The sequence below is a fragment of the Piliocolobus tephrosceles genome, chromosome 3, assembly GCF_002776525.5.
Source record: "Piliocolobus tephrosceles isolate RC106 chromosome 3, ASM277652v3, whole genome shotgun sequence".
Lineage (NCBI taxonomy): Eukaryota > Metazoa > Chordata > Mammalia > Primates > Cercopithecidae > Piliocolobus > Piliocolobus tephrosceles.
Window position 1 is genome coordinate 115,493,934 of NC_045436.1, and position 72,089 is coordinate 115,566,022.

General features: G+C 37.5%; 2 protein-coding genes and 1 pseudogene across 4 annotated transcripts; all 3 read left to right on the forward strand.

Annotated features, from left to right (window-relative positions):
• The first annotated feature begins 10,918 nt into the window (after positions 1 to 10,918).
• Positions 10,919 to 31,824, forward strand: LOC111528185 (C-X-C motif chemokine 3-like). Of its 3 annotated transcripts, none has more exons than XM_026446910.1 (4): positions 10,919 to 11,208; positions 11,307 to 11,430; positions 11,545 to 11,628; positions 31,687 to 31,824. In XM_026446910.1, the coding sequence occupies exons 1-4, from the start codon at positions 11,109 to 11,111 to the stop codon at positions 31,730 to 31,732; spliced, it is 354 nt and encodes a 117-aa protein (XP_026302695.1). In that variant the 5' UTR covers positions 10,919 to 11,108; the 3' UTR covers positions 31,733 to 31,824. The 3 variants fall into 3 exon arrangements, with proteins under 3 accessions (XP_026302695.1, XP_023050638.2, XP_023050639.2); XM_023194870.2 differs by having other exon boundaries at positions 31,690 to 31,824; XM_023194871.2 differs by lacking the exon at positions 31,687 to 31,824 and adding an exon at positions 12,478 to 13,159.
• An 11,427-nt stretch (positions 31,825 to 43,251) lies between these two features.
• On the forward strand, positions 43,252 to 44,828 carry LOC111532251 (C-X-C motif chemokine 5-like). Its single transcript, XM_026446900.1, has 4 exons — positions 43,252 to 43,496; positions 43,624 to 43,756; positions 43,866 to 43,949; positions 44,282 to 44,828. Exons 1-4 carry the CDS (start codon positions 43,385 to 43,387, stop codon positions 44,298 to 44,300), a joined length of 348 nt encoding a protein of 115 aa, XP_026302685.1. The 5' UTR covers positions 43,252 to 43,384; the 3' UTR covers positions 44,301 to 44,828.
• Positions 44,829 to 45,176: 348 nt separating this feature from the next.
• Positions 45,177 to 50,397, forward strand: LOC113219705 (annotated as a pseudogene).
• Positions 50,398 to 72,089: the final 21,692 nt, after the last annotated feature.

Sequence of the window (72,089 nt, forward strand, 5' to 3'; positions counted from 1 at the left end):
TGCAGTACTTAATAATAGGAGTACCTTCTGAGGAATGCCTCATTAGGTGATTTTGTCATTGTTTGAACATCATAGTATGTACTTACATAAACCTAGGTGATAAGCCTATTGTACACCTACTGTAGTGTAGGGGACATCCCAGATAGAAATAATGATGTTTACCGCCAAAGAAATCACACAGACTGTGGTACTCCATGCACCCAGAATCAAAGCCAAAGTACTTGACTCACCAAACACCATAAATACATCTTCAGAAAAAAGTTCTCCCCTACTAAAGAAAATTCCAAAATAGGAAAAAGTACCTTTTATACCACATACCTAGAAATCAATATAAGGATACAGGACACATGAAAAACAAGAAAAGGCCGGGCACGGTGGTTCACGCCTTTAATCCCAGCACTTTGGGAGGCCGAGGCGGGCGTTTCACGAGGTCAGGAGATCGAGACCTTCCTGGCTAACATGGTGAAACCCTGTCTCTACTAAAAACACAAAAAATTAGCTAGGCGTGGTGGCAGACACCTGTAGTCCCAGCTACTCAGGAGGCTGAGGCAGGAGAATGGCGTGAACCCAAGAGGCGGAGCTTGCAGTGAGCCAGATGGTGCCACTGCACTCCAGCCTGGGTGACAAAGCAAGACTCTGTCTCAAAATAAATAAATAAATAAAAATTTAAAAAACAAGAAAATATAACACCTCAAAAGGAAAACATTAATTCTCCAGCATGTATCTTAATCAAAAAGAAATTTTCAAAGTTCCAAATAAGAAATTCAAAATATTGATTTTTAAGGATATTTTAGAGAATTCTGAAAGACAATAGAAATAAGTTTTTAAAAATCACAAGAAGAGAAAACCAAACACCGCATGTTCTCACTCATAGGTGGGAACTGAACAATGAGATCACTTGGACTCGGGAAGGGGAACATCACACACTGGGGCCTATCATGGGGAGGAGGGAGGGGGGAGGGATTGCATTGGGGAGTTATACATGATATAAATGATGAATTGATGGGTGCTGACGAGTTGATGGGTGCAGCACACCAACGTGGCACAGATATACATATGTAACAGCCTGCATGTTATGCACATGTACCCTAGAACTTAAAGTATAATAAAAAAATAAAAAAAATCAGAATATAAACGATAAGTTTACCAAAAAGATAGATTTTTTAATGCTAACCAAATAAAAAGTTTAGAACTTAAGAATTCGTCAAAGGAAATGTATGATACATTTAAAACTGTCAATAATAGGCTAACTCAAGCAGAAGAAAATATCTTAAAATTTGAAGACAGGCATTTTGAAATAATTAGTTAGATAAAAATACAGAAAACATAATTAAAAAAGAAACAGCAAAGGCTTTGTGATATTTGAAACAACATAAAATGAACAAACATACAAATTATCAGTACCCCTGAGGGTGAAAAACATAGAAAAGATTAGAAAATCTATTCAATGCAAAAATAGATGAAAATTTCCAAATCTAGCAGAAGATTTAGACATTCAGATTCAGGTGGCTCAATGTGCCCGGACAGGTACAATGCAAAAAGGTTTTCCCTGTGGGTGTCTAAAGTCAAAATTAAAAACAAATTCTAGAAACAGCAAGAGAAAAGTGCTTAGTTACCTATAAAGAAAACCCCATCAGACTAACAGTGGATTTCTCAGCATAATCCTTCCACGTCAGAAGAGAATGGGGAGATATATTCAAAATGTTGAAAGGAAAAATCTTCCATCCAGGAATATTCCATCTAGCAAAATTAGACTTTATAAATGAAGTTGAGATAAAGTCATTCACAGAGAAACAAATGCTGAAGGATTTCATTACCGCTAGACTAGCTCTGAAAGAAATACTCAAAGGAATTCGAAACCTAGAAGTGAAAGGATGACATTTACCATCATGAAAACACACGAAAGTACAAAACTCACTGGTGAAGCAATCATACACAAGAGGAAGGGAAAGGATGCAAATGATAGTACTACAGAAATCCACCAATACACAAGAGAAAACGATAAGACAAAAAGAACAGAACCAGGAAGATACAAAACAACCCAAAATAATTAACAATAAATCAAGGACATAGCGTCATATATCCAGAACAACCTTGAACATAAATGGATTAAGTTCTGCTCTTAAAATTATAGAATGTCAGAATAAATTTAAAAAACATGATACAGCTATAGACTGTTTGCAAGAAACTCATCTTGCCAGTAAAGCCACATACAGACTGAAAGGAAAGAGATAGAAAAGCATATTACACACAAGTGGAAACCAAAATCAAGCAAGAGTAGCTATGTTTATATGACAGAGACTTTAAACGAAGAACAGTTAAAAAAGCAAAGAATATTCTTATTATTATTTAAAAATTCTGTTACGTGTACAAACATAATGTAGTATTTCTCTATATAAAGGTGTTCCTTTTTTATTATAGTCTCTGAGGGTCCTAAAGAACAAACATTTTAAAAATGTTTGCACAGTTTGTTATCTATAGTCATCTCAATTCAAATGTAAATAATTGCCATTTGTTTAGGTGCTTAAATAGCACTTGTTTATGATTAGTAGTGGATAAATCAATACTTGGTTAATTGTACATCCACTGGACATTGGGAACTTTCATTGGTGTGTATTTCTTTTATTATTATTATTATTATTATTATTATTATTATTATCATCATCATCATCATCATCATCATTATACTCTAAGTTCTAGGGTACATGTGCACAACGTGCAGGTTTGTTACGTATGTATATATGTGCTGCACTGGTTTGCTGCACTCATTAAGTCGTCATTTACATTAGGTATATCTCGTAAAGCTATCCCTCCCCCTGCCCCCCAACCCACAACAGGTCCCGGTGTGTGATGTTCCCCACCCTGTGTCCAAGTGTTCCCACTGTTCAATTCCCACCTATGAGTGAGAACATGTGGTGTTTGATTTTCTGTCCTTGCGATAGTTGACTCAGAATGATGGTTTCTAGCTTCATCCATGTCGCTACAAAGGACATGAACTCACCCTTTTTATGGCTGCAGAGTATTCCATGGTGTATATGTGCCACATTTTCTTTATTCAGTCAATCATTCATGGACATTTAGGTTGGTTCTATGTCTGCTATTGTGAATAATGCTGCAATAAACATATGTATGCATGTGTCTTTATAGTAGCATGATTTATAATCCTTTGGGTATATACCCAGTAATGGGATCTCTGGGTCACATGGTATTTGTAGTTCTAGATCCTTAAGAAATTGCCACACTGTCTTCCACAATGGTTGAACTAGTTTACACTCTCAGCAACAGTGTAAAAGCATTCCTATTTCTCCACATCCTCTCCAACACCTGTTGTTTCCTGACTTTTTAATGATCACCATTCTAACTGTTGTGAGATGGTATTGCACTGTGGTTTTGATTTGCATTTCTCTAATGACCAGTGATGATGAGTATTTTTTCATGTGTTTGTCAGCTGCATAAGTATCTTCTTTTGAGAAGTGTCTCTTCATATCGTTTGCCCACTTTTTGATGGGGTTGTTTGATTTTTTCTTGTAAATTTGTTTGAGTTCTTTGTAGATTCTGGATATTAGTCCTTTCTCAGATGTGTAGATTGCAAAAATGTTGTCCCATACTGTAGGTTGCTTGTTCACTCTGATGGTAGTTTCGACAAAGAAGATTATTACACAATGATAAAGGGATCAATGCAGCAAGAGAATGTAACAATTCTTACTATATATGCATCCAGTACTGCAGCACCCAGATATATAAAGCAAATATTACTAGATCAAAACAAAGAAAGATTGCAATACAATAAAGTGGGGGACATCAACACCCTTTCCCAGCATTAAACAGATCATCTTGATGAAAGTAAACAAGGACATATTGGGTTTAAACTGGACTTTAGAACAAATAGACCTAAGAGACATAAATGGAACATTTTATTCAATAACAGCAGAATACACCTTCTTTCTATAAGCACATGGACTACTACCAGAATAGAATATATGTTACTCCACAAAACAAGTCTTCACAAATATTTAAAAATCAAAATTATATTAAGAATGTTTTCAAATCAAAATGAAATAAAATGAAAAATCAATACCAACATGAACACTGGAAATAATAGAAAATCATGGAAATTAAAGAACATGCTCTTGAATGATGATTGAGAGAAGAAAAAATTAAAATGGAAATTAAAAAATTCCTTAAAAAAAAGAAAATGGAAATACAACATACCAAAATGTGTGGGATATAGCAAAAACAGTGCTAAGAGGGAAGATGACAGCAATAAATGCCTATACTAATAGGAGAATAATCACAAACTCACAATCTAGCAATGCACCTGTAGGAACCAGAAAAGCAAGAACAAACCAAAGCCAAATATAATAGAAGAAAACAAATAAAGATCAGAGCAGAACTAAATGTAATAGGGACAAAAAAACAAAGAATCAACAAAAGAGTTGGTTATTCAAAAAGATAAACAAAATTGAAAAACTCTAACTAGATTAACCAAGAAGAGAGAAGAGAAAATCAGAATAAACAGAATTAGAAATGAAAAATGAGATATTATAACTGATACCATAGAAATACAAAAGATAATCACAGAGTATTATAAATAACTATAGGCTGACCATCAGGGAATCCTATAGGAAACGAATAAATTCTTGGAAACATACAACCCACCAAGACTGAATCGGGAAGGAATAGAAAATACAAACACACCAAAAACGAGTAGTTAGATTGAATCAAGAATAAAAAGTGTCCCCAAAAAGGAAAACCCAGAACCAGATAGATAAACCCTCAAATTCTACCAAATGTACAAAAAAGAACTAATACCAATCCGCTTGAGACTATTTCAAATACTTGAGGAGGAAATTCTCCCTATTTTATGAAGCCAGCATTACTCTGACAATAAAACCAGACAAGGACAAAACATAAAAAGAAAGCGACAAGCCAATATCCCTGATAAACAGAGATGTCAAATCCTCAATAAAACACTAGCAAACTGAATAAAACAGTACATCAAAAAGATAATACATTATAATCAGGTGAGATTCATACCAGGGATGCAAAAATGGTTCGATATACACAAATCAATAAATGTGATATATATTACTTCAACAGAATGAAGTATAAAAACCATGTGACAACCCCAATGAGTGTAGAAATATCTTTTGACAAAATGCAGTATCTCATCATGATAAAAACTGCTTACAAATGTGCATAGAGGAAACATATCTTACAATAACAAAAGCCATATATGACAAACTGAGGGCCAACATAATGCAGAATGGAGAAAAGCAGAAAGTCTTTTCTCTAAGATCTAAAACAAGACAAAGTAAATACATCTTGGATGTAAATGTGCCAAATATTTATTTCTTCACTGAGTCAGACACAACATGGGGATTATATCATTATCCTGCGTCCATAATGAGAGGCAATAAAATCTGAAAGCAGAACAGACAACAAGCAGAGTTGGAAAAAAATCAGTTTTACTTATCAGCCATGTTAGAAAATCAGTATTTTTTTCAATCTAACGCTGACTATAGAAACTATTAGGAATCAAGACATAAAGAAATGTGTACTCATATCCATCTGAATACCTATTAAGTTGCACTGTGATTATTCATTTATCTGACTGTTTTTCTACTTTAAAATGGGGAAAAAGCGTCAAGCCTTTTCCATCTCTTCATTCTGGATCTCAGAAAAATGCCAGGTAGAGTAGGTGCTAAATAAATGTTTGTCGAATATTTATTACATCAGGAGGAATAACACTGCAGTTAGTGCTGTAATGTAACGGTGCAGGTGGGTACTGAGGATAAGGCACCCAGCTAACAGAAAGTTGGTTGAGCATTGAAGACAGCATCTTCCCAACTCCTGATCTTGTTAGGCTCACAGGTCTCAACAAGTCAGTCATAGACATTCCAACAGCCTTATGCTCTTTTTCTTGTCAGTGACTTGTTTGATATTTTAATTAGACTCATATTTGAAGCTGCTGGGGATTCCGTTAGGAGTCTGTCCACCCACACCCACCAGTCATACATAGATGCTAATATGCACACATTAAGCATTATTTGATTGAAGACATTTAATTCTATGTATAACATACAGATAGTAAATGGCACACAACCAAGCTCTTGTTTCCCCATTTTCACTATAATTTCCACCATGTTTAATTGGATCCCGTATTTTTTGTGTCTTTAACTACTCAAAAAATGTCAATCAATGACCTAGCTCAGTAAAACACCAGTACAGCAACTCTGAAATCAGTATTGTATAGAAGTCTCTACTGAATATATGGACAGAACCCAAAAGGAAAAAATCAAAACAAAAATACTTCTGTCCATGAAATTGGACAATAATGAACATTGAAAAATACTATAGATTGGCCAAGCGCAGTGGCTCACTCCTGTAATCCCAGCACTTTGAGAAGCTGAGGCAGGTGGATCATGAGGTGAGGCGTTCAAGACCAGCCTGACCAGCATGGTGAAACCCCGTTTCTACTAAAAATATAACAATTAGCTGGGCACGGTGGCGCGCACCTGTAATCCCAGCTACTCAGGAGATTGAGGCAGGAGAATTGCTTGAATCTGGGAGCCGGAGTTTACAGTGAGTCAAGATTGCACCACTGCACTCCAGCCTGGGCAACAGAGCAGGACTCTGAATGAAATATATATATTATTATATATATATAAAATATATATATATACACACACACTATGAATAGGAAATGTAAGATCAAGGTTTTATGATGATTCAAACTTTTCTTAGATGAAATCTGTGTTTCTATGCTATGCATGCTCTTTTCACTTGTGGTTTATACATTCATCTTCTAACTTCCGAAATTTTGTTTCCAGAATACCAAAGTCATAGTGATGTTTTAATCTTCAAAACAAATGTGTTAGGTAATAATTTCCAAGGGAAATTTTCTCATTTCCTTATTCTTTTGCAATTTTGGCAATGCTACATTTTGCTTTTTTCATAATATATGATCATGATGTTATTTATTTAACAGATGCCACTTCCAGAAAGTTTAGGAACCAATCTTAAGAAAATGATGAGGCAGAACAATTTATAAAGACACTTTTAAATATAAATAATTGCCCATTCTTCCACCCCCCACCCAAGAAAACAGACCAAAGCTAAAATATTGAATGATTCTCAGTGTTTCTTGAATGATTTTAAGTACTTGTATACCGATCATATCATGAGGTTATTATGCAGGAATAGAAAAATAAATGACCTAGCATTGCAAAAGAAAGTAGACAGACTAAATGAAGAATTTTATGTTAGAAGTTGGATTTGATCAAACTTTATCTCTTCTACTAAACCTTATCACTGTGCTTTATATGCATATATTAATTTTAAATGTATCAGAAGAAAGAGAAGCTGCCAGACAAGCAGTCTCTGGGAGGCTAAATAGAGAGGCTGACCATGAATCCAGCACCCACCATGCCCAAGGACTTTGGAGGTGGACTGATTCAGGAATTTAATGTCATGTTCACACACCTTCATTCTTCTCCCCTCAGAGCCAGAGTCATTACATTGGAAGAGATGAGTATAGGGAAATAGGCATGACAGTTTTGAGGAAGAAGTTCCTAAGTCAGTCTGGGGCAGAGCAGGGTTGCCCTCCTTATTTGAGCATGGTTATTTCTCATGATGGAGCAGTGCCTCAGTTTAGGGTTCTCCAAAATGCAGAGTTTGAGTCATGAGCCTGCCATGCAGGTAATTTATTTGGGGACATATTACCAATGCAGAGGAGTTGAAAGTTGGGAAGAACAAAATAGGAAAAGAGGACGTGGGCAGCTGGAGGTCAATTCTACTGGGGACCCTCTGAGAAATGGTGTAGAATTTCTCCCCAAAACATGCAAAAGGGGGAAACATTTATCCGTTGACTCCAGTTCCTCTTGTGAAAGGGATGATTCCTGGCAGCAAGAGAGAAACACTTTGCCAGAAAGTGAAAGATACCTGGTTCAACTGAGGCAAGGAGTTTCCAGGTGACATCTGCAGGCAGCTCATGCTGTAGCAGTGACTGGAGAACAGGTGGCCTAGGAGATGTGAGCACCGAGATTTGACTGTATGCCAGTTGTGTAAGGTTCCATAATGATTACAGGGCAAATGGAATTTAGCCACCAAAGCTTCCATTTTTAAAGATTCTTCCATTTCTTTAAGAATTGTTGCTTGAATAAGTTTAAAGACTGCATAAAATCCTGGCATTCAACTCTTGAACAGAAATTAGGCTTGGAGAAACACTTGTTCTAACAAGACAATTTATTTTTGTAGTCAACAGCATTATAAGCTTTGGCTTATAAAGATCTCATTGATACAAGTGGCATATAGGGAAAAATACCACCAGCACCACCAACAACAAATCCTCTCCTTTACACTTCATTTACAAAAATAAGTGATTTTGATGACATTTTCCTCAGGAGTCAAGTTCTGCATAACCTGCAAACGTCCACTGCGTCTTGACATGTTTCATTCGTTTTATTCTCTTGCCGCTCTCCTTGTGTTGGGTCTGGAGACCATGATAGCAAACACTTTCTTATTTTCTTCAGTTATAAGAACTAGTGGAGAGATCTGGACAACATAATGCTGAAGGCAAAGTATTTAACTCTATGAAGCACGATGAAGTGTCCAAACTGAGGCAACAGATATTTTGAGTTTTCATATTAGAACAAATATATACTAAATAAAAATTCAATTTCCTGTCTAGAAAGCTAGCAGGTAAAACTTGCACGTGCCATAATTTCATTTTGGTGGTATTCTAAATGGATTTAGAAAAATAAACTGAGAAATAAATGAATTTATTTTGGAAAAATTGTCAATTTACAAACATGGCAAAGATCATACAGTGTCTGTGTGCCCTACATCCTGCTTCCTCGACAGTGAACCATTTACAACACCACGGAACACCTGTCAAAGGTAAGAAACCGCCAATGACACGTTACTTTTAATTAAACTCCAGACTAAGTTGGGTTTCACCAGTTTTTTCATTAATGTCTTCTTTCTGTCCAGGATCCTGTCCAAACTACCACACGGCAATGAGCTGTCACGTTTCCAGTTTCCTCAAGGAATTTAAGTAGTCAGCAAGATGTGAGAGAGAAAATCACTGAAAGAGAATGGAGCATGTATATTACCTATAGTGTCCATTTTAAATTAACAGGACATTTTAGCACACCTTTCTATCCTTTGCCCAAGATTATTGTAATGACATCGAAGATACCCGTGAGCACCAGTAACTACAAGTCCATTTTGGAAACTGGGCTTTTGGTGTTTATATGAACATTCTTCTTTCTAGGTTCTGTTTTGATTTCTTAAGGACTCACACTGCTTTATATCAGTTAGGGACAGTTAGGGACAGTTGGGTGGCAGTAAGGGATACAGAAAATTTTAAACACGAAAAACACTGGGGAGTAAAACTTTCCATTAGATTCTTCCTTTTCCTTTATAGAATTCATAGCAGGTTGAGTTTTAGTTTAGGCAATGTCAGGAAAGAAATAGCCTTTTAAAAATGAAAATAGTCCATTTTATATATTTAACAACCATAAATTCATGGACTTAATTCATGATGTCCCTTACAAATCTTAACTCATTTCTTATAACCACCTTGGGCTAGGCACAGAGAGGTTTAACAACTTGCAGGTGATACTCTGCAACTAAATACGGGCAGCAGAGTTGCATGCTCTGTGGTTAGGGGCAAGGACTCTTACCACTTGAGCTGGGCTGTGTAGAGCCCTGTGCTTCAAGCAGATGCCACTCCTGTCTCCTCTCCTCCATCCTACTCCACATCTCAGAGAGGTCTGAGAGCAACTTGTAGAACCACATTTAAACCCTCTAAAATCTAATGATGATTCAAAATTAATTATCTAAAACTGTAGAAAACGGGACAAAAGGGCCAGGTTAAAAGATTGAAATTCCAGACGAGAGAAAAAAGAGCCCTGTTAATGTTTGCACAGAAGGAGGGCCCAACACTGAAGACCAGAAAGTTCTACAGTAAATGGAATGTGATTTTTTGTGTGATCTGGTGTTTAAATATCATCAGCAGGCAGCTGTTTGCTCCTTCAGTGGGAATGGGGTTTGCACACCAGGTACCTACTCTCCAGTGTCATTTGCAAAGACAGAACCAGAAACATTGAGCCCATGAGCCTGCTGGACCCAGCCCCTCCACAGCTTCAGAGTGACAGTGTCATATTTCTAGATCAAATCTGAATCCCTCCCACAGGGAGAAGATATCCAGGGGATTTAACAAGTTCCAACATTTCAGAGGGAGGAAGGAAGTTATGCAGGATACCAAAGAAAAGGTCATTCTATACAGCCCTGGCTTCCACTGACACTAACACTGGATTCAACTTTTGATACTGATAATCTGTTGCCACCAAATGGAGGACATAAAGAAGATGTTCTAAGTGTGATTAGAGAATATGCAAAAAAGGAACAAGCAGAACATTCTTCTCTGGAATCCGAGATGATGGCTGTATTTTCACAGAGAGCACTGATGTTAGATGTACATGAAATACACTAAACCGAAAATGAGAGAGGCAGAGACAGGGAGGTTAACATAGAGGATACACCATATGGAGAGAGGATAGCTGAGGTAAAACTCACCTATCTCCGGATTCCCAGCAAATCTGATAACTGAGGAGACAAAGCTCTCTTCCTCTAAAGAAGTCGTGCCTTTCCTGTCCTGGTTCTCAGGGGTCCCCCCAGCTCTTTCCTCCAACCCTACCCCACACGCGGGGGTCATCAGGGACCCAAGGTCCCCCTCACAGACTGTCTCCAGCGAGGTTTCCTCACCGCCCCTCTAGGAATTTGGGGCAGAAAGTGAATATCCCAAATTCACAGAGACCACTAGAGTTACTCTGGAGGGCAGGGCGCAGGCAACACCAGTGGCCCCCCCACCACCCATACCCCACTCCACCCCGGAGGCGGGGCCGTCGCCTTCCTTCAGGACTCGGGATCGATCTGGAGCTCCGGGAATTTCCCTGGCGCGGCCGCTCCGGGCTTTCCAGTCTCAACTTTGTATAAAAAGAGTTCGCCGATCTGGCGAAGCCACAGAGCTCGGGTCGCAGTCACCTCCCCGCCAGCTCTCCCGCTTCTCGCACAGCCTCCCGACCCGTCTGCTGAGCCCCATGGCCCTCGCCGCGCTCTCCGCAGCTCCCAGCAATCCCCGGCTCCTGGGGGTGGCGCTGCTGCTCCTGCTCCTGGTGGCCTCTGGACAGCGCGCAGCAGGTGGGTCCCGTCGTCCTGGGGTCCCCGGGACGGACGCTGCTGGGGTGGGCGCCCCGCACCAACAGCCCCGCTCAATCAGCGAGTCTCTTCTTCCCTAGGAGCGCCCGTGGCCGCTGAACTGCGCTGCCAGTGCTTGCAGACCCTGCAGGGAATTCACCCCAAGAACATCCAAAGTGTGACTGTGAAGGCCCCAGGACCCCACTGCGCTGAAACCGAAGTCATGTAAGTCCCTCCCCGCGCTGCCACTGTCACCGCCGGGGTCCTCCACTGTCCCGCTGCCCCAAACCCTGTGCCCAGTCCGACCTCCTGCCTCATGGAATTCCCTTCTCTCTGCAGAGCCACACTCAAGAATGGGCAGAAAGCTTGTCTCAGCCCCGCATCCCCCATGGTTCAGAAAATCATCCAAAAGATACTGAACAAGTGAGTTGCAATTTCTATGTACACAGGCGACAGAAGCCGTTGGTCAGAAATACTGGCATCTGTCCCCTAAAAATATAACCAGGGAAATCCAGGAGTTAGCTGAAGGACTAGAAATTGTAATTATTATTTTCACAATTAAAGTGGCCATTAAGGTTATTAGTCTGCTCTGGTGCCAGAGGATATTTCAGTATTTCAGTGCCCTCCATTCCCAGGCCTAACCCCTACTGAAATAAGTGAGGGTAAATGTGCCTTTCTAGAATACCAAGTAGATTTGACTAACAATGCTAAAAAGCCCCCTGCCTGTTTTGGGAGGATGTTTGTGTCAGTCCCTAATGGGTTTCAGACCTGAAAAATGTAATGTCTGGTTTGGGCACTTCTGGCCTCTCAGCCTTCTTGGTGAAGAGCAGAAACTTTGCATTGACACCCCAAGTGACTTTAAGGCTAGGAGTCCTGTCAACCTTATTTAATCTCTTTGAGCTTTAGCAAAATAGGGTAGGTAATGATAGTTATTTCATAAAGTTGTGTGCAGCTTAAGGGAGGTCATGAATGGGAATTTCTAACCCAATGTGATAATCAGTGACCAATATGTTTTGGCTTTTCAAACCAAGAATCTAGTTGAGTCCACAGCCACCTCTTTCTTCAAAAAAAAAAAAAAAAAAAAAAAAAAGGTAGCATTCAGGAGTGCAAGTTTTCTGCTATAGAGGGCAGTGGTTACAGGCAGACCTTCCCTGAGTGGAGGGCTGGGTGAGAGTTTGCATGGGGACATCCCTCTAAGCAACTTCAGCCACCAGAGTGACAGAAGAGCAGCCTTCCTTAGCACCTGCAACAGTAACCCTTTTCTCATCACAGGGGTAGCACCAACTGACTGGAGTGAAGTAAGAAGCTTATCAGCCTAACATTGACACTTCCTGCAGGATGGTCCCTGCCCTTACCAGAGTTGAAAATGAAAAAGAGAACAGCTGCTTTCTAGGGACACCTGGAAAGGACTTAATGTGTTTGACTATTTCTTATGAGGGTTCTACTTATTTATGTATTTATTTATTTTTGAAAGCTTGTATTTTAATATTTTACATGTTGTTATTTAGAGATATGAGTGTGTTTCATCAAACAGAGCTCAGTCCTGATTATTTAATTGGAATATGATGGGTTTTAAATGTGTCATTAAACTACTATTTAGTGGGAGACCATAATGTGTCAGGCACCTTGATAAATGATAGGGTGGGGAATTGGAGGGCGGGGTTTGGAATGTAAGCAATGAGTGGATCACTTTTAGGGTAAGGGAATGTCCGTGCACATCTATATTTTTATACTTTTTTTAAAAAAAGAATGTCAGTTGTTATGTATTGAAATTACTTCACATTATGTGTTTAGCATTTTTACGCTGAAGTTTCCCTTGGACATTTTATGTCTCACTTGTAAGGCATAATGCCTTGTTTAATGTCCATTCTGCAGTGTTTCTCTTTGCCTTGGAAAAGAGAAGTTACTATTACTGTTACATTTTTACAAATGACATGATAATAAAAGTTTTATGAAAAAAGTGCTTGTGTGGTTTTTCAAAAGCTTCTTCTTGACCTTTAGTTCTTCCCAGGCGCCCAAGGTGTTATACAGTTAGACTGCAGGTTCTATCTAAATCTGTGCCTGCTTCTAGCTGGCATTTCCCTTGTATTTCTCTTATTCAAAACAGACTATCTGATGCTTTTAGAAAGTACACACTACCCCCCAACCGCTTTGATAATTCTAATTTTTTATAACATGTAGTGTTTTTCACACTGACCAATTTGTTACTCAAAATTAGTTCTTTACAAACTTTTGAATGTTACTGATATTTTAACGTGGGCCTCTGCTAAATCTGCTAGATGCTTTCAGAAGTGGTTTTTCAAACACTTACGCAATTCTTTTCCGTTTAATGCAGTTGGGAGCAAAAGGTAGAAAAAGTGATTCTGCATAGAACTAAAAAAAAAAAAAATTGTGATATTTAAAGAATAATAATGACCTTTTGAGATACTGTAATGTAAAATATATGACAAAAACAGCACAAAAGACAGGTTGGGAGATAAGTGGGTTTAGACTATAACATGTCTTTTCTATTATTAGAGAAAGTATTAGGAAAAAATTGTAGCAACAACAAATATTGTAATTTGTAGGGCAGCAACTCAAAGGAAAATGCATAATTTTGGACTTAATCTGAAAAGGACATAAAATAGTATAATAGAAAATACCCGAATAATACAAAAGAAGACAGAAATGCACGAATAAACCAACACATGGATCAAGGGGAGAAGAGACACAGCTTTACAGAAGAATTGCTAATAATATGAGTATAGTCTCTTCCTTCATGAAGGTGAAGCCTAATTCCCCTCTCCAAGTACATGTAGCTAGACTTAGTGACTGCCTTCCAAAGAAAAGACTAAGAAAAAGGGAAAACAATTACAGTGGAGAAATTTGGCAGACAATCTTCACCAGGTGATCAAGGTTGTTGTCACCAGTTATGGCATGTGAGTATTACTCACCTGCTGATATAATGTGATGGAAGGGCATTTCTACTCCGTTTAAGTGCTTCCAGAAAATGCATAACCTTTGTATAATCATAACAAGGACATCATGAAAATCTGAACTGAGGGACATTTTACAAAACTCCTCATAAGTTCTCTTCAACACTGTCAGGGTCATGAAAAACAAGACAAAAACAATAACTTGTCACAGATTAGAGGAGACAAAAGTGATATGGGGACTAAATACAATGTGGTATGTTGAACTGGATCCTAGAAGAGAAAAAAGGACGTTATTGGAAAATTTAGGAAATCTGAATAAAGATAAGAGTTTAGTTAACAGTAACGTACCAATGTTAATTTCTTAGTTTTGTCAAATGTACTATAATTATGTAAGATGTCAACCATAGGGGACACTGAGCTAAAGGTCAGATATAGAAACTCTCGGTGCCCACACAAATGTTTTGTGAATCTGAAATTATTCCAAATTTAAAAGTTTATGGTTCAAAAGATAGGACAAATACAATAGCAGATAGTAGACTTAGATACAAGTATATTAAGAATTATAGTAAATTTAAACAGAATAAACACTGCAATTAAAAGTCAAAGATTATCAGACTACCTAGATATGACATGTTTACGTTTCTTAAAAGAGGCACACTTTAAATTATATCTGGATATGAGGAAAAAGTTCTAGTGTTTTATACCACTGTAGAATAACTATAGTTAAAAGTAATATATAGTTTCAAACAACTAGAAGGATATCAGAAGTTCCCACACAAATAAAGAACAAATATTTGAAATTATGGATATGCTAATTACCCTGATTTGATCAGTATACATTATATATAGAAATATTACTATGTACTTCGTCAATATGTATGGTAATTGTGTGTGAATTATAAAAATACTATAACAGTGAAAAATTGGACACCAGGTTCCTTGAAATGAGAAGAATTAATAGTGTTACATCATGTAAAAATGGGCTGACATGGCTATATTAATATATTGAAACCTGACCTGGATATATTCATATATTTATTACTTAAAAACTATGAGTATGCTCTTCATATAAATAATAAGTATATTTATCAAAAATTCACTGCTAATGAAGGCCTAATTAATATATTATGCCTTAAGGAAAGAAATAGTCTTGGAGATAAAAAAAGACCATTTAAAAATAAAAAGGGGTTAAGTCAACAAGAGACCAACATTCCTAAGCTCTCATAAACTTAGAAAAACTTTATCAAAACATATAAACTATTTGTGAGGCTGAGGTGGGATAATCAATTGAGCCCAGGAGTTCGAGGCTGCAGTGAGCTATGATCGTGCCACCTCACTGCAGCCTGGGTGGCAGAGCAAGGCCCTGTCTCTAAAAGAAAAAAAAAATTCACACATACACATAAAGCAAAACGAAGAGATCATAAAAGAGCAATAGAACGATATATAATCATGGTTACGGATTCTAAGAAACTCTTTCAACACTTAATATGCAAAGCAGTACACATTCAGTAGCAGTATAGAAGAGTTAAGCAACGTAATCAACCAACTTGGTTTGACTGACATATATTGGCAATTTACCCAGCAATTGCATAAATCACATTTGTCTTTCCAAAGAGAACATAGATGAGTCATAAAGAATGTATAAAAATATTTCAAAATGTTAAAACATTACAGAAGTCATTTTCTGATCATCAAAAATTTTTAGGATGATTTGTAACTGTCCTAGCTGAACTATGTATTCATACACTGTGTGTGATATGTTTGCTGTGGTTTATAACTCATCTCAACTTCCTACATTGTACTTCTATAATAATACCAGAGTCATCATCGTGACCAATATAATCATCTAGTATGATAAAAATGTTTCCATAGAGATTTTTGCTTATTTCCTGTATTTTTTTTCTGACACATTCTTTTGTAATGTTGGCATCCCTGTATTTCTTGGATTACATGATATGAGCATAATGTAATTTAATTACTCAATACTTTCCACAAAAGTTGAAACGACAATCTTAAGAAAAGGCAAATATAAAGCTTATACTAAAAGCTAATTTTTTAAAGTTTTGGAATGATGTTCTCATCTATATATTAGATGGTGCTTGGTGTTATTGCCAATAAACTTAAATAGTTAGAGATTGTTGAAATCATCAGGATGTCTTTACTGTAGAATTAGAAGACTAGCAATGTTGCAGAAGGAAGTGTGCAAGTTAAGTATCAAAGAAGAATTTCATGTTTGAAGTGTGTCTTTATCCACTACCTTTTACAAAACTGATCACAATCCCTATTGTGTTGTATGCATCTTGTGAATGTCTTTTGAATTTAACATCCACCATGCCTTATTTTCTACACATGCCTTGAACCTGTAGGTTACTCTTGACTTCCCACTCTTCCTATGGTAGATACTCAATAAAGGAATCTGTCCACAAGGGAGATGAAAGCACCATGAGATACACGTAAAAGCTTCGCAGTGATGGCAACATCCAAACTGACAGGCAAGCAGGATCCTATGGGCACACGGCCTCCCATGTGGAATCCTGATCTCCACTCCTGCCTCATTTGCTCTCCTCTCCCTGCCCACAGGATGAACTCCATCTACCTGAGTCACTTGCTGCTTCTAGGACTTCCATGCACTTTCCAATTTTCATGCCTTTAATTGCTTGATTGTCTCCTACTGGACCGTTTTCCATTCCTCAGTACTGTCCCACCTACTAGAAAACTCTCCAGCCTTTAAAACTCACATAAATAACCACCTCTTGTAGGAAAACCTCTGTAACACCTCTCACAAACCCACTCATTAACCTGTAAGAGCTGTACGAGATACTCATCCTTGCCTCTAATACTTTGTGCATAGTTTGCCATGGTATTCACCAGGCTCTTCTAAAATCTTCTATTTGTACATTCTTCTCTTGTATGGTGTTGAGAGTTAGAAGGTAGCAGATTCTGTATCAATTGTCTTTGTACCTATGGCACCTAATTTCATTCCTGTGTTACAATGCTGGGAAAATGATCAATAAAAATGTTGAATCGAATGAAGAGAGGAATTAAATTCAAGTTGAAAAGCCCTTCTGGTTAGAAAGATAACTCAAGCCGTCAGAACAGTCAGTTAAAAAAAAAAAAAAAAAAAAAAAAAAAAAACTCAAACTGGCTTAATTAAAATGAGAATTATTTCATTTCCTTATGAAATATATTGGTGTTTTATAAATATTGACACATTCATCATAACAACACTTTGAAATAGAGAGTAGCATTTACTTTGACTCCTGTGTAGATGAGATAAACCTGGATCCTAGAGTCCAAAAATTCTCTTCAATAACCAGTCTCACTGCAGGTCTAGCTGCCTTTCTCTGTGCTGGCTTTACTTTATGCAAAGCACTGGCAAAACTCCAAGCTATAACCCAGCAGGAAGCAAGGGACGATTTTTCCAGCCATTTTCTGCCAAAGTGGTCTCAGGGAATTTTTCTGGCTTGGCCAGGCTTATTAGATCATTTGTCTACCTCTGAGCTGTCAGGGTGGCTCAGGGTTGAAAGGAATGGCCATTACTACTTTGGGATGTCAGCTCACTCCTGGAACTTTAGGGTAGAGTCAGCCTATCTGAACCACCCAGACTGGAAGGAAGGGGAGATAGTTTCCGAAGGAAAGCCAGGATTCTATTATCAGAATGTAGAAGGGACTCAAACCAGGCAGAGTGGACAAATGTACTAAAGGCTAGGCCAAGTGGATGACATTTTCACTTGATGAAATGTTCTGGAATGACCAAGTGGAGGCATCCAGAGATTTAATGCCACTTTCAGACATCTGCATCAATAGTGGTAGTAATGGCAACAAAATAGAGTTGAGCACAGTTCCCCAAGGCACAGTTCTCTGAGGCAAGTTCCCCAAGGCACAGTTCCCCAAGCACAGTTGTAAAGCACACTTCCCCAAGGCAAGCATGGTTAGAACAGCACTATACTGCCTGCCCATTCCTGCTGTTTCATTCGTACTTAGGATACAGAAGCAGCTCTGGATTTTAAAGGCATATTAGATACTGCCAATCAAAGGTGCAGGATACAATAAATATGTTAGTTCAAAATGGATTTAGAAACCAATACTTTTATTTTAGCGATGACTCTATTCATTTAAAACTGGAGTTTCCATAAGTTTAATGTTTGGGCATATAGAGCTGTTATTCAGCTGATACAATGAGTCTTTGGATGGGGGAGGCACTCATTAAAACAAGAAAGAACTGGATTATATTGGTAGAACATCATTGCTTTCTTAGTGTTCTGAAAAATCAATATAGGGCCATTAGAAACTGAATTATGAGAACAGATATATTAAAGGTGAGAAAAATCTTCTTTTACACTTCATTACATAAGCAACTAATGTTTATTATGAAAGTCTTAGGCATAGCTATAGATCATTCTACAAAGTGGATTCTTGAAATATTTTATCCCTTTGGCTACCACTGTAAATTTTTTGATGGTCTATTTATCCTAAGTATTTGCTTATGCCAATATTTTGGTTTGATATGGAAGTCATTATAGCAAATATTTTCTTTTTTCTTAAGTAATAAGGAGAGTACAGATCTGAACAGCTTCCTATTAATGCTGAAGGTAAAGAATTTTATTTTTTAAAACATGATAAAGTGTCCAAACTGGGTCAGCAGAAAACTATAATCCTTATCTCAGCAACTAAGAGCCAACCAAGATGCCTACTCCCACTTCTTGCAAGATCCTAAGGTCCAGAATGAATTTCCACTGACATGATTTTGAAGGTGAAATACATTGACTTGGAATAGCGCACAGATAGATAAATAGATGCAGACTTCATTAACTTTAAGTATATCATTTTAGTGGCACAACAGTTGTTTCCATTAGTGAAATAATTTGAGCAATTTTCTATATTTTGGGAAAGAAAGTTGAGCTATTTAACCATAAGAACAACAAACATTTAAAAAATTGCTCTCCTAAAGCTCTCAATCACCTATCTCAGAAATTTTGTTTTTTAACTGTGTAGTGGTTAAAGCCATACTGCATGGAGCTCAAATTCTGAAATATTAACTGTGAAACAGATGAGTTGCATAAATTCCCTGCCCCTTCATTTCCTTGTAAATTGTAATACGGGGAAAAACCTGGTAACCACTTCCTTGGGTGTTTGAAAGGATTAAGTGCATTTTATATATATGTTAAGGACTTTGAACATTGCCTTTTACATCAAAGAGTTATTTGTTATAACTATGTTCACTCAGCATCTTGTAAATAGGTAAAATGTTTCAGCTATACATCCAACAAAATGCTGAAGAAAGAAGCACCTATCTGCTAAGGTATTTTCCTTAGACTAACCTTAAAATAATTTAAATAATCTCTTAATCTTTCCTGCACTTAGTAATTTTTCTCCATTAAGTAGGTATGCAGTTGTACATCCAAAATTAGAAAATTGAAGTCATATTTTTGATGTTAAAGGAATTGCTGTGATATTTCTGAGCCACTGATTATTTCAAGAAAACAAAGTATTTCCAACTAAGAATCTCAGAAAAATTAAATAACAAGTTCTCAGTTACCAAAGAGTTAGTCACATATGTTATAAACAAGATTATCTTTCATTTTTTCCTTTTTAAAACAAATTAATTTTCCTTCAAATTTCTGTGTGTGTGTGTGTATGTGTGTGTGTGTGTGTGTGTGTGTGTGTTTCCCATAGGACAGTACTGATGATCAATAGGTGAAAAACAAAATGTAAATTCAGAAATTAGGTTACTTATACATCTTTTGTCATAATCAAGATGAGCCATCTTTAATTTTATTCACATTTTGCAGTTAAAATTGCTGAAACTGAAATCAGAAAAAATCCAGTAATTGTACGAAACACCAAAAAATTCATTCTGTTTCCTTCTAAGAACAAAAAAAAAAAAGAAACAAGCTAAAACAAAAATATTGTAATACGGGGTTCTGTTTAGCCAAAGTTCATTTCCATGTACAATAGTTTTTTCCCCAAGTCAGTCAGCTTAGGTAATATGGAAAAAGTTAAATCTATCATATTTATAAAAATTGTGTGTGGTGTTTAATACGTATTGGTATTTTACTTCTTTGGTACCAATGAAAATCAAAGGCGATAACAGATTATATGTCATCTACCAATAATTACTGAGGTGGAAATTCCTACCCTGGAGCACAATACAGGCAGACCTTTTTTTGTTGCACTTTACTTAATTGGTTTGTAGACACTGTATTGTTTACAAATTGAGGATTCCTGACAACCCGGTATTGAACAAGTCTATCGACGACATTTTTACCACAACATGTGTTCATTTTGTATCCCAGTGTCACATTTTGGTAACTTGCAACATATCGAACTTTTTTCCATTATTTTCATATCTGTTATGATAATCTGTGATCACTAAACCTTGATGCTGCTATTGTAATCCTTTTTGGGATTCACGAACTGCACCCAAATACGACAGTTAATTGATAAATGTCATGGCTATTCAAAATGGCCCTTCACCATCTCTACACCTCCTTTGGCCTCTCTATTCCCTGAGACACAGCGATATTACAATTGGGCCAATTAATAACCCTATGAGGGCTTCCAAATGTTCAAGGAAAGACAAGGTTGTGTATCTCTCACCTTAAACCAAAAGCTAGAAATGATTAAACTTAATGATGAATGTATATCAAAAACTAGGATAGGCCAAAACCTATGCCCCTGTCCTAGAATTAGGGATACACAACAGCATCAAAAGAACAAAATAAAGAACAAGTAACTGGTTCTAAAATATGGAGATCTATAAATTGTCTAACAAAGAATTCAAAATAACCATCTTATACTAGCTCAATGAGTTCCAATAACACACAGAGAGACAACTAAAAATAATCAGGAAAGCAATATTTGAACAAAATTAGAAGCTCAACAAAGAGAAAGAACCCCCCATAGAGAGCCAAACAGAAACTCTGGAGCTGAAGTATGACTAAAGTGAAAAGTCTCCTAGAGAGTTTCAATAGCAGACTGCATAAAACAGAATATAGATTTGGTTAACTCAAAAACAGATCATTTGTAATTACCCAGCCAGAAGAACAATAAACAAACAAACAAACAAACAAACAAATAAATAAATAATAAGAAAGACTAGGGGACTTACGGGCGCTATCCAGCAGACCAGAACATTATAAAAGAGAGACACAATAAAAGTTTTAACAAGTATAAAAATATGGAAATAACATTAAGTATATTTTCTGACCATAGTGGAATGAAACTAGAAATCAATAACACGAAGAAGATTTAAAAAATTCGCAAGTACGTGAAAATTAAGCAACAAAGTCTTGAACAACAAGTGGGTAAAATAATGAACAAAAAGGAAAATAAAAATATCTTGAAGTAAGTAAAAATGGAAACAGAACATGCCAAAACTTATAATACTCAGCAAAAGCAAATCTAAGATGAAAGTTTATAGTGTGAATACCTGCTTAAGAAGAAACAAAGACCTCAGAAAGCAATCTAAAGTTACACTTGAAGAAATTAGAAAAAGAAAACAAAGCTAAAGTTAGATAAATGAAGTAGCAAAGATTAGAGCAGAAACAAATGAGATGAAGACCTGAAAATAGTCTTGTAGTCTTATTAATAGAAAAGAAACATTGAGCCCATGAGCCGGCTGGACCCTGCCTGTCCACATCTTCAGAGTGACAGCCAGTGTCATATTTCTAGATCACTTCTGAATCCTTCCCATAGGGAGAAGATCTCCAGGGGATTTAAGAAGTTCCAACATTTCAGAGGGAGGAAGGAAGTTATGCAGGGTACCAAAGAAGAGGTTGTGCTATACAGTCCTGGCTTCCATTGACGCTAACAGTGGATTCAACTTTTGACACTGATAATGTGTTGCCACCAAATGGAGGACGTAACTTGCAACATTTCGAACTTTTTCATTATTATTGTATCTGTTACGATAATCTGTGATCACTAATCCTTGATGTTACTATTGTAAACATTTTTGGGCTTCACGAACTGCACCCAAATAAGACAGTTAATTGATAAGCGTCATGGCTATTCAAACCGGCCCTTCACCATCTCTACATCTCCTTTGGCCTCTCTATTCCCTGAGACACAGCGATATTACAATTGGGCCAATTAATAACCCCATAAAGGGCTTTCAAATGTTCAAGAAAGAGACACGGTTGTGTATCTCTCACTTTAAAACGAAAGTTAGAAATGATTAAACTTAATGATGAATGTATATCAAAAAACAAGATGGGCCAAAAACTATTTCCCTTGTGCTAGAATTAGGGAAACACAACAGCATCAAAAGAACAAAATAAAGAACAAGTACTGGTTCTAAAATACGGAGATCTATAATTTATCTAACAAAGAATTCAACATAACCATCTTATACTAGCTCAATGAGTTCCAATAACACACAGAGAGATAACTAAAAATAATCAGGAAAGCAATATTTGAACAAAATTAGAAGCTCAACAAAGAGAAAGAACCCCCCATAAAGAGCCAAACAGAAACTCTGGAGCTGAAGTATGACGAAAGTGAAAAGTCTCCTAGAGAGTTTCAATAGCAGACTGCATAAAGCAGAATATAGAATCGGTTAATTCAAAAACAGATCATCTGTAATTACCTAGCCAGAAGAACAACAAACGAACAAATAAATAAATAATAAGGAAGACTATGGAACTTATGGGTGCTATCCACCAGACCAGACGTTATAAAACAGACACACAAAAAAGTTTTAACAAGTTTAAAAATATGGATAGAACATTAAGTATATTTTCTGACCATAGTGGAATGAAACTAGAAATCAATAAAATGAAGAAGATTTAAAAAATTCACAAGTACATAAAAATTAAGCAACAAAGCCTTGAACAACAAGTGGGTAAAATAATGAAAAAAAAGGAAAATAAAAATATCTTGAAGTAAATAAAAATGGGAACAGAACATGCCAAAATTTATAATATTCAGCAAAAGTAAATCTAAGATGAAAGTTTATATTGTAAATATCTGCATTAAGAAAAAACAAAGATCTCAAAAAGCAATCTAAAGTTACACTTCAAGAAATTAGAAAAAGAAAACAAAGCTAAAGTTAGATAAATGAAGTAGCAAAGATTAGAGCAGAAATAAATGAAACAAAGACCTGAAAATAGTCTTCTAGTCTTACTAATAGAAAAGACCAATAAAAGCACGAGTTGGTGTTTTGAGAAAATAAACCAAATTGACAAATTTTTAGCTAGACTAAAAATGAGAGAGGACTCAAATAAATAAAACTATAAATAGAGACATTACAACTGATATCACAAAAAATATACAGAATCATAACGGACTACTATGAACAATTATACACAAAAAATTGAATAACCTAGAAAAAAAGGATGAATTCCAAGAAACATACAAACTATAAAGACTAAATTATAAGGAAATAGAGAATCCGAATGGGTCAATAACAAGTAAAATGTTTGAATCACTAATCATAAATCTCTCAACAAAGAGAAGCCCCAGAACCAGATGCCTTCACTGGTAAATTCTACCAAAGTTTAAAAAAGAGTAATACCAATCCTTCTCAAAACTCTGCAAAAAATTGAAGAGGATAAAATAATTCCCAACTCATTTTATGAGGTCAGCATTAGTCAGATACCAAAGCAAAAAAAGAACACACACACACAAAAATTCAGGCCAGTATTTCTAATAAACATAAATGCAAAAAATCTCCAGAAAATATTAGCAAACTTAACTCAACAACACAGTAAAATAATCATACATTATAATCAAGTGGATTTTTCCCTAAAATGCAAGGATAGTTTTACACATGAAAATCAATAAATGTGATTCTCCACATTAATAGAATGAAAGATAAAAATTATATGATCATCTTAATGGATGCAAAAAAAATCATTTTGGAAAATTCAATATTCTTTCATTACAAAAACTCTCAAATTTGCCAGGTGCAATGGCTCATGCCTGTAATCCCAGCACTTTGGGAGGCCGAGGCGGGCGGATCACAAGGTTAGGAGTTCAAAATGAATGAAAATCGGTACAGCCATTATGGAAAACAGTGTAGAGTTTCCTCAAAATACTAAAAATTGAACTACCATATGACCCAAGAGTTGCACTCTGGGACTTACTCTAAGAAATTTAAAATTGCATCCTGAAGAAATATTTGCACTCCTATGTTCATTACAGCATTATTCACAATAGCCAAGATATTGAAACAACCTAAATATTCATCTGTAGATCAATAGAGAAAGAAAACTTGCAATATGCATATACACACCCATATCCCTACACATACATATATATACATATCTATATATATAAATATCTATATACATATCTCTATGTATGTATCTCTACACATATCTATATATACATATCTGTATATATACATATCTATATAAAATTGAACGTTATTCAGCCTTTAAAAAAGAGGAAATCCTGCTATTTGCAACAATGTAGATAGACCTACAGTATATCATGTAAATGAAGTAAGTCAGACACAGAAAGACAAATCTTGTATGGTCACACTTATATGTGGAACCCAAAATAGTCAAAATCATAGAAGCAGAGAGTAGAATTTTGGTTGCCAGGTCCTTGGAGGAGAGGTAAAGGAGGAGATGATCAAAGCATACGAAGTTTTAAGTTCTGGAGATCTACTATATAACCTAGTGCCTCTGGCTAATAATACTGTGTTGTATGCTTAAAATTTCCTAAGAGCATAGATCTTATGTTAAGTGTTGTTACTCCCACCCCCTACCCCCTCCCTCAAAATGATAACAATAAAAAGGGGCTGGAGGGAACTTTGGGAGATGATGGTGATGTTTATCGTCCTGGTGGTATGTTGGTTTTACATGTCTACACTTATCCGCAAACTCACTGAGTTGTATACTTACATATGTATAGCTGTTCGCATGCCAATAATATCTCAGTACAGCGGTTTAAACAAAAAAAAAATTGGTCTCAAAAGTGATGCAATATAATTTTATTAATAACAATAATACTGATATATCTGAGAACAAGGCTGAAAAATGGTTGAGACACAAGGCAGTGCAATTGAAGTTTCAAAACACTCTACACAAGCAGCCTAGGGACCTCATAGCATAGGCAATGTGAATTTTCTATTAGCAGACTGATGCAAATTCAGCTCTTTTCCCCCTCAGATTCCTCATTTAAGGAATGAGGAATCTCATTGTGTCTAAAATTCTTCTGTGGAGATAACTATCCTTGATTCTTTATTACACGCTTGGATTAAAATGCTAAATACAGTGGCTCGACCACCCAGACAGACACGAATTTCGCAGTAAGGTATTCATGACTGAATACCTAATTCAGGTCTTTTTCTGAGAAAAAAAAAAAATTTGGTATGAGGAAATGCTAGAAGGAAAATGGAGACATTTGGAAAAGATAGGTGGGTGAAGAGGAAAAGTCCCCTCGACACAGATTAATCATGGACCAGCCCTGCCTATTGACTTCTGGGGCCACTGCTCTTGGTTTCACTATAATACCAAGGGTTTCACCCCCCCCAAAAACATGGCCAGTTAGCTATGACCTATTCAGTATTGCAATAAAAATGATCAGCATTTCAAAGGCATTTCAAGGCATTTCAAAGGCAAACAGACTTCACACATTTCTTGGCCTGGGTGGAGCAAGAAATTAGGCAGGTAGAATAAACAGGTGTGGCTTTGCATTATTTACTGAACCTACAGGAAATAAGTACCTTAAGGAATAATGCCTTTCTTTACAGTAATTCCCAGAATAGCGTTCTGGAAAATATTACTTCTGGAGAAGCTATTTCATTTTCTCTTTATGAGCTCAATAGAAGTATACAATTATTATGTCTAGCACTTCATCTCTGGTGCTTTTGCCTATTTCACTGCCTATTTCACCTCTTCCACACATTCACCTGCCATTAAAACAGACAATTTTGTGCTTATAGGAACATTGAAAGAAGAGGAGATCTGGGGTAATCCCTAGAACATTGTATGTACTGTTTATTCATCTGTGCTTTTAAAGGGAACACCCAACAGTATAATTTCTTTTAGGTTAATACTGTCTTGTTACATGAATAAGATGGCAAAATGATCGTGAGAAACTAAGGTAAATCACAAAGAGTGAGACGGATAATAGGAAAAGATCTTCATGTTCCAGGATGTCAGACTTTCTGTAGAAATTCCCATTTTTGTGTGTTCCCTTACTTATTTTTTACTTTACAGCACTCTATTGCTTAAAAACAAATGATTTAATTTTTAAAATTTTACTTCAATTTCCAGGATATATATGTAGAATGTGTAGGTTTTTTACATAGGTATACATGTGCCATGGTGGTTTACTGCACCTATCAACTCATCATCTAGGTTTTAAGCCCCGCATGCATTATGTATTTGTCCTGATGTTCTTCCTCCCCTTGCGCCCCCCGACCCTCTGACAGGCCCCAGTGTGTGTCGTTCCCCTCCCCAAACACAGAAATTTTAAACAAAATTAACAAAAATCATATATTTCCGCAATTTGAGAGCCAAATTATTTCTGTGAAGACTATTAATATTGATAAACAGAAGAGCCAGCTTTGCATTTACCATATTTTCAAAGAGGCAGTAAAGATTGTTCTAAGGATTTCCCCACCCAAAGTCAATTTAATCTAACATCAGATATGGCTGTGGCCCTCATAGATCTTTTAAGCCTTTAAGAATGTATTGTGGCAGGGCACGTTGTCTCGCGTCTATAATACCAGCACTTTGGGAGGCCGAGACAGGTGGATCATGAGGTCAAGAGTTTGAGACCATCCTGGCCAACATAGTGAAACCCCGTCTCTTCTAAAAAAATAAAAATTCAAAAAAATAAAAATTAGCTGGGCGTGGTGGCACGTGGCTGTAATCAAAGCTACTCGGGAGGCTGAGGCAGGAAAATCTCTTGAACCAAGGAGTCGGAAGTTGCAGTGAGCCGAGATTGTGCCACTGCACTCTAGCCTGGCCACAGAGTGAGACTCCATCTCAAAAAAAAAAAAAAAAAAAAAGAAAGAAAAGAAAAGAAAAGAAAAGGAAAAGGAAAAAGAAAATGTATTGTGAGGATGGATGTGTGAAAGTAATTTTTCAAAAAGGAAGTGTGCTGATGGTTATCATAACTGCCAGCCATAACACAAAGAGTTATGTATCTGCTCTTGAATCCTTAGAAGTCCTGGGGGAAATTCCCAACCTCACAAGGAAGTTAGCCAAGGTTTCAACAGGAATGGAAAGCGCAGAAAGTACCAAGACAACATACGGATACCGACACACCTAGCGTGAGAACATAACTCCTTTTTCAACTAGAAGGAAACAGGTGCCGGTTTCTAAGCTATTAAATTATCACATACAAGGAATAGATTGATGTTATCTGTGGATACAATAATAGGTGTCCCGGTCATGGAACTTAAAAATTACTGGGACTTCCATCTCTCTCCTTGGCCTTGAATATTTTCTTCCATTCACCTATGATTAGTTCATCCCACTTTTATTTTGGAAGCCTCTGGGAAATAGATGGCAAAGATGACAAATTAAGGGGTATATGTCATGAATGCAAACTTGAAGCCTTTGCAAACACCCCCACCCTGGCCGCCAGTAATAGGCCAGCTCAAGTGGCTAGGCATACAGTTTTGAAGTCAACCTCCTAAGAGGACTCTGCTGCCAGTCCTCCAGCAGCTTGCCCATTGCTAAGTTATATAATCAATTCAGTTAGGCCAAATACATGGTCATTGAGAACTGATTACTTCCTCCTCAACTTACCCTGCCCTGTGGCACACAAGTGTCTTCATTCCTGGAATATTTCTGCTGTGCTGAAATAGTCCTTCCTTATCTTCCTCCCTCATTTCAACAAGGCATTTAGATGTCATTGTTAATTTACAGTGTTAGAAAAAAAATTCTTAAATTTGGAAATAAGCTACTGCATAACTTTTTAGAGCCATACTAAAGTATTATCTAACATGACAACATAAATTGAATCTCTCTCTCTTGGGGATACAATTCTGTTTGATTTTCTATTTATTAGTGATCATGTTCAGCGTCTGAAAAGTTAGATGTTAAGTTATAGAGGACTGATCATTACAAACTGTTTTTATCCACTATTGTTTCAAATTACTTCTGTGCCATAGAAAAGATGACTTCAACTGTTACAATTTTATTATCCTGTAGGATGTGAATCAGTTTTTATCTAGCCTTGCAATTTTCTTCCAGTATCCTTTTATCCACTGATTATTATCTCTATATATCTTATATCTACATGCTCACACATACACACAGACCCATCTCCTCTCTTCCTTTGAACCAATTTTCATCATCCCTCTAGTCTCCTCATTAGTGGGTTGATTAAATCTTTGACACTTTCTCACTATATATCAGAATCATGATTTTAACATTTTTTACAAAACAGTATATTTGATAATAACAAGAATCTATAACTTGAGTTACTTATCCTTTCTGGGGATTTAACATCTCTCTCCTCTTTCTATTCTTAGGACTTTCTCTCTACTCTCTGAGACTAAATTCCATCCCTGTTCCCAGAAATAGCACTTGATTCCATGTTCAAGGCAGCTACATGTTATTTATAATAAAATCTAAAATAGTATACAATTCCCAAGAAAACAGGTATAAGTTAGGGACTGAATGAGAGAGCCTACTTTAATACTGAAGAAATCAATATCTCATCACAGTTAAAAGTATCACCCAATATATAGCCTAATGTCCACTTACAAAGAAATTATAGTATACTTGGAGTGGCAGGATACACACAAAACTTTTAGTAAAATTAGATAATAAAAATATAGCATGTGAAGCAGCATTTACACAGCTAAAGCAATATCGTAAATGGATGCAGAAGCACAATTTAAGACAGGCATAGCATATGAGAAGGTACTGTTAATATTGTCTTTGATACACTTTCCTTCTGGTGGACATACCTTGATATCCCTCTGAGGAACTACCTTGTCTTCTACTCTCAGTCTACGTGCTTTCGGAAACATTGAATTTACTCCAGGTATGTGATTTGGGTCTAGCCAATCAGACAATCACATTCCCCTGATCACAGTGATTGACTCAGGGACAGATTGGGAGCTTATTGGAAAAAAGAAGCATTTTACCAGTAAATTCACCAGAGTAAATTCAAGACAATATGGGGCCTTAGGTCACATCCTGAAGCTATGTGGAACCCGAGAATGGAGCCAGCACTAGAGGTAGAACCAAGAAAACAGTGTTTGGAGACTGATAATGCTTCAGTCTTAGTTAAATAGCTAATAAGCTAATTAGCTATTTAACTGACTATTAGGGTTTTATAATTTATCTCTGCTTCCTAGGAGACAAAGTGTAAAACTGAAATAGTCAATTATGTAGCTAATTAATTACCTTTTCTCATGAGACTAATATTAGGTTAGGGTCCTGACCCTTGAAACAGAAAACTAACAACTGATGGAGTAAAAAAGGCTGGAAACAGTGATTAAAAGAGCTTCACAGGGGAAAGAAGTATCCTCAAGCAGAGATAAGATGCCAATTTGTTAGTTCTGACATCATTTCTAAATTCCTCATACATTTTCCAGAAGAAAAAATAATAAGGCTCTTTTTACCATGGTTCTCAGGAAGGCTTGGATTTCTAAAGCTCTATTCAAAAAGTAATGCAATTTACAATAATATCAGATGTCCTGAGCTTAGCATTTCACTTAAAACTTATCAATAATAGCATTTGTTTATTTAAAAGAATTATTAAAAGTAAATAAACATCGTGGAAAATCTCACTGTGTTCAAATATAATGTTGGCAAGTCTACAGAATTTGCATGGGCCAAGTTAGGTGTGGTCATGCTACAAAATGTAACAGTGCAAAATTTCCATGTTCCAAATGTTAATTCCCATACCTGTCTTCTTTCTTTCCTCCTTTCCTCAAAAATGCTTTGAGTGCTTAAATGAGAGTCAGCAATTAAATGAGAAATTACGGATTAAATGAAAAGCAAGCAGACACACTCCTCTGACCTCATGGGGCTTCCAGTCTAATGAGAGAATCAGACAATAATGATCTCTCTCTCTGTCTCTCTCTCTGTCTCTCTCTCTCTCATCTCTCTGTAAAAGTATTACAAGTTGGGTATGTTGTCCTTCTAGCACACAGAGAAACAATAATTAATGAGATAATAGTTATCCTTCTTAGCTGTAACCCCCTCACACTTTCTATTTCATTCTATTTCCCTTTTAAAAAATTTCTGATCATAAGTCTCTAAACCTATTTCATAATCTACTTCCATGGTGGTATTTGACTTACTCAGAAAAGTCAGAGAAGACTTCTCTAAGGAAGTGATGATTGAGTTGAGGTAAAAAAAATGAGTAGGAGTTAATTAAGTGAAAGAAGGAACAGCTAAACAGGATACAGCAAGGGTAAAACTTGGGCAGAGGAGGAAGTAGATGTGTACTTGAGACTGAAGAAAGGCCAGTTAGTGGCAGCAGTGCAGACAGTAAAGAGGAGCCTAGAGCGTGATGAGAATGAGAGACAGGATGGCCAAAGCCAGACAGGGTCTGGGAAGACATGTTAAGAATAGTTGTCTGAAAACAAGGAGATAATATTGAAGATTATGTGGGTTAATTGTGCCAAAAAGTAGGTGTAAAAATAGTAGCAAACAGAAAAGTTAGAGGGCTATCGAAATAATCCAGGAAAGGATTAATTCAATCGTCAATCGTCAGCCCCAATAAAATAATTACTCTAGAGAAAATCTTTGATTGGCTTATTGCTGTATCTTCAGTGCCGTCATCATTGCTTGGTATTAGTAGAAACTCAAAAAAAAAAAAAAAAAAAGTTTGAGGAATGAATGAATGGTATATAGAGAAAGGAGATGGTGGACGAGCTTGGCACAGAGAACCAGGTGGGAGGCAGGATGGTGTAAAGTGCACAAGGACTTCTCTGACATGTCCGCTTGTCTTTGGAAAAAGATCAAATTCCCATCCCTCTTCTTGGTAGGTGAAGCTGTGGACATACAAAGTAGACCTTAGGAGAAGCAATGAAGAATAGCAGGCAGTGATGACCTATGTGGGCTCTGCTGTCAGATGGCCTGGTTTTGAACTCCAGCTCCATCAATTTCCTGTGTGATTTCAGCCAAGTCACTCAACCTCTCTTAAACTCTATAATCATATGCAGAAAAATGGGCAAAAATAGTTGTTGGGAGGATTAGCTAGAGATAATTCATAAAACACACTTGGAACAAAGTAGTTCTCATAAAATATTAGTTGTTGTTTTTTATATGTGATAAGGTGTAGCGGGCAAGCGTGAGTTTATGAAAGAAAAAGAAAAAAAAAGAGATTTAGAAATCCCAAGATATTGAACTTATTCTGCCACAAATGTTTAGATAAGGAAGATATTTCTTGTCTGTTAAAATACTTATTTAGAGTAAGGGGTAAGTAGAATAACAATCAGAATCTTTCTAGTGTTGACCTAGCTACACCTTTATATTACATGAACAGTGGTAAGATTAATCAGATGAAATGCCAAATGAAAAGAGGAAGACAGTTGAGTAAAACAAAAAGTGTGATTTAGCAGAGGATTTAGTGCGTCAAGTTATACCACATCCTGTTAGTCTTTTATGCCATTATCCAATGTTGTGTGTCCCAGCAGCATAACAATGGTTCAGAACAAGTTTACTCAACATCAGCAATGATTGCCAGAGGGAAGCAACTCACTTTACTCAACATGACCATCAAATGATGAAGAAAGGCACAAGTGAGAAATCTCTTGACAACCCTGGTATTTGGTGAGACACAACAGATGAATTATAGCATTTTGTAGATATCGAATGATATTTTTACATTCACTCACAATACTTGGAGTGAAGAGATCAAAAACTCTGTTGGAACAAATTGTAATGCATTTTCTCTCTTGTTTCTATTTTTTCCCCACCTCTCTAATGTACTTACATACTTTTAATAGGTTGGTAAATCTCCTAAATAGTAGCTCACATTCAATCATACTATTTAGAGAGCTTCTATGGTTCACAAACATGCCTGAAAAGATTTGGAGCCAATTCACAATTTCAGTATTTACCAAAACGTTAAATACTACGATTTGTATCATAGGTATCAACAGAACTAAAGTAGCCAGATTAGTAAACCTTCTTTGAGAAATGGCTGATCTCAGTCCCGGAAATGCGTAATCGGGCATTAATATTGTTTTTATTGGAGATCTCTTATTTGGCACTCTAACACCTCATACTGCTAAATCAACAGGCAGCTCATTTTTACCTCTGTCATTAAGTATCAGGGCTTTTCCATGAGCCTCAATGTTAGATGCATTGACCAGTAACAAATAAATCTTTAAGTCAGACACTGAAGCAGATCAGTGTCATGGTTAAATATGAAGCCAACATTTCACTGTAAAATTCAAGGTTTACATCATATCTGATATGGGACTCTCGGAAAAGATTCTGCTCAGAAAGAGAAAAGAAGGGTGGAGCAAACATCTTGGAAAGGCTCCCTCTATGTTCATCCACAGAGAAAAAGGCCTAACCCAACTTCCTGTTATGGATGACAACTGTGGTCAACACAAGGCAGTGTTGACCTAGACACTGAAGCAAGGAATGGAGATGAAAGGGCAGGACGGATGCAAGGACGGAACACACTACTGCAGCGGGTGATCTCCAGGTTGTGCGGTCCTGGGTTCTGATGAGTCAGACATAACTGGGGTAACTTGCTTTCAACCACCTGGAAACTAAGGCATTAGGAAGCGGTGAGAATATAAATTCATGTGTCATTTCTAGGAAATAACTGACTTTTTAACTTAATAACATCTCTCATACCAAATGTCCATCTAGCTTCTTATACTCTTCAAATGTGCTAGGTTTAAGATTTTGTGTATTTTGGGCTCATATGATGTTTTAGGCATAGAGGAGGAGAGAAGAGCCAAACATATCCCCATCTCATACATCACTGTTCCTAGATAGAATCAGTGGTGGCAATCCTTCCCATGACTGTCAAACTGTGAACTAAGGGGTTTTACAAACTAAGAAGACTAAAGGGTCCATATTGGTCCCTCCTGCATCAGCTTGCCTTGACAATAGCTCTTAGCATTTCGGACAACTGTACACCACCTTTCTTCCTGCACAGAGCACTCAGATGAATGCTTATGTTTTGAAACAGAGTGAGGCCTAGAAGGTTTTGTGGGAACTGTCCAAGGTGGCAAAGAAGGAAGATAGCTTGGAATTAATCTGCGAGACAGCACCTACTGTCACCAATTTTAAAAACGAACCAAAAGGAGGAACTTTTATCTAAAAAGTTCTAGCCTCTTCTTTGTATTCCAGGAAGACGTCTCTGAAGGTTGGCCTGTAGATGTGGAACTGGTGATTGGATAGGTCTCAATGTTTATGACAAAATCCTCCATGTATTAAAAAGCAAGCTGTCATTGAAGTACTACATCCTTCTGGGAGGAGGATAAATCATCCTGGAGAAACGGAGCAGAAGTGGTTGAAAGACAAGGAGATTGATGAAAGTCTGTTGATGAGATCTTACTAGGTCATTCACTGCTGTGTAAAGCCTTTTATTTGGTCTTGGTTAGCTCTTTCTTCTGTTCCCTCCAGCAATAACTTGAACCTTTCCTAGTCTGATCTCTTCAGGTATTGCCTTTTCCCATCCCTCTCCCTCTCCTTCTCTATCTCCATTTTTCTCTCTGTTTCTTTCTCTCTGGTAGAAAGTTTCTCAATTCATGTTTTCCTGTCTTCAGACTCTTCATTTGCACCTGGCTTTCTCTATTTTCATTTTATTCATTCAAATACTCAATTTCTGTTTACTGAGAACCTTCATTGTGCTAAATGGTCAAGACACATGATGAACAGAGTAGTATAAGAGCTTCTCCTCCTCTGAGTCTCCTCATATTTCAGTGAGAGAGGTAAAAATAAGAGAAGCAAAGATATAACATATATTTCTCCCCTGCCACTTTGGTGGAGACTGTGGTAGACACTAAGAAAGAGGCAGAGTAGGCCGGGCTCGGTGGCTCATGCCTGTAACCCCAGTACTTTGGGAGGCTGAGGCGAGCAGTTCACGAGGTCAGGCTATCGAGACCATCCTGGCTAATGTGGTGAAACTCCATCTCTACTAAAAATAAAAAAAACTAACCTGGTATGGTGGCAGGCACCAGTAGTCCCAGTTCCTCAGGAGGCTGAGGCAGGGGAATGGCGTGAACCTGGGAGGCGGAGCTTGCAGTTAGCCGAGATGGCACCACTGCACTCCAGCCTGGGTGACAGAGCGAGACTCCCTCTCAAAAAAAAAAAAAAAAAAAAAAAAAACAAAAGAAAGAAAGAGGCAGAGTAACTTCATGACTTTGTCAAAACAGAACTTGGTTGGGAATGCTTACCTTAGAACAGTGGTCCCTGAGAAGGTGACATTGTAAGCTGACACTGGAAGGATAAAAAATGACACAAGCCTGAAAGAGCCTAGAGATGTGGGTTCCAGGCAGAATGCATAGGAGGGTAAAAGTCAGAAGCAGGAAAGTGTGCTGTGTTTTCATAACTAAGAGTAGCTGCTGATGGCTGGATCTTAGAAAAGGGAACATGGCATGAGTGAGGTCAGAGAGGTTGGAAGGGACCAGGTCATACAGAAATTTCTGGGCCAACATGAAGCATTTATGACTTACTTGTTTTCAATAGAAAGCCATTTTAATCATTCCCCAAACTCACACCAGTTAGCAGTCACTCCCTATTCTTCATCAGAATTCAAACTTTCTCCTCCTCAAAGACATTCTTAAGAAAATAAAAAGTCAAACTATAGAATAAAAAAAATCACAAGGCCTGGGGGCAGTGTCTCACACCCGCAATCCCAGCACTCTGGGAGGCCTACACAGAGGAATCACGAGGTCAGGAGATCGAGACCATCCTGGCTAACATGGTGAAACCCCGTCTCTACTAAAAACACGAAAAATTAGCTGTGCGTGCTCGCGGATGCCTGTCGTTCCAGTTACTCAGGAGGTGAGGCAGCAGAATGGCGTGAATCCAGGAGGTGAAGCTTGTAGTGAGCCGAGATTGCCCCCACTGCACTCCAGCCTGGGCGACAGAGCAATACTCCATCTCAAAAAACAAAATAAGAAAGAAAATAAAAAAGAATCACAATACATTTATCTATCAATGAAAGGACTTGTATCTAGAATATACAATGAACTCCGACAAACAAATATAACATGGCAAAATCTCATTTTACAACAAGATAGACAAAAGATTTTTAAATAGATTTCACAAAGGAAGATTTACAAATGATAATTAAACACAGGGAAAAGTTGTCAACATTATTAGTAATCATGAAATAATCATCAAAAACCTAATGGGATAGCATGAATAACTGCCAGTAGCTAAGAATTTAAAAAGAGTTATGACGAAGATATGGAGAGACCAGAGCACTCTTACTTTGTTAGTGGGAGTATGAAAAGGTAAAACTACCTTTGGCAATCATTTGGTAATTTTCTGTAAAGATTCATATACACATATTGTATGATCCAGCAGTTCTACTCCTAATACTTAGCCACAAGAAGTGAAAATAAATAATTTGATTGTTCCTGTGTAAACAATGATCTCAAAGCTTAGTGAGTTAAAACAATAGCTACTTATTATCTCAGGATTATCTGGGTTAATAGGGGACTGGACTCATCTCTCTGGATCTTTTGCTACATGTGGCTGGAATTGAAGATATCTGAAATGTGACTGGGTTGGAAAGTACAAGATGATAGCTTACATGGTTGCAGGTTGGTGCTGGCTGTCAGATGGGAGCCCAGTGAGGCCTATCAGCTGGAGTGCCTTGGTTCTCTTCCATGTGGCCTCTACACATAGCTCAGGCTTCTCAAAGCATAGAGGTTGGGCTCCAAGAAGAATCATTCCAAAAGACCAAGGTGGAAGCTGCAGATCTCTTTTCACAAGTTACACAGCATCAGTTCTGCCAAATTCTGTCGATCAAAACCAGCCACAAGACCAGTTCAGATTCAAGGATATGAAACATAGATACCACATCTCAATAGGAAGAGTGACAATAATTTTATGGCAATCTTTTCCCTATGACATGCAAAAAGATTTCTAAAATAATGTTTACAGCCACTTCATGGTAGCCAAACTATTGACAATGACTTGACTGTCCATCCACAGATGAATGAATAAAGAAACCTGGGTATAGTTCTACAATTGAATACTTCATTTGAATTATTGAATGAATATTTAATTGAATACAAAGAAATATACTACTCTTATTCACAATAACATGTGTGAATCTGACAGACATTAAGTTGAACAAAAAAAAGCCAGGCATAAAAGAGTACACATTGGTGATTCCATTTTTAAAAATTCAAGAGTAGGCAAAACTAAAAATCAGAACAGCAATTTCCTCTGGAGAAGAGAATGAATGGAAAAGAGCATGGATTTTCTGAAAAAAAAAAAAATGAAAATGTTCTCTTGATTAGCTATTTACATTTTCAGAACTCTCTGAACTGTACATTTAAGATATGTACATCTCACTATGTAAATTTTACATCAATGTAAAACATAAAAAAAGAAAAAATAGTTTTTACAGTTTTCACAGCTATCCTTTTTGTTCTTCTTAATAGCTTTATGGGGAAAAAGCTGATATTAGTATTTTCATTTAAATAAATAGCAAATTGTTTACGATCCTACAGAAAGTTTGTGGCAGCAGAATGACTTAAATTCAGATAAAAGAAGTATCCGTGGATGACTGAAGGAACCATTTTTTTCTAAGTATTGCTTCAATTAAAGTAATGATTTTAATTTCAAACCATCACAGAAAGCTGACTAGATATAGTTCAATATGAAACTTTCACAACTTTCATTTATTACAGAGAACTATCTTTTATATAGCAACATTGTGACAGATACTAGCTTGTGGCCTATTTCTAATATGTGAGTCATTACTGTATTTCTCTGTTCTATGACATAATCTCTGGTCATAGCATTCATCAGTCTGGCCTCAAATTTAAATTAGAGAAAAATCCCAAAACTCTTTCCAAGGGACATTCTGTTCCAAATGAAGTGACTCCCAGTCTGATTTACTAATGCTGAATGTTTTGGAAACTGAAATGATTCAAAATAAAAGATTTTGTTAAAGCAATTTGGTCAATTTACTCTCCAAAGGAAGTCAAGCTTTAAAATCCAAAGTGGCTAGTAAGAAACTCATGGTCGAACATTAGGCAGAATTTCTAGGATTTTGTGACTTTTGGTTTGCATTGCAACATCTTTTTTGTCAGTGTGAGCAATTCCTTAATTCCCAATTCTTATAAAAAGAACATTTTAAATGTGCATGACAGCAGTTATTCACTGGGAATTCATAATCAGACTTCATGAAAGTATAAGACACGTTCTATTCTCAATTTTTATTAATCTTTGTTTTGTTGATGTGGTGATGGGGCTTGTGGTGGTGCTGGTGTGCCTGTGTCTTTGTCCTTTAAGTTCACGAATATTGTTTTGCATCCTTATCAAATGTTAGGTCTTTGCTAGTTTTTCTTTCTTTCTTTCTTTCTTTCTTTCTTTCTTTCTTTCTTTCTTTCTTTCTTTCTTTCTTTCTTTCTTTCTTTCTGAATCCTGGTTTATTCATGTGACAGGTGGTAAGATGATGCCATACATAACTTTGACTTCACATTCCTGTTGATCAAAGCCTCTCACACCCTTTTTAAACAAAGCTGGCAGTAAAATTCAACATATTGCATAACTAACCAATGTTACATATTGCTCAGAAAACTCTACACTCTCAACAGGAAATTCCAGGAATGAAAGGATTTCTGTTTCATTATCACAAAGGTGCCCTTTTCTAGTAACTACAATAGGTATGGTAAATTATTCCTAGACTGTTAACTTATCTGAAAGTGACTTAAGAACAAACTTAAAACTTTTGAGGTAGGTCTAACATCATGAATTCTCTTTCATCTGAAATAATACTTTTAGATGTGCATCAGAAACTCTTCAAAGGTTTTTCAAGCAGTGACAAGGAAGGAAAACAGATGGTTTTGACTGTCCAGGAAGTACATAAATCACACATATACAAATACGTTACAATTATTACTATTAAAACAGCAATAATGGCCGGGAGCGGTGGCTCAAGCCTGTAATCCCAGCACTTTGGGAGGCCGAGACGGGTGGATCAAGAGGTCAGGAGATCGAGACCATCCTGGCTAACCTGGTGAAACCTCATCTGTACTAACAAATACAAAAAACTAGCCGGGCAAGGTGGCGGGTGCCTGTAGTCCCAGCTACTCGGGAGGCTGAGGCAGGAGAATGGCGTAAACCCGGGAAGCGGAGCTTGCAGTGTGCTGAGATCCGGCCACTGCTCTCCAGCCTGGGCGACAGAGCGAAACTCCATCTCAAAAAAAAATAAAAAATAAAAAATAATAATAATAAAAAAAAAACAGCAATGATGAGGTTCTACTATATAGTAAATAATAATTGAATATATTGTGAAGTTATGCAAAAGATAATACTCTGCTAAAACAAATACAAGTTGTGACGTTAATAGTGATCGGAAACAATATTTCAAACAAGCATTCTTAAACATAATATTAGAAATCCAGTTTCCATAAAGGACTTTTGTAGTATCATAGAAATGCCTTCTCCAAGTTATTTAAAATATCTGATGTTAAAAAGTGTTTTGCTCACTTAGCCCAGAACAAATTTCTGAAGAAAGCAATGAAGACTTCCTGTTTCTGATAAACTCAAGGCTTTCAGAAACATTTAAAACTTACATTCTCATCTTTTTTTTCCCATGTATCAACTCTTTTTGTCAACAAAAACTTTTCTGAGGTCTGCACAGTTGTACAATAGATAACTAGCCGCCCCATCCACACAGAGGGTGGGAAAGAAAATCCCAGCTATGATTATTTGGAATTTAGCTCGATATAGACCCAGTCAGGGTTCACTGATTTGCTCCTCCAACAGATACTACCTGAAATGGGCAGCAAGGAAAATTAGATAGTTGGCCAAAGGAAAGAAAACATTTCTGACGTTTCATAGCAAAAGTGAAGCGACTTTGAAGCAGTGTTACTCCCTGAATGCTGCTGCTGCTTCACTGGACTGCCAGCCCACTTTAGAAGGAGACAGGCAAACTGCATTTACATTGCAACATAAACCAGAGAGTTACTACCTTTTTTCTATTCTTTTGCATACAAGTAACTGTATCCTCCACTTAAACTCTTATTGCCTTCCTTATACTGATACCCTCTATATGCTTAACCTGATAACAATGTGCTCACATCCTTAGTTACTGCAATTGTATAGCATTTCTTAAAGGTAATATAAAGAATAGTGGATATTTAAAAAATATAGAACCTTAGAATAACATTTGAAAAGGCCTATGTCAAATACTAAATCACATAATTAAATTTTTCTCTGGTTTGTTGGAAAAGATCAATTTAGAATGGCATACACACAATGTTAACATTCATCACAGTATAACATAATCAGAATTTCCCCTTGTCATTTACATCCTACAAACTCAACGTCATAGAAACTATGTTATTTGGTCAATACTTTAGTTGTGTAGTTGTATTTCTTTTAATATAAAATGTCTTTCAGGGTTCTGAACATTCTTCTGAAAGTTTCGATTCCAAAGAAGGAAAATATTAATATCATTCTAACTTTCTCTAAGAATTACCAGGAAATAATTTCCCACATAGGAGACAACCAATTCAACATTGTAAAGTTTAGAAAAACAGAGGAGTTAAGAACAGTAAACAGACCCATCCTTTCCTCTTTAAGACCTACTTGTGAGGTAAAGAACACCGTAAAATTAAAAAAAAAAAGGTATTATCAACATTCATCAGCAAGTATTCACAGAATGCTCGCTGCTACACTAAGAAATTATGGGAGGTTATGTGAGAAATGCAGGACATCATCACTGACTTTAAGGAGTTTATAGTTGACTTGAGGAAGACAAAGGCAAAAATAAGGAATAATTAGACTCTGTCTTATGAGATAGCTATTACAAGTACACTAGATGTTCAAAGAGCAAAGGTGGAAGGAATACCCTATAAATGACCTTGTCAGAATAAGCCTTTTCAAAGAAGAAAGGACTTTGAATCTACTTGGAAGACAGTGAGGAATTTAGAAAGCAGGGCATGGTTTCAGGTGGGATAACGTGGAAGCCTCTAGGACCCTTGATATTACAGCAATCTCAAAGACAGGAGTGGAAGGATTGAGGATCTCAACAGCTTCAAATATGGTTGTTGGGAAACACAATAAAATGGTTAGCCAGATTGTGGAGAGCCACTGGGGGTTATTTGCCAGCAACTGTGAAGAAAGTGGTTTGTAATCTGGAAACCATTAAAAATTACTGGATGGGTGCAGCACACCAACATGGCACAAGTATACATATGTAACAAACCTGCATGCTATGCACATGTACCCTGGAACTTAAAGTATAATAAAAAAATAAAATAAAATAAAATAAAAAAGAAAATTCAAAAAAAAAAAAAAATTACTGGGGCAGGTTCTCTGGTGCTTGACTGCCAGTGCTGGATTTTCTACTACTTAACTCATGCTCTACTTACGTCGCCTAGCTGCAAAATGGGAAGAAAATTTCTCCTCTCTAAGAATCAATGTGAATCTCAAGCAATAATGAACATGAAAGTGTTTTGGAAAGCAAAAATCATTTATACTATGTTAGTTTATATTACATTATATCGTGGTAGAACGACAAAAATAGGATTGCTTTAGACAGACAGTTAAGCCTTCAGGCTATCAGAATGCTGATACCATTAGATGAATTGTTTTATTTTATTTGGGAACGAAAATAACAGAGTTTTTCTCTGCCACCTGGATACAGTGCAGGTAAGACAAATGGCTTTTGTTTAAACTGATGATAAAGAAGCAACTACTGTTAAAGTGCTGTGTCTTCAGTAGTTCTTGGTGCTGTTATACTCAACCTCAGAGGACCTTTGGACCATCCACGTTTGTACAAACCAACATCCAATATGCCTGTATAGGAGCCAGACATGGGCAGTGGGCCAGAGTGATTTGCATGGGAAGCCAGTTTACGTGACATATTGCTTCCTGATTAGGTTGGGCAACCCAACAACCCACTTCTAGTGGGGACTTTCTATCACCTGCTTGTCAGCTAAAGAAGTATTGTTTTTCTTCTTGTGTTCCATAAACAAGCTACAGTGAATTGATTCAGAGTGCAAACCAGGTGAGATATATACATTTATAAGACCATCAGGAGGAAATGTCAATCTTGTCTCATGATCCATCTCAGATTTCACCATTTGGTACCAAAAACAAATTCATATGTTCACTTATGTTTAAAATAGCTTATTTAGAACTAGCCTAAACACACACACACACACACACACACACACACACACACACACACACAGTTTAAAAGTCAATAACCTATGTAATCAAACTTTTTTTTTTTAAGCAAAGTCTTATCCTATGGTTTATTCCCTGTGGTTAAGTTGAATTTAATCACCCAAGATTTTTTGAAGTCTTATCACTTCACCAAGGCTTAACTTTTGTCTTTAGACACACTCTAATCTCTAAAATGTCAATAGACTAAATCTGCAGGCTGTTTTCTACAGATCACCACTCCCCAGAAAAATGAAGAATTCCATTTGCAGAGTCAGGTATGATGCTCATGACGTCAGGAAGCTGTGAGGACTTCTCATATAGTTTCCCACAGAGTAAGGCCCATACCACCCAACCTTACTCAGCCAGTGAATTTCTGAAGTTTCCCTCCAGAATAAAAGTTGCAAAGGTCTATGACACCTCTTTCTTGCTCACCAATGGAGGTGATGGATGGAGGAGTTAATAAAATTCTCGGAATCATAGGAGACAAGGGAAAGAGTTGTGTTTCATGACTGGTTTCTCATTGCCATCACATTTACTGATTACCTTTGCTCTGCCATGAGGGCAAGGGTCTTGAGAACCAGCCAGAAGAGGATCAAGTTCGATTTCCATGAAAGCAAGCCAAGTCATTCCAATACCATGGCCATTCCTGCATGGAACAAGACAGTGGAAGACCCTTAAACCCTCAGTGCCTTAACTCCTCCTCAGATAACTGAAGGAGAGAGGGAGAGGAAGCTGGAAGTTACTTCACCCTTCAATTTCAGGCAGCAGTGCAGGGCTCACTGGGGACTAGAGTAGGCCTGTGAGAACAGCCTTGATCACCAGTAAACATGAAACTCGAGAGTTCCAGAAGCCTGTGGGGAGCATTACTCCCCCCATGAAGTTGTTTGAGGGAAAACAGACTGGGTGCTGTTGTGCTGCCAAATTGATACAAACCCCTACAAGAAGCTTTCACATGAGCCCCTCAAACTCATTGGCCTCCCACAGCATCTCCAAATGGTGTCAAATACACACCTGGGGGTGGGTCTAGAGCTGGGGTAGGCCTGGGATTCCTAGCAAGCTTTAGCCTGTGCTCACCATACTACACCTCACCCCCAAGAAGACCAAAACTTCTTCAATTCAATAGAATAGCAACTGCCAACAGCAAGGTATCTTCTGTGGCAATTTGCTGGGTAATTTTGGAAGATTTTTGTTTAACCACCTGGACACACATATACTTGCTATACTACAAGTACAGAATTCTCAGTAAGCAGACTTACTCGCCAAAGAAGGTGATCTGTTGGGGAGTCAACAAAATTCAGTGGTGGTCCTTTCAAGCCACTGACTTCAAGTGGCAAGAGACAAGGGTCTCTTGTTATCATGTTATCTTGGCTTCCAAACCTGGCTGAAGTCCAGAGAATCATAAAGTCATTCAAGAAAGCTAGAATAACCTGCTTGCAAGGAAGACAGGAAGGACTTTCAATTTAGAGCAATTCAAACATGCATAACATTTCCTGGATTAATTAGAAAGGATTGAATTTGAGAAATTTTTCTCAAATCAAGGCTCCTGCTACTTTGGTTCCACCTTTTCTCTCTAGAAGGAGAGGAGCAGCATCTCTCAGAGGGCTGGCTGCCTAAGTAACGCCAGCAGCCCTAGCTCCTTCAGGCCCAGAGTTTTGAAGCCCTGTTGAATCACTGCTCCCTTCTAGCTGGAGCCACAGCTCCCTCCACCGCGGAGCAAGTGGAGAATGTCCCTCTAGGTAGAGGTGCCCGCAGCTCCTGCAGGCCACCCTCCCCACTGTCAGCCCCCCTCCCCCTCCCCCTTCTTTCCACACTGCCCCCTGAATTCAGGGAATTTCCCCAGCATCCCAAAGCTTGAGTTTCCTGTCAGTGGGGAGAGATGAATGTAGATAAAAGGAGTGCAAAACGCACTAGGAAGCCCCAGTGCTCCGGATCCTCCAATCTCCGCTCCTTCACTCAGTTCAGGAACCCGCGACTGCTCGCAGAGCTCTCTTGACCACTATGAGCCTCCTGCCCGGCTGCGCGGCCCCTGTCCCGGGTCCTTCGGGCTCCTTGTGCGCGCTACTCGCGCTGCTGCTGCTGCTGTTGACGCCACCAGGGCCCCTCAGCACAGGTGAGAGCGCCTGGCACGCGGGACGCACTGGGGTACAGCGGTGCATCCCAGCCTCTGCGGGGCAGCTGCCTTCCAGGGAACTCACCAAGCAACCTGCCCTATAAAGGTGTCTCTCTTTCTTCCCCAGGGGGTCCTGTCGCTGCTGCGTTGAGAGAGCTGCGTTGCAGTTGTTTACAGACCACGCAGAGAGTTCAACCCGAAATGATCAGTAATCTGCAGGTGTTCGCCATAGGCCCGCAGTGCTCCGAGGTGGAAGTGGTGTAAGTTCTGTGCTGCTCTGTCCACTGTGACCTTGGCAAGAGGAAAGTCCCGCAGCCTGGGTCTTCAACCTTGCTATCTCACGAGTGTATCTTCCTTTTTTTCCTTCAGAGCCTCCCTGAAGAACGGGACGGAAGTTTGTCTGGATCCACAAGCCCCTTTTCTAAAGAAAGTCATCCAGAAAATTTTGGGCCGGTATTGTCACTTTGATCTTTGTGGTTTTTAAATCTCATCTAGGGAGACCATAGACTTCACGGGGTCTTTATTCTCTGTACTAACAGGTTGTTAAATTGGGAACATTTTTCTGGATTGTCCTGGGAAAAAGTTTATTACCAATCTTACATGTAATTACTTGAGGAATTACACACAGCTTGTCACTAGTTATGCTTTGTGTTTACCCATTGCTTGTATTGATTTTTGTATACTCCTTTTTTACCAAGCATTATAAACGCTGAGTGTTGACACCAGGGTAGAGTAGAAAGGAGTGCGAAAAATGGTTAAACTAATATAATCTTTTTTCTCAACAGTGAAAACAAGGACAACTGATGAAGAGAAATGAGTACGCATGGAAACGTTTCCCAGTCTTCAGCAGAGCAGTTTTCTGGAGGTCTCTGGACCCAGGGAAGACAAGAAGGAAGGATTTTGTTGTTGTTTGTTTGTTTATTTCTTTTTCCAGTAGTTAGCTTTCTTCCTGGATTCCCCACTTTGCAGACTGTGAGGAAAACCTATGTTTGCCCCTTAAGCTTTCAGCTCAGCTAATGAAGTGTTTAGCATAGTACCTCTGCTATTTGCTGTTATTTTATCTGCTATGCTATTGAAGTTTTTGGCAATTGACTATACTGTGAGGCAAGAATCCCTGGTTGTTAATCTTTCAAAGTGTCCTGAATTGAAGGTGACTATTACATGTCCAAGAAATATTCCTTAAGGTATTAACTGAGAAGACTGGATTTAATATGGAAATGATGTTTCATAAGAATTCTGTCGATGGAGATACACTGTTATCTTCACCTTTTTAAGAAATAGGAAATATTTTAATGTTTCTTGGGGAATACGTCCGAGAATTTCCTTACTCTTCATCTTCATTTAATTATTTTGCTTTAGAAAGCTGAGTGTATCGCACCTTATCTATGTAGAATATATTTCCTTTTCCAGAATTTCTAAAAGTTTGCTTTCTATGAGGGCTAATATCTTCCTATGATTTTAGACATTCTTTATCTTCTTAGTATAGCAAACTGCCATCATTTACTTTTAAACTTTGATTTTACATGCTATTTATTAACGATTTTTTTAGGAGTACAATAATTCTGGTAACTAAATATATATTTTAGATAGATGAAGAAGCTAGAAAACAGGCACATTCCTGACTGCCACTTTACATAGAAATGTATTCTTTCAGTTTTTAAAGTAAAGGCAAATGTAACAATGACTTGTATGCTGAAAGTTTGGGAAACGTATCCTAACAATTTGAATATAAATTTATCATTTAGTTTTTAAAATACATAGCGACATCCTCGAGGTCCTAGCATTTCTCCTTGGACAGGGGACCAGAGAGGGCTTGGAAATTTGAAAAAAAAAAAACCAAAACAAACAAAAACAAACAAACAAACAAAAAAAAAAAAAAAAACAAGGAGAAGTCGTCCAAGGGATGTCCATTTTTTATCCCTCTGCATGGGCTAGATTTTCCAAAATCATAATTTGCAGAAGGCCAGCATTTATGGTGGAATACAAAATTATATATAAGATGGCCACAGTGGGGCATGGTTCCTCCACACTCACAGCTTTGGCCCCTTTAACAGAGTAGAACTTGGGTTAGAGGATTGCAGAAGACCAGTGGGGAGGGCAGGGAAGATGCCTGTCGGGTTTTTAGCACAGTTCATTTCACTGGGATTTTGAAGCATTTCTGTCTGAATGCAAAGCCTGCTCTAGTCCTGATGGGACATACTGGGGGTAGGGGTGGGGGAAGATGCAGTAATGAAACCGGTTAGTCAATGTAGTCTTAAATATCCTTGACAATGCTGTAAAGTTTCTTTTTATAAATATTTCTGTTTAAGCTATTTCACCTTTGTTTGGAAATCTTTCCCTTTTAAGGAGAAAATGTGACCCTTGTGAAAGGGCTTGTAGGAAAGCTACTCCCTTTTTTCTTTAAACCTTTAAATGACAAATCTAGGTAATTAACGGTTGTGAATTTCTATTTTTGTTTTCTTTTTCATGAACATTTGTCTTTCAGAATAGCATTGTGTGATAACACTTAAATGGCAAAAACAAAACATAATTTTGTGCAATTAACAAAGCTACTGCAAGAAAAATAAAACACTTCTTGGTAAAAAGCACTTGTATTGATATATTATATACTTATATGTAATATATACTTATTATATAATTAGCATTGCTAAGATTTTTAGATGCCTGTTGTGTGTCTTTTAAAGGTTTTGATCAGTTCGTTATGATGAATTACATATGTATTACATTCACTATATTAAAATTGTACTTTTTTTATTATGTGCCTCATTGGTTCATAGTCTTTATTTTGTCCTTTGAATAAGCATTAAAACATTTGTAAACTTCACTTATATTGTTTCTCCTTCCTATACTGTTACAATACATGTTACTTATCTTTAGTTCTATATAATTTAAAACACTAACTCTGCTCCTCTCTGCCTGGTAGAGAAGGCCGTCATCCCCCAACACCATCGCTTTGGTTCAACTTTTCTCCAAGCTCAGTTCCCTTCCAGTTATTCCTTCACAGCCCCAATGGCCTCTGGGGTCTTTGGAAAACACAAAAATTTCCTTCTCTAAATTCTTCCCTATCTAAATTGTTTCCTAGCAATAAAATAAGTTTCTAAGTATGACAGATGATGTTCTTTCTGTCTCATCCCACTCCTGATCAGCACTTCAACTTCCCTTGTCCCTCAAATTCACTCTAGTCAAGTGTTCAGTTCCCTAACTGGGCATGTGCTTTCCTAGGCCCATGACTTTGCATTTGCTAGGGCCACTACCTACATATAAAAGGAGGCTTACTCATCCTTAAGAACTCAGTTCAAGTAATACCTCCTTTGTGTTTTCCTTGGCAGAGCTCATGGCTTCCAACTTGATGTTCCCATAACATCTCATTATCTGAATTACAACAAAAATACTGCATTGCTCTTACTTATAGGTTTCTTCATCCACTCTAGCTCTCCCAGAGCATTAACCATATTATATCTACCTCTGCATCCCCAATGTAGCATAATGCAGGACTTAATGAATTAACAAGTTATCCCGATCTTCAGGCTGTCAGATACTGTTCTAAATTCAATAACCTGGCTCATAATAGGTTTTGTTGTTGTTTGTTTGTTTTTTGGTTTTTCTTTTTTTTTGAGACTGAGTCTTGCTCTGCTACCCAGGCTGGAGGTCAATGGCGTGACCTCAGCTCACTGCAACTTCTACCTCCCAGGTTCAAGTGACTCTCCCACCTCAGCCTCCGGAGTACGTGGGAGCAAAGGCACCTAAGAGCATGCCCAGCTAATTTTTGTATTTTTGTAGACAGGATTTCACCATGTTGGCCTGGGTGATCTTGAAATCCTGACCTCAGGTCATCGGCCCACCTCAGCCTCCAAAGTGCTGGGATCACAGACAAGAGTCATCGTGCTTGGTTTTATTATATATAAGGTTTTTTTATATTATATATTATATATAACTTGTTTACCCTCTTTTCTCCTTGTCTAGCAGTAGTCCAATAAGGGGTTTGGCATGCACAATCTTCTCAATCTATAATACCTCCTCTCACTTTTACCAGGGGAGCTACCATCCTTCCTTCTGGAATAGCTTGCCTTTTACTTCCTTGAGGAAACCTCTCCAACTCTTACTCCTACCTTTGAAGAAACCCCTTTTATACCCTCTCCTAGCACTCTGTACTTTTCCTTCATAAAGTTTTCTCACTAAAGTTACTGTAGAGTTTATTGAGTCTATGTGTTTATTATCATCTGTTTAGGGTCTCTCTATTCTAGCTTCATGTAAGCTTCATGAGGGCAGGGACAATGCTTATCAACTTCATCTCAGTTCCTAGGACAGTGCCTAGCACATACAAGGTATTCAAAAAGCAAGTGATCTAGGCTAAACAAGTCCCCTCGTCACTCTAAAATTAAAAGAGCAATTTCTTTTACATACATATTCTTAGGTATTTTTACTTAACATTTCCCTATCTAAATGACAAATGAGGTTGTCTCATCCCAATCCTGATCAGTACTTCAACTTCCCTTGTCCCTCAAATTTACTATATAAATACCTAACAATAGGTATTTATATGAAATTGCTCTTTTATGAAACACAAGAAAAGGAAAGAAAGAAGATTGATCATATTAGTATGTATGTACATACATTCACACTGCAGTTGGATTATATGACAAATGTTTATACTGGCATGTACTTGTATACATCTGAATATGCTATGAGTCTTTTTTTCTTTTGTTTTTTCTTTGTTTCTGAGACAGAGTCTCGCTCCGTTGCCTAGGCTGGAGTGCAGTGGCACGATCTCGGCTCACTGCAACCTCTGCTTCCCGGATTCAAGCAATTCTCTTGCCTCAGCCTCCATAGTAGCAGGGACTACTGGCACGTGCCACCGCGCCCAGATACTTTTTTTGTATTTTTAGTAGAGACAGTGTTTCGCCGTGTTGGCCAAGATGGTCTTGATGTCTTGACCTCATGATCCACCCGCCTCGGCTTCCCAAAGTTCTATTAGCTATTAATGGTTGGATTCCTCTTTGTGCCTCTGGCTTTAAGAGGTATTGTCTCTTCCAGGGGTACAGGACATCAAGTTTAAGTTGGATACAGATGGGGGAAACATCAGGACATCAAGTTTAAGTTGGATACAGATGGGGGGAATATTTAACACTTTGCCTGTGATCTCAGTGTCCCATACTATAGGATTGACTTGGGAAGTAGGTAAGTTTCCCATTGTCTTTCCTCCCTTACCACAGGAAAGCAGAAGGAGCAAACCCTCATCTGCCTTGTGATTTCCAAGACATACCATTGTTTGCAGTTGAGCCATCAAATCCCTTCCCAACAAGGGAGTGGGGCACTCAGGCATGAAAAGAAAGGTATGTGAGGAAACTAAAGTCTCTGAGGAGCAGCTTAAGAGGTAGGTAAAATGGCACGTATGAACTTGTTTATCTATCCCTGTGACCATACAGTTTTGGGGTGATGGAAGCCCATTGTAATGGGTCAAAACCAAGTAAGCAACTCCATGTCCAAATGGAAGTTAATATTCTTTTTCTTTTTTTCTTATTCTTCTTTTTTTTTTTTTTTTAGACCGAGTCTCACTCTATCCCACAGGCTGGAGTGCAGTGGTGCAATCTTGGCTCACTGAAAGCTCCGCCTCCCACGTTCAAGTGATTCTCCTGCCTCAGCCTCCTGAATAGCTGGAATTATAGGCACCTGCCACCATACCCGGCTAATTTTTGTGTTTTTAGTAGTTTCACCATGCTGGCCAGGCTGGTCTTGAACTCCTGACCTCAGGTGATCCACCCACCTTGGCCTTCCAACGGGCTGGAATTACAGGAGTGTGCCACCACACCCAAACCAAAAGTTAATACTCTTACCTGCCACTTCAAAGGTTACCTAAGGCTCCTCTGGAGATATGTTCCATTGTCCAATGGGAGATGTGGCAGAAGGTCTGGTGGGCTTGCTTGGCTATTTCAGCCATCATTGGTTCAGGTGCCAATGGCTCCGTTTGGAGTGCTGGGCATTTCCTCTTCCAATATCCAGTTTTTTTACAATGTACACACTGATTTATGCCCAAGACATGGTGACTTGGATGTCCAGTTTTATGTTTTCCACCTTTTTGCTTCCCTTGTTTAGGCTAAGAATCAGGAGGGCAATCCCATGTGGGAGGTGAGCTTAAGGCTGCAGCCAAGAGCTGCACCTTTTGGGAGGTCCTTTTTGCTCTTTCTGCTTCGTATATTCTGCCCCTGTTATTAAAAACTAAAAATGCCATATTTAAAGCCTGGGGAGAGACTTCTTCAGCACCACAAGCAAGGAGGGATATGATAGGCCGCCAGTGGATATAACTCCTTTAGAAGGAAGGAAATTAACTTTTGATACCCATGCATTGCTTCAGGACTTGGAAACTCAAGCAGAAACAGCAGCATCAGCACTAACTACTTTATGAAATGTCAGCCTGGATACTACTGATGAAAAGATGGTCACTCAAGCTCCACAGAAAATAACAGTACAAGAGCGAATGGCTAATTTGGGCTCTATCAGGAAAGAAATGGTCATCCTAGAGAAAAGTGAATTCACAAATCTGAGAGCAGAGAATGAGGAAATGAAAACTGAATTAGACTAAGTTAAGCAACAACTAATACATGAAACCAGTTGAATCAGAGCAGATAATAAACTGGATATCAACCTAGAAAGGAGCAAAGTAACAGATATATTTACAGATTAAGAAAAGCAACTTAAGGAAGCAACTACAGAATTTACAAAAACGGATACCCAAACCAAAAGTATTATTTCAGAGACCAGTAATAAAACTGATGCAGAAATTGCTTCCTTAAAAACACTGATGGAGTCTAACAAACTTGAGACAATTCGTTATCTTGCAGTCTCGGTATTTAATTGCCTGGCAGTAGCATTGGGATTTTAGAGATTCTGGAAGCAGTATTAATGCTCTTACTGCTGTGGCTATTGGCTTCTTAGAACACCAAACCAGGAGAGATTGAATTGGAACATTCTCTGTTGCAGCAAAAATTTACTATACAAGATTATTGAAAGTATATAAGGACTAAAAGAGGAAATGTTTCAGAATGAGAAGAGATATTTTGTCTTTATTGTGTGTGTGTGTCTTTTTTATATTGAAAAGCTGTCATTCAAACCTGGTTTATTTGAGATAGAAGAGCATTTTGTCCTTTTGGTAGTTCATAGAAATTGAACCAGAGTTTTCTTGTGTTTGCTCGATCAGTTCTGTAAATCATACAGGATCTTGTTGGTATTGGCTGAATATTTGAAAACTATTCCCTAGCCTACATACTTATTACTGAATTAATTTCCCTGATAACGATTGTATAATTAAATTTTTCTATAAAATAAAAGGTTATTACAACCACAACAATAACAATAACAGCAACAACAAAAGCTGATCCATAGGAGTCTGGGGACCCATACTGCTTTTTGCAGTTTCATACGGATATCAGGGTCAGATTGGGTTATAAAATGTACTCCCAATGGGGTTTGTCCTTTTTTTTCAGTCAGAATTTGTGTTAATACATTCCCTAATTGCCGTAACTAAACATCCATGAAGCAAAACCGGATTCTTATCTTTACCCTTAGAAACTTCCTTAATCTTTTCATAGTTAATAGGCTTTTTATCCACTTCTTCATCTCTTCTAATGAACAAGGAACCCTATGAGCGCCCTCCCGAAGTCCTCACTGCCCCTTTGATGATAGTTGCATTTCAGATCTTGATCTGGAGCTTCTGTATCTCCTGCTTGATATATATTTTGGTTAGGGCTATGAACCAATATCTCATCTGTGTGGGTCCTAGCTGTCCCCAAAATGCAATGTTTCTCTTCCACGGTACAACACAGAGACAACCAACATGCAGATTCTGCCAAGTCAAACTATAGGTCAGAGTTAATTTCTCAAACTCATCTATGAATTTTCCTGGATCTTCAGAGAAATGACCAAACTTTTCCTTATGTAGAGCCAAATCAGACATAGAAAAGGGGACATGTACTCTTACAGTGCCTTCTTCCCCATTTGCCACCTCTCTTAGTGGACAAACATTTCCCTTTGGAGGTTGATAAGAGGCTCCACTACAAGTAGTACCCACAGGGCTAGGTTCCTCAGGGAGTGCTGGGAATAGAGTGGGACTAGATGGGTAAGGAGGAAGGGACTAAGGGGTCTCAGCAGAACTTTCAGGTGGACAGAGGGGAGAATGGGCTGACATACCTGAACCTTCCTAGCTGAGAGGAGGAGGTTCTGCTCCACCCAAAAGTGTCTGCTGGACTGTGGGGGCTTGCATCAAGGGATTGTCTAGTGTGTCTAGTTCTTTTTCTTCCTTTCCTGTCTTCAAACATGCACAGGCCTGTTGCAGGGTTTTATCTTGACTGAGCAGCAAAAATGCTTAACACGTGGTATTTCATCCCATGTTTCATCCCACTTACAAAACAAACCAAGTGGAAGTGTAATAGAATATTACACTTATATTACATTATTATAGTACATAATATATTATTATATTAAATACTATATGTTTAATTATATGCTATATTATTAAAGGCTATACTTCCAATAGGAGACAATTTCTTTTGCTTTTCCAAATAATACTGAGGCCAAACAGTATTACACATAAACACCAATTTCACCACTTTTCTCCATTATTCCCATTTATTTTAAACTGATCTCAGTGTGGAAGGATACATCCTAGTGATAAGTCCTTTGGGATCAATGTTGTGGTTCCCATGAAGGAGGCAGGCGATGTGGAAAGAAAAGTTCCAAACTGGTGAGATTGTATTGCCACTGGCCAAGTTCCACTAAAAAGGAAAGGAGAGGTTTTAAAGGCCAGCTGCATTCATGAGGAGATCGCAGCTGAAAACGGAATTCTCTTATCCACACCAGTCAAATACTATACATGAGCTGAGCCATGACTCTTAGATAAACCACAACATAGAATCCAATGAAAGAAATGTCAAAAAAGGCAAAGGAAATGAAGGGGATTTAGATGGAAATGGCCAGAGCAAGCAGGCTCTGGGCAATAGTTGCACTGTGGATTGGACAAGCAAAGCTGATTTGCCCGAATTTTGAAAAGATAAGAAATGCTTTTAGTGTACAAATGAAACAAAACAGCAAGGAGAAAGGTCCCCTGATTTCCATCCTGGTGCTTCTCAATCATGCCTAGTGATTGCAACAAAACATAACCACACCTATGTAATCTTATTGCTTAAATACCAAATCTTCGTCAGCAATTTTAGAGAAAGTTAAAATTTCTAAGATCAGTTAAATGAACTCTCCTGAAAATGACAGTGAAACAGAGACAGTGCCCAAAAAACAGATTCATGCAGCAAAGAGGACAAGGCAGATAAATACAGACAGCATAGCAGTTAACATCCCCTGAGGCCAAACCTATTCTTAGCCAAGAGGAACTTTACTGAGAGGGCCCTCTGACCCCATAAATCTTAAGAAGGGCTCTAATCTCCAAAGTTGGGCCAGGAACCCAGGTTCGGTCAAGGGTCCTTGCCTTTTATTAAGAGGAACCTTTAATCCTCTCTGTCAGGAGAGATTCTAACTCCCCTAAGTTGGGTCTCTAATCCAATCCCATCCTTTACCCTGGAACTCTAATGCATACCCAGAATCAGCTAATTGGTACTGCAGTCTATATCCTTTTGGTGGAGGGTCTCCTCAGTATTGTCGCTTCATGGTCGCCAGAAAGATGTTACCAGAAAGTGGTCCCAATTCAGACCCCAAGAGAGGGTTCTTGGATCTTGGGCAGAAAGAATTCAGGATGAGTCCACAGAGCAAAGTGAAAGCAAGTTTTGTAAGAAAGTGGTGTAAGAACAGGTACTCCAAGGCAGAGTAAGGTGTTCCCAAAAGTAAGAGGAGGCCCGTGTTCACCCTAGGTACAATGCTTGTTTATGTATAGGAGAAAAAAATGATCATGGGGAAACGTGTTCTGCTACAAGAGTTTGGGATAAATAATTAATTTTGTTAAATACTATAATTTGCAAGAATTAATATTGGTATCTTTAAAGCAAAATTAGGAATGCTTCTGTTCTCAGGATATTGGGATATCAGGAAATTCCTAATTCCAATCTGTTTAGTAAATGTTATCAATCTGTTCTCTTAACTATAAACATCTAGAGGTTAGGAATCCCTAACTTTCTGAAAATGCAGCCCAGTAGGTCCCAACCTTATTTTTCCTAGCCCTCATTTAAGACAGAGTCACTGTGGTTCGAACACCGCTGACAATGTTACTGTGGGAGGTAGAGAAGGAGAGGAGGAGACGTGTCTAACACTAATTCTGTCATCGTGAGTCCTTCTTTGTGAGTCCTCCTGAGACACCTTCTCAGGTGTTCCAGAAGTAACTGAAGAGACATTGAGGGATGATGGAGGTGCTAGACCTGCAATAGCACAGTGGGGGCAATCCAGAAAAACATATCACACTGTTTGTCTTTCCTGGCTACCCATACAAATAATAAAGAAAATGGCCTGTCCTGTCTTCGCCTGTGATGCTCCACTGCATATCTCCTCCACTCACCAATGAGTTCAATGGTTGCAATGGACAACAGCTTTGCAATTTTAGCTGCCTGTTATAATTTCTCTCTTTCCGAGGGTTTTCTCCAACTGGCAATGGGAAAGCAGGCTTGGCAGACAGAGCTCACAGGCAGGATGCCCTGTGATTTCATACCCTTAGAGGATGGACAGAAGCTAATGGATGAATATTCAATTTTCCCAGTCGCTTGGTTAGATAATTCTAGAAGTTTCTTTCTCTTTTTCTCTCTTCCTACATTTCTGTATATATTTTAAATATTTTATATTATAATAGAGTATAAAATAGAATAAAATAAATAAATAATATATAAAATGTTCCATTTCTCTCTTCATTATGATTATAGCTTCTTTTAAGCCACTGAGCATATTTGTAATAATTATTTTAAAATTCTTGTCCACCAGTTTATCATTTTGTCATGGCTGATTCTATACTGACTTGATTTTGTTTTACTTATTATGGCTTATGCTGATTTCTGCAGGAAATTGTGAATCTTAAGTTGTTGAGTGTCAATATTTGTTTTCCTTCTTTAGAGTCTTGGGCTTTGTTCTGTCAAGTGGTTAAGTCACCAGGGCATCACCTTTATCTGTTTGAGACTGTTTGTTGAGCTTCATTAGGGTGGTCTAGAAATGTTCTTCACTCTAGGGTTTGTTTAGCTGTAGTACTAAGTCATGTCCTTCCCGTGCCTTTAGGGATGCCCTGAGTGCTCATGAGTTCTCTTCTCTCTGACAGGCCAGACCTCAAATATCTCCCCACACCATGTTATGTTTGAGATTTGCTCAGCCGACAATTTCCTGGTTACTCTTTGCTTGACTTAAGGAGTTTCATCCTATGTATGCATGACTTAATATTGATCAAACAGACCCAATGGGACCTCAATGCAGATTTCTGGAGCTCAGGTTTCCTGCACAGATCTCTCCTTCCTCCAACTCTTCCTAAACTTCTAGTCACCCTAGTTATCCTCTATTCAAATCTGTGCTCCCTCAACTCAGCATGACTACCACGGTCTACTTTGGATCTCTCCTCCTGTACAGTGGTCCAGAATTGCACCAGCAAAACATCAAGGGTGTTCATTGATCTCATCTTGTTTATTTCCTTTACTCAGGGATTCTAATGTTCCCCTACTTGTTGTCTAATGTGTAAAATAAGTCACTTCGTATAATCTTTGGATTTTCTAGTTCTTTAAGACAGGAAGTTAAAACTTCTAAAATTGAAGTCTTAGTGGGACAATTCTGAGGAACACTTCACAAGATTTGTGTAAGACTCCAGGCAAGGTTGAGCTCTGATTGCTCACAGTGATATCTCATTCATTACATACACTTTATTAGACTTTTTCCCTTGTCTACTCCACATTCCCCCCACTTCCTCACTCCTTTCTATAATCATCTCTAAGGCAAACTGCACTTAAGTCTTTGTGTCAGACTCCGTTTTGGGGGAGCCTGAACATAGACAATTGGGCCCCCTAGAAATTATACCTCACAGCAAAGGCTTATGACTACTATTTTATTATTTATTTATTTACATTTTTATTACATTTTAAGTTCTGGGGTACATGTGCAGAACGTGCCGGTTTGTTACATAGGTATACATGTGCCATGGTGGTTTGCTGTACCCATCAACCCATCAACTACATTAGGTACTTCTCCTAATGCTATCCCTCCCCCAGCCAACCCCTGACAGGCCCCAGTGTGTGACGTCCATGTATCCTCATTTTTCAACTCCCACTTATGAATGAGAACATGTGGTGTGTCGTTTTCTGTTCTTGTGTTAGTTTGCTGAGAATGATGGTTTCCAGCTTCATCCATGTCCCTGCAAAGGACATGAACTCATCTTTTTTTATGGCTGCATAGTATTCCATGGTTTATATGTGCTGCATTATCTTTATCCAGTCTATCACTAATGGGCATTTGGGGTGGTTTCAAGTCTTTGCTATTGTGAAGAGTGCTGCAATAAACATACTTACGCACGCATCTTACAGTAGAATGATTTAAAATCCTTTTGATATATACTCAGTAATGAGGTTGTTGGGCCAAATGCGACTACTATTTTTCTAAGGAGAACCAGGAGGAAAGAAAATGGGAAATGAGGCAGAAAATAGTGAAAGCTCCTAATAGGACAGAGCATAATCACAGTGGCCATTGCTGCAGACAACTGAGTTCTTGACCTAACAAAGGGGCGGTTGTGAGTGAATTCTGCAGAAACTGTATAACCAACTCAAACCAAGGAATTGTAGTTCTGTGTTTACAGGAGAGTCATAAATCACCCTACTAGCAGGGCATCAGCTTCTGGTTTGTATTCCTTGGTTATACTTAATATTAAAATCTGGAATCTAAATTCATAAGGCCCTCAAGTTGGGGGAAGAGAGTTTATCGAACTACATCCCGGACCTCATTTTGTCCTGTGAAGAGGTTAGTACTCCTATTGTCATTTTTGTCCTCCACATTAGAAGTGGTAAATCTTTTCTTTTATAGGTGTAATTTAGTTATAATTGTTCCTGCTGCTTTCAACAATCCCCAAAAAGGAAACCGGATTGTATTGGAGATAAACAAGCCAATCAAAGATTAAGGCCAGACACTGATCCTTTGATAGCCAGACAGGAATTTGGTTCACAATATGAGATCACACAAATAAAAAACCAGTCTTCTTATTTTATAAATGGAATTGTGAAGTCTCAGAGACCTCCAAGGAGTTACCAAATGTCACAGAGCTATTTTATTACAATATTGGGCTAGATTTCAGTTTTCTGATGTTTAACACAGGGAGATTTTCATTAAAAGTAGATTATTTTCATGACTGCTAAAGATTGTTAGCTTGAATGCTGGTTGTAGAATTGGCTTTGTAAAATTTGTAGAACCAATGTCAGGGCTGTAAGTAATAGCTAAGAGCCATTTATACCATGAACTCCTTTAGGACAATCTAAAGAAAGCAATGCACATTGTAGTCAAACAATTCAAGGATAAAATGGGTTAGGATACTTGATATGGTTTGGCACTATATTCTCTCCCAAATCTCATGTCAAGTTGTGATCCTCAGTGTTGGAAGAGGGTCCTTATGGGACGTGTTTGGATCATGGAGGAGAGTTCCCCCTTGCTGTCCTCATGATAGTGAGTGAGTTCTCATGAGATCTGGTGGTTTAAAAGGGTGGTCCCTTCTCCCTTCACTCTCTCACTTCCTCCTGCTGTCACCATGTAAGATATGCTTGCTTCCCCTTTGCCTTTTGCCATGATTGTAACTTTCCTGAGGCCTCCCCAACCATGCCTCCTGTACAGCCTGTGGAACTGTGAGTCAATTAAACCTCTTTTCTTCATAAATTATCTAGTCCCAGGTAGTTCGTTATAGCAGTGCTAGAACAGAGTAATACATCACTTTATTTGACTTGCTACTTTATCAGTGATCTATTGTCTCTCCAAAATGCAGTGCATTAAAACAATCACCATTTTATTCTGACTCATGACTCTGAAGGTCATCAGTTTGGGCGAGATGATGAAAAAACTTTGGGATCAGCTGGGTGGTTCTTCTGATGGTGTCTCCTGGGCTCACTCATGGGGCTGTAGTTAGTTTCTTGGTGACTTGCTTAAGGCTGCCTCACTCACATGTCTGGTTGTTGGTATCACCTATTTCCTGGTTCTAGTGTCTCTAGTTGATGAGCTTGGCAGCAGCATTCTAAGAGGGCAGGGGAGAAGCTCGTAGTCTTCTTGCCATGTTCACCTTCAACATCTACAACATCACTTTTAAAATATCCTAGTGCCAAAGCAAGTCATAAAGTCAGCACAGAATCAAGGGGGTTGGAAAACAGATTCTCCCTCTTAAAGTGAGGAGCTGCTAAGAATGCATGGCTATTTTTAATCTTTCACCTTTCTCATATTTTATTGTCTTGTTTCTAAGTTAGAAATACCCCTTGCAAAATTTCCAGAAAACTTACAAAAAGTCATAGAGCAATGTTAGCACAAAGGAGAGTACAATAAAAAAATTGTTATTATGATTGGGTCTCAGTACAGATACATATTTCAAGGAATACAAAGTCTTAATGTACTTTTTATTAACATGGTAGTACATGTACACAGTGTTAACACAAAATTCTGTGACGTTGACTTTGTACAGAAGGAAAATGGATTCAATGGAAACAGGGCTGTTTCTGAGTAATACTTCTAGCTTATGTTCTACTTCCTGATTTGTACAAAGGCCAAGATCTGATCAGTCAATTGAATGTTATCAGGTTATTACAATATCTCCTTTTCAGATTGAAATAGAGTGTTTTCCCTTCTTAACATGTCTGTATCTTCTTTGTGCCACTTTGTGCATTTCTCTATCCCAAATTCATATCTGCCTTTTACATAAAAATAATAATGAGTTTCTTGTTGTCTTTTCACAAGTTCCATGTTTTCTCTCCTGTAACTTCTTCCCTGACTCCCCTGGGGAAGTTCTCCCTCCTCCTTTCCTCCACAGTGTCTCAGATATACACCTATTATAATACAGATCACCTCTAGATTAATCTGTTGACCTGTCTGTCTCTCCATACAGTCAACAGGTCAACAGCAGAAATTCAACTTTTGTTATCTTCAAATACCTAGCGTCAAGCAAAAGCTCTGGCAAGAAATAAATGCACAATGAGAATTAGCATAAAAGAAAAAAGAAGTTACTATTTAGGCTAGTTTTACCTTTAGACTGTATCAACTCTCTAGTTATCACCAATTCTTCAGTTAAATGCTGTTATGGGCTGGATTATGTCCCACTCAAATTTATATGCCAAGATCCTAAGCCCCAGTACTTCTGAATGTGACCTTATATGGAAGGAGGGTCCTTAAAGAGGTAATCCAGTTAAATTGAGGTTATTAGGGTAAACTGCTAATTCAATATGATGGGTGCTCCTACTGAAAGAGGAAATTTGGAGACAGACAAGCATACAAGAAGAACATCATGTAAACATAAAAATGACCACCTACTAAGCAAGTAGAGATGCCTCGATCAACTCCTTCTCCCAGACTCCTAAGAAAGAAACAACCTGTCAAATCTTGATTTTGAAATTCTGACTTCCAGACCCGTAAGATAAAAAGTTCTGTTATTTAAGCCACTCACTCTGTGGTATTTTGTTATGGGAGCACTAGAAAACTAGTTCAAATATTTGACTGTTTGATTTGTTAATGCCGAAAAAGAAAAAAAACCTGAACTCAATATGGAATAATTAAGGTCACTTATGACACTGTTTAAAAAATAAAATGAAAGCTCATAGTTCACTGTTAATTAAGCTTGAACCCCATGGAAACTGCTATCTTCAAACAATAAGTAAATTGTGTTTTCAATTCTTGAGAGGGAAATAGTTACACTCTGAACTCAATTTTTTTCTGCAGTATATCTAGACTGTGCAAGTAGACTTAGTTTGGAAAATTATATTGAGACTTTAAATAAGATTAGGCAAATAGGTACAAAATTCAAAAGCAAATACTTGCTAAGTAAAAGCATCTTAATTCCCTGTTTTGTACAAACATGTCCTTGGTAAAGATGCAGAGACATTTTCAAGACTCCATTCTGTAAGTCACCATTAACCGCAACTAACATTGACTCTTTCACAATTAGGCAGTTTCACCCCAGTAAATATAGATACACATTTACCCCAGGAAGTAATAGATAGATACATTTTTCTAGTTAACAAATTCATTTCATCGTGCCCCAAAAGCCCCAATTAAAACAAAGTTTGAAAAACAAACTCAGCTTCTTATTGGCTTGTGAGTGACAAGTATGCCACTTGATAAACTTCCCCTTTTATTCTTAGCGAAGAGAGAGAGTACAAGGAGAACAATAAAAAATTCTCAGGGTTACAGAGAGCACATGTAAGTGGGCTGCAGTACTGATTCCACCATCCAGACCAGGATCAAGATCAAGGACAGACATGGGTACTCAGAACTCACCAACACTCCTCCTGATGGCTTTCCTTGTCCTGTGCACCTTTGGTAAACCAACTATGGCTTCTATCTTTTCCTTCTAGGGACTAGAAAAACTCAGAAAAGTTTCCAGATGTAATAAGACTGTATTTAACATTAAGCAAAATATAGAAACTGTGAAATTAAAATGTAAGCATACTTGTATAGTATTTAGATTGTGGAGCGTCAAATAATTTACTGTTGACTCAAATAAAAACGTGTTTATGGCCAGGCACGGTGGCTCACGCCTGCAATCCCCGCATTTTGGGAGGCTGAGGTGGGCGGATCACCTGAGGTTCAGGATTTCCAGACCAGCCTGGCTACCATGGTGATACCCCGTTTCTACCCCCTTTCTACTAAAAATGCACAAAATTAGCCGGAGGTTACAGTGAGCTGAGATCGTGCCATTGCACTCCAGCTTGGACAACAAGAGCAAAACTCTGTTTAAAACAACAACAACAACAACAACAACAACAACAACAACAACAACAAGAAAACATGTTTACCTTCCTAGAAATATCTGGCTGCGCAGCCGGGCTCAGTGTTTCACGTCTGTAATCCCAGCACTTTGAGAGGCTGAGGCCGGTGGATTACCTGAGGTCAGGAGTTTGAGAGCAACCTGGCCAACATGGTGAAACTTCGTCTCTAATAAAAATACAAAAATTAGCTAGACATGGTGGCGCATGCATGTTATCCCAGCTACTCGGTAGGCTGAGGCAGGAGAATCGCGTGAACCCAGGAGGCGGATGCAGTGAGCCGAGATTGCGCCCTTGCACTCCAGACTGGCCAACAAGAGCGAAACTCCAACTCAAAAAGAAAAACAAAAAAAGAAAAAAAAAGAAAAGAAAAAAGAAAGGAAAAGAAAATAAATATTTGGCTGCAGGAGTTGTGCTTTTATTTTTATAGGTGATAGTAGGAAGATCACTGAAAATAGGTTTAGGGTGTTTTAACCATGGTAGGCGGATAGAAATTGCTACATTCAACTGATAAAATTTACATATAATCTTTATTTTTACAACTTTTCATAGGAAGGATCAAGTTGATTTCTGTCATTAGAAAAGTTATGGACCATGCATATGAATACTTTTAAGCAATTAATTATTGGTTTAGTGTATCTACCACTTCTTCAAATATAGTAAGTATTTGTTGATCAGGATAATAGCATAGCATTAGGTTTGTGTAAACTTCTACCTGAATATTTCTGAATTTGTAAATCCAGTTGACTGTCCTGCTACAATGATTTCAAATTTCAAGTAAGTGTTATGGCTACGTTTGTTCTCACTGAGGGCTTTTATATTCCTTTCTCACACAACTGATTCCTCTGGGAGTCAAGAGTTGTGATATGAGTGTGTTTAGACATATTCTGACTTTATCTCTTCCCAGGTTATTAAAAATGTTCAGTTGATACCTGAAGGTGCCTTCTGTAGCTGAAAATCAATCATGTAAGCAGTGAAGATGTGGGGGAGTATGGAAGCCTCTAGGACTGTGATTTTCAAAGCTGGTATTTAGTTACAAAGAATGCTAAGCAGAGAGTATAGGAAACTTAGCCTCTCGACATGATTCCTGCATAATGTAGGAAGATAATTGCCCAGTCTTTTTTTGCTCCCATTCATGAAAACATCATGTACTCTCTCAAAAAAATAAAAATAAAAAAAAAATAAAAAATGGGAGGGGAGAGAGGCTTTCAAATGGAAACATAGGGTGTGAAGTCTTCTGAGTGGAGTTAACCTTGTAGTAGTTGAACATGTACAGTAAGCAATGATACACATTCATCAGTAAGAACACATGGATAACGCAATAAATTCAATATTGCCTGATGGCCCTGAAGACAAATTTTCTGAGGCACAGGCCTACAAATATAGAGCTTAGAAACTATGGGAAACAATTCCGTATTTTATTAAACTTTTTTTACTTACAGTATTACTATGTAATACAGACTGTTTCAGTTGTTTGCTAAGTAACAAATTACCACAACTTAGTGGTTTAAAATTAACCCACGTAATATTTCACAGTTTTGTAGATTAGCTGTCTAGGTGACTTGACCGTGTTCTCTGCTTGGGATTTCATAAAGCTAAAATCAAGGTGTCAGGAGGGCCAAGCTCTCATTTGAAGGCTCTAGGGATGAATCCACTCCCAATTCAGGTTGTTGGTAGAATTCAGTTTTTACAGGATAGGACTGAGGTCCTCATATTCTTCCTGGCTGTTGGCTTGGGGTCACTCAGCACTCCCAGAGGCTGCTCTCACTTCCTTCCACGTGACTCCCTCGATATAACCAATGAACAACCTGTCTTGCATTGAACCAAGCTCACCCTTCAAATCTCTCTGACTTCTTCTTCTGCTACCTGCCAGAGAAAACCCTCTGCTTTTAGGGTACAAGTCATTTCATTAGGCTCACTTGAATAATCACTCTTCTTTTATTTATTCTACTCATTAATAACCTTAATTACATCTGCAAAATCCTTTTGCCTATGCAAGATAACATAATGATGGCTGTAATATCTCATCATATTCACACTCCTAGGGAAGTGGGTGGGAAGCTTGATGGGCATTTACTTGGTTTCTGTCTGCCACAAATACAAAAGAGAATATGATTGCATATATACAATTTGGAGAGCAGTAATCTAGTAATTACTGCTTGTTATGCAGGCTAAATTTCAGAACTAACTAATACATCAGAAGCCTCCATGTATGAACCTCTTGTTATATGCTGAACTATGCATTTCCTAAATTCATATGTTGAATCCCTAATCCCTAGTACCTCAGAATAAAACTGTATGTGGAAATGAAGTCTTTACAGAGGTAATCAGGTTAAGTGGAGTTCATTAGCATGGTCCTGAATTCAATATGACTGGTGCCTTCCTAAAAAGAGAAGATTAGAACACAGACAACACACAGACTGTGGGGTAACCATGTGAAGACGGTGAGAAGATAGCCATCTGCAAGCCTGGAAGGGAGGTCTTAGGAGAAACCAAACCTTCCAGGACCTTAACCTTGGATATTCAGACTTCAGAACTGTGAGAAAATACATTTCTGTTGTTTCAGCCACCCGGTACGTGGTATACTATCATGACAGACATAACAAACAAATACATCTCTCAAATCATACACCCATCCCTTTCCAAGAATTATTCACTATTTTGAATTGTGCTGTTTCTTGCTTTTCTTTATAGTCTTATCATCCAGGTATGAATCCTTAAACAATTACATATTTTGCCTGCTTTTAAACTTCAGATCAATGGAACAATGTTGAATGTATTGTTCTGTGACTTGATTCTATTATTTAACATTATGTTTTGCAATCCATGATTTCGTTATGTTTAGCTGTTCATTCAATTTTAGTAATTCCATTGTAGAAATATGAAGTAAATAAATGCAAAATTCATTTATCCAATCCTGCGTTGGAGCACACTTGGGTTCTTTTCAGATTTTGACTATTGCTGACATTCTTTATATATTTCCTGGTTCATGTTATATAAGAGTTTCTCTAGGAATTATTTTCTGTGTTTAGGGTTTGCATGTCATAAATCTTACCAGGTAATGCAATGTTGTATCACAAAGTAGCTGTACCAATTGACACTACTTCCTGTATAAAATTATCTGTTGCTTCACATATTGGTCAATACCTAGTCTTGTCAATCTGATGAGTATGTAATGGTATCACGCTATTCTTTTAATTTTCATCTCTTTATTGTTAATTAGATTGAATATTTTTATATGCTTAGGAGCATTTGTGTTCCCTATTTTGTAAAATTTATATTCTATTTTATTTTACTTTTCTTATTTGTATATTCTCTCTTTCCCATTGGCACGCAGGTGTTCTTTATATATTCTGGATACTGGAACCTTGTCAATTTTATACGGAGCAAAACTAGTTTTCCAATTTGCAGCTCATATAGTCTTTCTTTTTATAGTGTCTACAGTGAACATAACCTTGTATTTTTATTCTACTTGAGTTTAGCAATATGCTTTTTTTCTGATTAGCAACTAAAGTTAGTGTCTTACTTCAAAAAGAAAAAAAACTTCCCTTTACAATTCATAAAAATATTCTATATTATCTTCTAAAGTTTTTATGATATTTTTCTTTGTGTTTAAGACATGACTGTTTATGGAATATTTTTTGTATTATGTGAGGGAATTTTCCAATTTTATTTTATTTTTCCACATGACTCATTAATTGCTACAGCCCTATTTAATAAAATAACATTTTCCCACTGATCAACAATGCTATTTCTGCCATAAATAGAGTTCTGCCAGTGAAGTCCTGCAAGCAAAGGAATGTTTCTAATGTCTCTTTTCTGTCCCATTGATCAATATGTCTACACGTATACACAGTCTTCATTACTACTATTTTATAATAATTTTTAATATCTGGGATGGAAAATTCTTTCATCTTTTTCAAGAGTAGCATGTCTTTTCTTAGACTTCTGCACTTCCATATAAATCTAAGAAATAGCTTGCAAATTTGCACTGAATTAAATTGTAATTTTGAATGGAATTTCTTTGAAGTTATAGATTAATTTTTAAATTATTGACTTCTTATTATGCTGAGTTTTCCATTTTAAGAACATAGACTAGCTGCCAATTTGTTGAGGCCTTGTTTAATGTCTTTAAAGTTTCATAATTTTCTCCATAAAGTCTTTCCATATTTTTTAATTATAAAAAAACTATTTCTTGCCACCCCATATTGTTTGATGTTATTGTAAAGGGTATCTTTGTAAAATATAACTTTCCATCTATTAGTGTTGAAACATAAAATTTTGTAGTAGTTTGGTAACCAACATTTAACTTGGGTAGTCATATCATCTGAGGATAATGACAGTTTAGTTTCCTTTACTGGAAACCTTAAGCCTTTTATTTATCTCTTTAGCTTTGCTGAGATGTCTGCAATAATAACATACATTCTTTTCTTGTTTTGGCCTTCAAAGGGATTACTTTCAAGATTTCATCATGTGTGATATTTCATGGCTATCCTTATAGTGGTCATTTGCTAAGGATTTATCATTATATCATTATTAATTTTTATAATTGAATCTTGTTATTTTCTTAAACCCTGGAATGTTCAACCCTGGCTCAGAGTGTGCTAAGATAATCCAATCCTGGAGATGCTGGTGAAAAACAATTGTTTTAAATATATATATTTTTTAAATAGATTCCTGTGGTTCAAAGTCAGCTTAATTAAAAGTGGATATCCAAGCTATACATATATTTAAACAGACTTTATTCTTATTCTTTTCTTACATCTTGTTCTTTTGAGAACAACCATTTTCATTTCCTCTCAATCATCAGAATAATTTCTACAGTTTTTCTTCTTTCCACTGTTGACACTCACATGAGAAGATCTAAAGTAATTTTTGATAGCCTTGGACTTCTTGGGAAAAACAGAGGAGGAACCACAGACCCAGTTTTGGGAAATACCTCTGTTTTCTCCTCATGGAACCCTAGGAATTGTAAGCAGATAGGTTTCTCTCAAAAATCAAAGGCTTTGCTCTATAGTAGTTTGTGTTACCTGACCTTTTGACTTTTAGGGGTGTCAGAGATTACTTTGCATTTTTGGAAAACTTTTAGCCTTGGTGTGTAACAGCTAGGATATACTTTTAGGGATGGCTAATGGCAGTTGCTTACAGTGAGTGCTTAATACTACAGGCCAATACTTCTTTCTTCTCACACTGACATAAACAAGCATGCTATACGACATCTAAAAGGTATGAATGGGGGATGGGCTGATTGCAGAATGGGCTAATTGGCTTTGGGCTGACCACCAGCCTTGGAGAAAGGCCACTGCAGTGAAATCCATGGTAAAAGCATTGCACTGTCTGGTCTCACAGTGTTCCCCTCTTTTTGGGAATCCAGGATTGAGTACAAAAATGGAATCTTAATTTTGGGGAGTCTATTTCGCCTTCCAGTTGTGTTTGCTTCTTTGGCCCTAGAAGCTGCATGCTTTAAACTTAAATACTGGCAAAAGAAACACCTTGTAACTACTGGTTCTTCTTCAGTCTGTGTATTTATATATGTTTTGTGTGTGATGTTTATGTAAAAGAGCTTTAATCCTTGGCTTAAATAAAAGAAGAACTTAAATATTTTGTAAGAAAAAAAAACTTTCATGCCTTTTGGTTCACATGCCTCGAATAATCTTTTAAAAATAAAGACAATTTAAAGATTCCAGTAAAATAAAATAAAAATGTCTTCAAGATTTGGACATTTGATCTAAATTATACAGGTCAGACACTAGGATTGCTAAATGCTTTAAAGACATAAAGTTTCTTTGATGACTTTTGATAATTGAACAACTTACCTGCTTTGGAGCCATTAGATTGTAGATAAGGTCTGGGGACCTATAGAATTTCCTATGACACCTAGTTATGCTGGAAACAGCATGACTTTGCAGGTCTGTCCTGTATCCTAGGCTCTGCACCTGGTCCACAATTAAAATTGATTACATTATGTTGGGAATGGGCCCTCAAAACCTGGCCATAAACTGGCCCCAAAACTGGCCATAAACAAAATCTCTGCAGTACTGTGACATGCACATGATGGCTAATATGCCCATGCTGGAAGGTTGTGGGTTCACTGGAATGAGAACAAGTAACAACTGGCCCACCCAGGGTGGACAATGGCTTAAAGTCGTTCTTAAACCACCAACAGTAGCATGAGTGATCTGTGCCTTGAGGACAGGCTCCTGCTGCAGATAACTAGCCAAACTCATCCCTTTATTTTGGCCCATATCTTTAGTTCACATAAGAAATACTTTTAGTGAATCTATAATCTATAGAAACAATGCTTATCACTGGCTTGCTGTCAATAAATACATGGGTAAATCTCTGCTTGAGGCTCTCAGCTCTGAAGGCTGTGAGATCCCTGATTTCCCACTCCACACCTCTATATTTCTGTGTGTGTGTGTGTCTTTAATTCCTCCAGCGCCACTGGGTTAGGGTCTCCCCAGCTGAGCTGGTCTCAGCAACGTTAAAAAATAGAAATTTAATGTTCTTGGTAGAAAGGCACGAGAATGTGTTTTTTTTTAAAAAGTCATTTAGTCTAATTTAGAGCATTTAAGAAACAGGATAAAACCGAAGGTTTAAGCAAGTTGTAGAAGGTTTGTGAAACATTAACCTTGTAAAGAATTCTGTGTGTAAGCAAGTTGGCCAAAATCATGAGTGTTATTCATTTTTTCCATCAATTGAATATTAAAATAAAAGCACCCTGATGCAGGATGAGAATTTGGCCCATGTGTCAGAATAACAGGGTTTTTTGACATTGATTTGCTGTTTCATACAAAATTATAAAGGATTACAAAAGACTTATGGAAAGATTATCTTATAGTCAAAAAAATGAAAATTGGGTAATTGATAAGTTGATAAGGGTTTATTAAAAATTAGCTTTAGCATTAACGGTGAACTAATGCAAAGGAGACATTTGATTTTTCTTTTCAAACAAGATTTTTGAATAATGAGAGACAATGAAATATTTTTGTTGGCCTTTTCAATAATTATAGAAAAAATCAGGGAGAGAAAAGAGACACAGACTTTGGAAAGTAAGTCTCCTCTTTGTGAAGGAGTAAAGACTTTTTGCCTTTTTCAAATATTTGAGTTATCATTATGGCTAAATAAATTACTTATGTTGTCCTGGAGTCCTATTTTATAATATCAAGTATTTTAAACCATTGATATTTGACAAACTTTGCAAAATCAGATACTACATTAAATCTTTTTCTGAGCTGATTAATCCTCTTAGATATCAGGTCCCCTAAAGTCCAAAAGTGGCATATTTGGCTTATTTGGTATATTAAAAATCATACAGGAAGCACTGTCAGGTATAGAATGGTGTTTGGTTTCCTTTAGGCTGTATTTGTCTGAGTGTGTTACTGGTATGTGTTCTAAAATTATGCAAAACTCCAATAACTCTGATATAACTTAGTGTACATTTTCAGTAATAATTATAAATACTATATACCAATTGTGTGCACAGAGTAAATCAAAATTTCCTTGTCAATTGTATCTTTAACTGTGGATGTCCTAAGACTTTTTTTATCCACAGACAATTTTTGTCTTGTTTTGATCCTCTTCAAAAAGTGGTTGATAATCAGCTATAGGACTCTGATGAGTCCTCTTAAGTGAAGGTCTCTGATAATTTTGGACAATGTCCCATTGAAGTAGAGAATGATAAAACCTTCCAGGACTCTCACAGAAAACTAATATATTCATAAGGACTGTTGGTCCAATATCAGGCAAAACAAGAGTCAATAGCATGGACCAAACTGATAAAAGACTAAAATAATTTTATAATAGTTTTTTTGCTTTAAACATGGATGATCCTTTCTGCTTTATTTTTCAGAGTCAAGAAAATTTTTCTTTTGACCTATTCATAGCTTTTAGCAATTAAGTAAGGTATATACTCCTCTGAGCATATTTTGGAGCACATTTCTTTTTCCCTACTTGATTTCTCCAGAATTTGGAAACGATTTGTGAGTATTCTTAACTTATGGCAATATAGTAATTTGTAATAAGAATCTGTTTTCTCTTGTAGCTTTATGCAATTGGAGACACTAGTTATTTAAGATGTTGATTGCAATGGTGTGCTTTCAAATATGAATACACTGCTTTAAGGAATCAAAGTTGACGTACAGAAACTATAAAAGCCCCTTGGGAAACTGGCCTCATACCTCGTCTATGCAGTTACTCTATGGGTTCTTGATTTGTGGTCAATAAAAAATGTCTCATTCTGGCAGGCCCAGGAGGCTCAAGTTATCCTGTGACCTCAAGAAGAGAGGAATTCACCCAACTTGTACAAATACAATTATTTGAAGGCACAGGTAAATCTGTGGCCGGACTCAAGGCTTGAAAATGTCTAATCTGGGATTCCTTATGGAACAAAGTTACATCAAAGCCAAATCAAAGAGGACCTACATGGCAAATAATTATTATTCTTGCACTTTGTACAAATAATCAGGCCAAGTATAATAATAAAACTAAAACTTATTTTGCAAACAGATGAGTCCTGCCATGATTTGTGTTTGGTGAAGATGGGAGTCTAAAGAGAGAAAAAATATATTTCAAAAGAACTAGAATACACCTGTTGTTAGATTCTAGTCTTGTTCATTGTTTGTGAGTTTTTATCTGTTTTTTTATACAATGTAAACTGACAAGTCCCCAAACTAATGTCTTCAAATTTAACTTCTCTTTTCCCAACTAAACTAAATAGAATTATTACTACCTTTTCTTGAGGCTCTGTAAGCTAAAGCTTATTCCTTGTGAGACAGGTGAGAAAGATGTATCAGACAGCCACCACCTTTCTACTCTATAACTAAAGATGTTTTGAGACTAACATGTGGCTAGATGTGTCACCATGAGTCTTTGTTTTTCTTCTGTTCTCATAAAAATGTCTCTCATTGAAAGTCTGTTTTGCTTTGTATTTCCTATATCAGAAGACTGGTTTTCCAGTCTATTTACTGGATTCCAAATGGCATCTACACTTCTTATAAAGACTGTTAAATTGGACTTAAACATTTAATTATCACTAGGTGCTATTAGATTTTCCTTTTAAATAATTATTTGTTATATTCAAGGGGGTTCAGATAATTAAAGTTTATGTTTTTCCGACTAAAACAGATCCAGAAAAATATGCCCAAGAGTATTTTCCCAAGGGTTTTATCATGAGCCACTGTGGGAAAGATCAAGTCTCTATAAATCATTACATCAGGTAGTGAGAGATTTCTATACCTCCAGATTAGATAGGCGGGACAGTCCCTATTCAGAATTAAATAGTTGTAGGTGATGAAACCTCTGTCCTTTTCCAGACCTTTAAGATTAAGGGGGTGTACTTCATCTCTGAGGTGGGGATGAGATAAGAGTTTGGCAGGACTGGTTTCACAAGGTACAGGTCACAAAGATCCTACTGGTAAAAGAGGTTATGGTAAAGAAGCTAATCAAAACTCACCAAAACCAAGATGGCAAAGAGAGTGACCTTCGGTGGTCCTCACTGCTCGTTATACACTACCACCAGCACCATGACAGTATACAAATGCCATGGAAATGCCTGGAAATTACCCTGTGTAGTCTGAATGGGATTGGTACCCTGACTTCTAAATTCCTGGGGCCTGTCCTGGAAAACTCGTGAATAATCCACCCCTTGTTTAGCATATGATCAATAAATAACCATAAAAATCACCAACTAGCAGCACTTGGGGCTGCTCTGCCTGTAGAGTAGTCACACTTTCATTCCTTCATTTTCTTAATAAACTTGCTTCCATTTTACTCTGTCAGGTTGCTCTTGAATTCCTTCCTGCATGAGGCCAAGAACCCATACGGTCTCCCAGGCTGAGCCTCAATTTTGGGGTTCTTCCTGTAACCCAGATTTTCTAGAGTCTTAGCACTATATCTTATACATAAGTCCAATAACGTGTGCTGACTGGTTGATATCTGAAAAGATTCTAAGAAAGACGTTATTATTTAATTGATTAAAAATATAACTACGCAAACTCATGTGACAAAAAGTCATACTCTAAATATATTATAAACATAGTTTGAGAAATCTAAGTGTTCATTTTCACCATATGCATTTCATGTTTCAAAAATTTGAATGAATAAATTTAAAGCATTGTTCAATTAAGTGTAGTTGTTATTTAGTCAGGACACTTTCTTCTTTTCAGAGTCACACTGAAAGATGGGAATTAATTTGTTTGTATCCTGAGGCTACATGGGTGATGACTATTATCAAAGAGATTACAGACAGGTATAATTAATTCCAAAAATTCTCATGTTCACTTTCTTTTTCTCTTTCTTTTCTTTTAATTAAGGATATATTTATAATATATACAGACTCTGTTTTAGGTTAGAATACAATTACAATCAGACTAGAATAAGTCCCTTCCAGAGAATCCAAAGAGTAGTCCCAAGAACAGAGTCAACTGGGAACTTCATAGAAATGCAAATTCTCAGGTCTCACCTCAGACCTATTCAATCAGAGATTGTGGGGTTGAGCCAAAAAGTCAGTGTTTTAAGAAGCCCTCAGGATGACTCTAGTGCACTCTCAAGTTTAAAACCATTATCAGTCCACACCTTCCACTTAATATGATATCCAAGTTGTACTGTGTTTAAAATAGCCCCATTGAAGATGTAAACATGAAAGTATCTGAGACAGGTCTCCACCAGTTTAGAAGTTTATTTTGCCAAGGTTAATAACGCTCACCTGTGGGACAGGTCCGTGCCTTTTTCCAAAGATGATTTTGAGGGCTTTAATGTTTAAAGGGGAGAGAGCCTGGAGGGGTCAGAAGGAAGGCATGGTCACATTACTCTCCCCACATATTGCAAGAGAAAAGTAGCAGTTAGGGAAATCGTCAACTTTGTATTGGTCTCATGCTCTTTATAAAATAAAGTAAACAGAGTAACTAGTAACTACCCATGGTGGTATTTAACTTTTTATTTGTACCTTTCTACTTAGGAACAAAAGGAAAGCCAGATTCTTGCATGACTCACCTTTCAGCTTAATTTTCTTTTCTTTTGGCAGAGTCAGTTGGGATCCCAAGATTTTATTTTCCATTCACATTTCCCCTTCTGTTAACAATTTTTCAGAGAAAGCATTTTGGAAGAAAATTAGTATCTAATCTTGGGTTTTGTCTCATCTCTCATGGCTAGGATGATTTATTCCTAGACAAATAGGCCCAACATTGTTAGGAAAGCTCATTTTCAGCAGTTTGTGAAGTCTCACATCCTACAAATAAAAAGCAGGGAGAGGGAGAAAAAAAGAAACAGCAAACAAATATAAAAAAAAATATTGGAAAACTGATATAGGTCATACTTCTTTGAAACCCATACATCAGTAGACAGGTATGAAAGTGATTTATGTATACAAATAGGCTGCTGATACTTTCTTCTGAGGTTTAAGTTGTCTAGTTTCAGGTCACAGGGTTTTAAGAAAAGTACAGCGATTTCAAATCAGGAAAAATCAGAAAATAGGAAAAGAAGGAAAAAATTGAAAACATTATTTTGGAGATTCGAAGATGGGAAATATTTTAGAATTCTGTCCAAACAACAGGTGCACTGTATATTATTCCGAAACATGGTTTTACTCTAATTCCCCAATTTTATTAAAGATAAAATCACAGTAGAAATAATGTATTGCAAAATAAGGTATAGTCTTATTATACTTGGCCTGATTATTTGCATAAAATGCAGGAAGGAT

Coding starts and splice junctions, on each gene's coding strand:
- LOC111532251 (XM_026446900.1), top strand. CDS start 43,385: ATGAGCCTCCTGCCCGGCTGCGCGGCCCCTGTCCCGGGTCCTTCGGGC. Junction 43,497..43,623: donor ACCAGGGCCCCTCAGCACAG/GTGAGAGCGCCT, acceptor TTTCTTCCCCAG/GGGGTCCTGTCGCTGCTGCG. Junction 43,757..43,865: donor TGCTCCGAGGTGGAAGTGGT/GTAAGTTCTGTG, acceptor TTTTTCCTTCAG/AGCCTCCCTGAAGAACGGGA.
- LOC111528185 (XM_026446910.1), top strand. CDS start 11,109: ATGGCCCTCGCCGCGCTCTCCGCAGCTCCCAGCAATCCCCGGCTCCTG. Junction 11,431..11,544: donor TGCGCTGAAACCGAAGTCAT/GTAAGTCCCTCC, acceptor TTCTCTCTGCAG/AGCCACACTCAAGAATGGGC. Junction 11,629..31,686: donor ATCCAAAAGATACTGAACAA/GTGAGTTGCAAT, acceptor TGTGTGTCCCAG/CAGCATAACAATGGTTCAGA.